Here is a 72089-nt window from a genome sequence, read left to right as displayed (position 1 = left end):
TTTGAACTGTATTTACTTACTTCTGTAAATTAGCATCTCTATTTTTTCCAGCAATAATGAAAAAAATACCAAAAAATGACATCATAAACACACTATAATGGCTGCCTCCATGATCAGCTATTTTCTGAAATTTCAAACTGCCATATCTTTTTCAAAAGTGATCCGTTTTTAAAAATTCTTTCAGCGTTATGAAAGGCTTGAGGATGGCGCTCATATAAAATTAACTTCCTGTCAGGCATTCCTTGCACTTTTACGAAGCATTTTGGCCGAAAGAAGAATCAACTTACCATGGTGAGCATGTGCGTCTTGGAATTGTACAGGTCTTACTATTTGTTGGATTTTATCTAGGTCATCATGTGTCAATGCAGATCCGTGGGAGGCGTCATGTTTGCTTTTGTCATCAACTGGAACACGCCGGATAGTTTGCAGGGAAATGCCCGAAGGTCCTATAAGATAATAAATAGCGACATTTGATAATGATGCAAAAATGTGAATTATTTTCCGAATATATCCCAATATTCAATTATTTTTTTCGTGTCAGATAAATTGGAGCCCGCATCGCCTGGTGGTATAGTGGTAACACCATGGCTTGTCAATCCAGACGTCCGGAATTCGAATCCCAGTCTAAAAACTGGATTTTTTTTTAGTGTCCGAAACGCGTTGATAAACTGTAATATTTATTTTACGTGTTGTTGTTGTTCATTCCAGGATCACCTCACCCAACTATGAAACAGGTACTGCTTCTTACAGGAAAGGTGACATAGCTTGTATCACTGTTATACACCGAGCACGTACAAGATCTAAGCTGTATTTCACAGAGCAAGGCAAAGTTAGCCGGACATGTCTGTATCTAAAACTAAAAACTTCTCCATCTCTTTTCAAGGGAATTTCTCTCGCTCTGTCCCTCTGGTCAGACAGCTCTTAGTCTGAACTGGTGGAGAATGTATATGACAATCGCAGTGACTGACTTTGTATGTTAAGCGCTTTTGAATGTGTTCCTCGTGAAAATGGTTCTTTATAAATCTTTGTAAATAAACTTGACATACTGACAAAACAGTATTTAGTATCAAAACAAAGCTATTGCTTTCATTAGACTCCTAAAATGATATTATTAAATTCAAATCTTGTCTGACCTTCCAAAGGGGGTCTCACCCAGGGTGTCAAACTACATCTGATCTCTTAAACATACGAAAAATAGGGAGTCGAGAGCAAAACTGTAAAACGTTTATCTTGCAAGAAAAGTATAACAGTGCTGCAGGCGTTTGAGTAACATCCGGAATATAGGACAAAGCAAAGAATGCAAGAGTAGAACAACTTACCTGACATATAGGAAACGGCAAAGAAAGCAAACATGAGAGCAACAGACACAAACAACATTCCTGACATATAGAACATGGCAAGGAAAGCGAACATGACAGCAACAGACACAAACAACATTCCTGACATACAGGACATGGCAAGGAAAGCGAACATGACAGCAACAGACACAAACAACATTCCTGACATAAAGGACATGGCAAGGAAAGCAAACATGACAGCATCAGACACAAACAACATTCCTGACATACAGGACATGGCAAGGAAAGCAAACATGAGAGCAACAGACACAAAATAACTTTCCTGACATATAGGACACGGCAAGGGAAGCAAACAAGAGAGTAACAGACGCAAAACAACTTTCCTGACATATAGGACATGACAAGGAAAGCAAACATGAGAGCAACAGACATAAAACAACTTTCCTGACATAAAGGACATGGCAAGGAAAGCAAACACGAGACCAACAGACACAAAACAACTTTCCTGACAAATAGGATATGGCAAGGAAAGCAAACATGAGAGCAACAGACGCAAAACAACTTTCCTCACATATAGGACACGGCAAGGAAAGAAAACATGACAGCAAATAACACAAACAACTTTCCTGACATATAGGACATGACAATGAAAGCGAACATGAGACTAAGAGACAAAAACAAAATTCCTGACATATAGGACAAGGCAAGGAAAGCAAACATGAGACCAACAGACAAAAAGAACTTTCAAGGCATATATGACACGGCAAAAAAGCAAACCTGAGACCAACAGACATAAACAACATTCCTAAAATATATAGGACATGGCAAGGAAAGCAAACACGAGACTAAGAGACAAAAACAACTTTCCTGACATTTAGGTCATGGCAGGGGAAGCAAACACGAGACCAACAGACAAAAACAACTTTCCTGACATATAGGTCATGGCAAAGAAAGCAAACATGAGACCAACAGACAAACAGTTTACCTTACATAAAGGACACGGCAAGGAAAACAAACACGAGACCAACAGACAGAACAATTGACCTGACATATAGAACACGGCAACGAAAGCAAATATGAGAACAACAGATAAAAACACCTTACCTGACATATAGGAAATGACAAGGAAAGCGAACACGAGACCAACAAGCGAAAACAACTTACCTGACATACAGGACAAGGCAAGGAAAGCAAACATGAGACCAACAAACAAAAACAACATTCCTGACATACAGGACATGGCAAGGAAAGCAAACATGAGACCAACAAAAATAAAATCAACTTTCCTGACATATAGGACACGGCAAGAAAAGCGAACATGAGACCAACAGACACAAAACAACTTTCCTGACATATAGGACACGGCAAGGAAAGCAAACATTAGACCAACAAACACAAAATAACTTCCCTGACATATAGGACACGGCAAGGAAAACAAACATGAGACCAACAGACGCAAAACAACTTTCCTGACATATAGGACACGGCAAGGAAAGCAAACATTAGACCAACAGACACAAAATAACTTACCTGAAATATAGGACACGGCAAGGAAAGAAAACATGAGACCAACAGACACAAAACAATTTTCCTGACATACAGGACACGGCAAGGAAAGCAAATATGAGACCAACAGACAAGAACAACTTACCTGACATATAGGACATGGCAAGAAAAGCGAACACGAGACCAACAGATAAAAACAACTTACCTGTGACATATAGGACATGGCAAGGAAAGCAAACACGAGACCAACAAACAAGAACAACTTACCTGCCATAAGGGACACGGCAAGGAAAGCAAACACGATACCAACAGACAAAAACAATTTACCTGACATATAGGACACGGCAAGGAAAGCAAACACGAGGCCAACAGACAATCCCAGCACGAAGTTGATTGTTGCATTCTGCATTGGAACTGGAAATATAACAGCAGTGTGATAATTGCATTAAACAAGAGGACCATGATGGTCCTGAATCGCTCACCTCTTCCCACATGATCCAGTTTTGAGTATGACGTCGTTTTTTCTATTATTTGACATAGTGACCTACTGTAGTTTTTGAGCTCATGTGACCCAGTTTTGAACTTGACCTAGATATTATCAAGATAAAAATTCTGACCAATTTTCATGAAGATCCATTGAAAAATATGGTCTCTAGAGAGGTCACAAGGTTTTTCTATCATTTGACCTATTGACCTAGTTTTTTTAGGCATGTAACCCTGTTTCAAACTTATCCTAGGTATCATCAAGGTGAACATTCTGACCAATTTTCATGAAGATCCATTCAAGGGTATGGCCTCTAGAGAGGTCACAAGGTTTTTCTATTTCAAGACCTACTGACCTAGTTTTTGATCGCAGTTGACCCAGTTTCAAACTTGACCTAGATATCATTAAGATAAACATTCAAACCAACTTTCATACAGATCCCATGAAAAATATGGCCTCTAGAGAGGTCACAAGGTTTTTCGATTATTTGGCCTACTGACCTACTTTTTGAGGGCACGTGACCCACTTTCGAATCTGACCTAGATATCATCAAGATGAACATTCTGACCAATTTTTATGGAGATCCATTCACAAGTATGGCCTCTAGAGAGGTCACAAGGTTTTTCTATTTTTAGACCTACTGACCTAGTTTTTGACCGCACATGACCCTGTTTCGAACTTGACCTAGATATCATCAAGATGAACATTCAGACCAACTTTCATGAAGATCCATTGAAAAATATGGCCTTTAGAGGTCACAAGGTTTTTCTATTATTTGATCTACTGACCTAGCTTTTGATGGCACGTGACCCACTTTCAAACTTGACCTAGATATCATCAAGGTGAACATTCTGACCAATTTTCATGAAGTTCCATTGGAAAATATGGCCTTTAGAGAGGTCACAAGGTTTTTCTATTATTTGACCTACTGACCTAGTTTTTGATGGCACGTGACCCACTTTCAAACCTGACCTAGATATCGTCAAGATGAACATTCAGACCAATCTTCATACAGATCCCATGGAAAATATGGCCTCTAGAGAGGTCACAAGGTTTTTCTATTATTTGACCTACTGACCTAGTTTTTGATGGCACGTGACCCACTTTCGAACTTGACTTAGATATCATCAAGGTGAACATTCTGACATATTTTCATGAAGATTTCATGAAATATTTGGCCTCTAGAGAGGTCACAAGGTTTTTCTATTTTTAGACCTACTGACCTAGTTTTTGACCGCACGTGACTCAGTTTCGAACTTGACCTAGATATCATCAAGATAAACATTCAGACCAACTTTCATACAGATCCCATGAAAAATATGGCCTTTAGAGAGGTCACAAGGTTTTTCTATTATTTGACCTACTGACCTAGTTTTTGATGGCACGTGACCCAGTTGCGAACTTGACCTAGATATCATCAAGGTAAACGTTCTGACCAACTTTCATGAAGATCTTTTGAAATATATGGCCTCTAGAGAGGTCACAAGGTTTTTCTATTTTTAGACCTACTGACCTAGTTTTTGAAGGCACGTGACCCAGTTTGGAACTTGTTCTAGATATCATCAAGATGAACATTCTGACCAATTTTCATGAAGGTCCATTGAAAATTATGGCCTCTAGAGAGGTCACAAGGTTTTTCTATTTTTAGACCTACTGACCTAGTTTTTGAAGGCACGTGACCCAGTTTCGAACTTGACCTAGAATTTACCAAGATGAACATTCTGACCCATTTTCATAAAGATCCCATGAAAAATGTGACCTCTAGAGATGTCACAAGGAAAAGTTTACGGACGGACGGACGCACGGACGACGGACACTGCGCGATCACGAAAGCTCACCTTGTCGCTTCGTGACAGGTGAGCTAAAAATATCAAGACACATTTAGGCACATCAGTTTTATTTAGAAAATATGCCTGACCCCCGCCCCCTTTCTTCATACAAACACAGCCTCGTGTAAATGGCGGTCTACAAGTAAACCCGCAGTATTGTTTGTACAAATTTTGTATTTGCGTTTATGTAAAATATCAAAGATGTACAGTAAATCTTTGAAAGACATTTTTAAATCTTCTTCCAGGCAAACACGTAGGCTTTCTGACGAGCGATACAAGGGAAACAATGAAAGAGGAATATTTCTTCTAAAAGAAATTTTCTGCGAAAAGATGCAAATTTTGTAAAAGTAAAAATTCAGTTACCATAGTGTTTTCAACATTATTTCTGTTACACTATTGGACCTAATCAATACTGCTCTAAGACCACACCTAAAGATCGTATGACTGAAGACAAATATTTGGAGAGACGGACAGAAGGACAAAGCGGCAAGTATATGTCCCGCGCAACTTTTCGGGTGGCATTAAAGGGGAGATCATTCAAAGTTGAATAATGGTAGACTTATGGTTCTTGTATACTGCACTTCTTCTCAAAGCTCTCTGTCGTTGTGTGAAGACTTGACAACATCCCTTAAAAAGATTCGGAGGTATTCACCGGACAAAGGAATTATAAGTAAATCATAGAAAAGCAGATAATTCCAAAATTCAAAAAGAAAGCAAGGTAGAGTTATGGTTCTTGCATTTCCTCTTAACAGTCTATGTAATTGTAGGCTGTTCTTACGATACTTTTGGTGTTGTGATCCGGACTAAGTATGCATGGACGGACACGCTAACAGACAGATGTAAGGATACAGTTATAATATCCCCATATGTCTTTCAACGTTGGAAATCAAATCACTTGTCCCTCATCAATGTAGGTTCGAGCCTCACTCGGGGCGTTGAATTCTTCATGTGAGGAAGCAATGCAGCTGGCTTACGGAAGGTCGGTGGTTCTACCCAGTGCCCGCTCGTGATGAAACAATGCACGGAGGGGCACTTGGGGGTCTTACTCCACCACAAAAACTGGAAAAATCGCCATATGACTTATAATTGTGTCGGTGCGACGTTAAACCCAACAAAGTAAAGTAAAGTTCAACGTGGGAAATGCAGACAAACAATATAAAACCGCAGCGGTCTCCCAACAGTCGTCACCTTTCCTGCATGGCATCTCATTGTGCTACAAATACTTATTCACCATGTCATTGTAATCAAAATGATACAGGAAACCAGAATCAATAAAGTATATTGTGTTACAAGGAAATATTAATATATAAACACACGCTGAGTTTCTCATTTGATACAGGAATTTGCCTAGTTACTATAGTAAGATTATCCAATTTTCCATTCTCTCTTCTTCATTTTCAAGCCGATGCAAACAGCTAATGATTAGTCTTTTTTTATTTGTCTGCCAGTACGTTGTTATCCTTATCGCAAAATAATCCAAAATATACAATGTAATTAAACACAGAGTCGTAATATTACCTGCCCAATCTGTGACGCGAAAACAAATATTTACACTTCTTATCTTGACCATTTTAACAATAAAGTTTAATACGAGACTGTCACGGAAACGTCATGTTTCACTGAAATATATTATCATCAATATTACACGACCACCAGCCAGCCGTTACCCCTATCTACACAATGCTTAAATTTGAACTGTTAAACAATTTGAGGCATACACCATGAAGATATAATCATTGAAATGTATTAGACTAAACATATGAAATATCATTCAAAAGTTGGTTCAACAATGGATCAATGACGTTTGTAAACGTTTGAAGACAATACGCGCAGTCTGGTCAGGATCCATGCTGTTCGCTAACGGTTTCTCTAATTGCAATAAGCTTTGGAAGCGAACAGCATGGATCCTGACCAGACTGTGGGGATGCGCAGGCTGGTCTGGATCCATGCTGGTCGCAAACGCACTATGTCGATTTTCTCATGGCGCGGCTCAATTATAAAGATGTACAAAAGGCACAGCTGTCGCAAAGTTGTAATAGTTTTATTACATTCTCCCCTGTACTAAAGCTTCTACAACTTTCATCTAATGGGGACAATTAATATGTCAAAGACGTACAAGAGGACTAGAGCACATGTAATGATATATATATTATACATATTACAGAGAAGGTGTATGCCAAGATTGGAGTTAAAGGTATATGGCAGTGGTGACGTCGAACGCACAGCTAAAAACCTTAACTTATGTAAAGATATAAGTCCACGCTTCGCTAAACTGAGATAGAAAATATTACATGTCCAACGAAAACATGCCCATTGGAAGGATGCGTGCTTATGTGTTGCCAAACTGTTGCATGCTAATTTTGAAGTTGTTATGGGCAGTAGGAATATTTGGGTTAACTGTCTGTAAACTTTTTGTTGACAAAACGATATTTTTTGGCGATGTGGGATATAAAGGTATATATTTAACTTCACTATATATTTCTTGTTCATTTTCGTATAAACAATATTGCTGTAATAATATCATGGCTGGCCCTTTCTGCGATATTGCACACGATATCTGATGTCATTCATGGACAGAAAAAAAAACATGAACAAAAAGGCGTCGTTAGATTTTTTTAAACCAAAATAAAAAAAGAACAATAAATTAGACGGTTAAGATCAAAACTGAACCGACACGACTACATGATTTTTCACTGAATATAATGATATTCTAATTAAAAACCAGGACGGAATGCGAATTACTTAGGTCTTTTCGACTGCTTTACTAGATCAATACTCTGACATTAATTTTTATTTTCCGATACTCACGGATAGTAAACCACATACTGGGACTCATGGATTTGCAAAAAGTCCGTGCATTTAATTCTTAATGCATGATAAGAAAAAAAATATTCAAAGAAAATATTAATTTGTTTTCTCAATACTTTAATTGGCATGAAAACATTTCATACCTTTTAAAACTGTGTGTTATTTTTGTGTGCGAAAAAAAATATATTGTGGATTACGGTATACATATTTAAGGAATTTCATTGGCTCAGGGAAATCAGCATTTCTCAAACTGTTCACTCCTGGAAAACCGAAAATCATATCCCTTTTTTTGTAATGACGCAGTAATTATGTAAAGTATATCCCTAAATATGACAGTTTTTAATTTGTAGATAACAGCATCAGGTCTCTACGATTTATTAGGCTAACTGATGCCAGATTTTATAGGAAATAAGTAAAAACTGCAAACTTACGTCAGTCAGTAAGAAACCAATTATAAAATTGCAAAACAATCTTATTTCGAGTTCTATTGTATTTTGTAGATGTTCGACGACACTTACCATTTCTGCGTCGCATTTTAAGTATTCCTGAAAAATTCCTCCCTAAAGGTTTTCAAAAATTAAATTTAAAGAAAATCCATCCGAACTCATAATTCTGTAACTTCTTTTAGCAGAGCAAACTGCACACTATTTTTCTGTACCTTTACAATGGCTGTAGTTATTGCTTTCACCAGCTATTATACGTATAGATATTGGCTAGAAAGTCATACTCGAGCTATTTTAGTATTCAATCTAATATTACAATCATTTAAGCTTTTAACTGCATTTTAAAATATTCCACAAAAACAACAGTTACATACGTCTTGCGTTACATTAAATTGCACTTTGCTTTGAATTTAAGTAGTCCTATACATTAGCGTTCATAAATCTATTTACTAAAATTCATTAAACTACATGTATCTCAGTCAGGCTCATTTTTGTATAACGTATTTAAAGTCAAGAGAAAGTCACACGTGCGCTAGCGTTTAAAAGTAAGCATACATCTCCGCATATTAATGCGTTTTCGAAAACTTCTGGCTATCTTGTTTTGATTGTATAATAAATCTCATACTAAAATTATCTTAAGAAGTTTGTGCCGCGATTTCAATGAAAATCATGTAAATCCGCTCGAAATACGATGCCATGAAATGAAACGTTCACGAGTAATTAATTAGCCTATCAGATTGGTAAAAGCTTTCACTATACTGACTGCCTTATTTTTGTAATATTCCGTGACTTCTTCATTCAATTGAATAATTCATTAGCAAACAATTTATCTGCTCGATCTGTGAATTCTTTATTCGCATGTTTTAGACCCGAATCAATTGTTAATAATTCATGTTGATGTTGATTTTTTTTATCTTTCTAATCTCAGATTTTCTACAGTCACGTGAAAAAATCTTCAATAAGAAGATGTTTTCTTTTCCAGAATATCGGTAGCGCTTTGCTAGTTTGATTCTTTCTATGGCTGTAATAAGTTACCATCCAAAATATATTGGGTAAAATTAATCTCAAAAATGTTTATATCCACCGTTTGTCCGTCCGACAGATAACCCTTCCTGATGTTCAAACTTCAAACATGTGATAGGTGCATGCAGATTTTGACAGAATGCTACATATACTGAAAGACAGCAGAGTAAAATAATCACGATGCTCTTCGTAAAGGGCACGAGGAAGGGGGAAATGTAAGGACTATTTATATTTGAACTTCTTGTGAAAGACTTACGTAAGCTTACATTTGCTTTGGTAGCGATTACCTTGTAAGACTTCTGCCATGTGAAAAGATTAGATAACTGCTGCGTCATGTCGTGCAGACTAAAAAAACTTGAACAAGTTCTGATATCCAGTATCTAATGTCGCAGACTAATTATGATGAAATGGTTTTTTACGGTTATCTAATCATTATCGTTTACAATGAAGTGAATCAATATCTCGGCAATGTAATAAACATAAATGTAACTGCAACAAATGAAGGTCGGTGGTATGTATCGGGTCTCAAAAGACAATTAGTGTCCACGTGTTTAGTAGTAACACTTATAATGACCATGCCCCCTAAACCCTCCCCTGTTTCCCGTCGATGTGGGTTCGAGCCTCACTCGGGACGTTGAATTCTTCATGCGAGGAAGCCATCCAGCTGGCTTACGGAAGGTCGATGGTTCTATCCAGGTGCCCACTCGTGATGAAATAATGCACGGAGGGGCACTTGGAATCATGAATAAAAAATATTATATCGATACGTAATAGTACGGAACGATCCGGGAATCGATAACTGCTTTTTTCATATCAAAGAAGATAATTGAAGTAAGTATGAATTTCCTAACGCGGGTTTATACTCTTGACATTAAAGAAATAAAGGAAGACAATGATATATATTGATTATCAGGTAAAACAGATACCCTTAACATTTGTGTTTGCTTTTCCTTACAACACATGTTAATCATGAATACATGTTGACCGCTGAGATAGCGACAGTGAAATTGGACAAATTTGCGTTAATACCAGACTGCGTAGAAAAAAAAACACATGAAAGTTTCAATTTTGAGAATTTTAAGGAAGAGTAGAGCTGATATATTGCACATACTTAGCACGTCTATTGTTTTTATGATAAAAACGGATAAAAGCTTCGGTTTCAGGACACTAAATTTTAAGACAAAATTGGCCCAAAATGCACACCTTGCGCGACCTGTACCATATTATCTGCAAATGACTGACCTAAAACATATGTACATATGTTGTAAAGCATGTGACCAGAAGAAATATAACAGAGATAAGAAAAGTGTCTCATAAACGTTTCCCCGTTACTTTTTCATTCTAGATGGATGGATGACTGTTTCAATTTTGTCTGACTTACGTTAACTCGGGTAAGGTTTTAGACCCGATCGTCAAGGAAAATCGAATCAAGCATCGATTCATTTTACAAAACTTATAATTTTACTTTCATATTCCCCCTACCTTTCAACAGTTGGTCAGACTAGTACAATTAATTGTCAATGTCATACAGACATTGGGAAAATTATTGGTTACCATGTCCATTTACGAAATTCGATTAAACAAAATTTGCATTCAATAACTTAAATTAATCTTTATTGCAGATATTTCATAATATTCTCTCTTGTTTATTTGCATTAACTAGAGGACAGTTTCCTTCAAAGTAAATGTGTACAAAATAATACCAGAATTATTGTTTTCCCCTTATTAGAAAAGAAACTGCAATGTCTTTCACTCGGTGTAATGTTTAATTGTTATACGTCACATTACCAAAATATTTGTTGTGATTGCTTTTATTCATTCATAGCAGATTCTCACCAGAGTTTGTGATAATCGGTATAGTATGACTAGAGTTGTAACCCCTGGTATGGTTAAATTGATCATTTTGCCAATATCTTTGCCAAAGCGCCTAAGCTCTATAACGTGATAACCCGACACCACAAGACAACATGACACCAGATCGGACAACATTACACTTTAAAGAGATTGTTTTCGTTTTGAAGTTAGTATTTTCAATTTTGTCTATATACAATGTGAATCAATGAAAACAAGATTCCTACCAGATTTCGAGGATAGAAAGAGGCATCTAATGGAATGCTTTCTGAATTAAAGAGACCACAAAATAACCACACAGATGGCTAATTCACGGCCAGAATTTCATTGTTTTGGATATAGAACCGAGGATTTTTCTTAATTTCTGAAGCAACAAGCTAGGCATTGCCCCGACACCAGGTTTTGATGATAAGATGTTCTGACACTAACATCTGATCCTTTATTTTGCTCGGTTTGCAGTAGTTTATCGAATTTATCCGTGTTTTCGGATATAAAGGGTCGTTAACATCATTTTTCTAATAAGGGTTTAGGTTATAATGAAGCAAATCACCATAATTCGATGTAATGACGTAAATCAGTATTACTCAAACTGTTCACTCCTGGAAAACCGAAAATCATATCCCTTTTTTTATGACATCATGTAAAGTATATCCCTAAATATGACAGCGTTTTATTTGTAGATAACAGCATCAGGTCTAACTGATGGCAGATTTTACAGTTAATAAGAAAAAATTGCAAACTTATGTCAGTCAGTAAGAAACCAGTCATAGAATTGCAAAACAATCTTATTTTGAGTTCTATTGTATTTTGCAGATGTTCTGCGACACTTACCATTTCTGCGTCGCATTTTAAGTATTCCTGAAAAATCCCTCCCTAAAAGTTTTCAAAAATTAAAAGAAAATCCATCCAAACTCCGTATCTCTATTACTTCTTTTAGCAGAGCAAACAGCACACTATTTTTCTGTACCTTTACAATGACTGTAGTTACTGTTTTCACCAGCTATTATACGTATAGATATTGGCTGGAAAGTCAAACTAGAGCTATTGTAGTATTCAATCTAATATTACAATCATTTAAGCTTCTAATTGCATTTTTAAATATTCCACAAAAACAACGGTTACGTATTGTACCTGTTATGTCCTTGTAGTGCACGTCTTGCATTAAATTAAATTGCACTTTTGATTTAAGTAGTCCTATACATTAGCGTTCATAAATCTAGTTTGCACATTCCGTTTACTAAAATTTATTAAACTACATGTATCTCAGTCAGGCTCATTTTTGTAAAACGTATATAAGGGTCAAAAGAAAGTCACAAGTGCGCTAGCGTTTAAAAGTAAGCATTATATCTCCGCATATTAATGCGTTTTCAAAATCTTCTTGCTGTCTTGTTTTGATTGTATAATAAAGCTCAGCCTAAAATTATCTTATGAAGTTTGTGCCGCGGTTTCAATGAAAATCATGTAAATCTGCTCTAAATATACGATGCCATGAAATGAAACTTGCACGAGTAATTAATTAGCCTATCAGATTGGTAAAAGCTTTCACTACAGACTGCCTTATTTTTGTAATATTCCGTGACTTTCTTCATTCAATTGAATAATTCATTAGCAAACAATTTAGCTGCATACTTCGTTATTCATTTGTTTTAGACCCGAATCAGTTGTTAATCTGTTGGGTTTTTTTCCCTTTAAATTGAAAATCACAGAACAATTGGGGAAAACTAATCTCAATAAATGTTTATATCCGTTTGTCCGTCCGATAGATAGACCTTCTGGATATTCAAACTTCACAAAAATCGTCTATATATATCAACACCGGAACAATGTTTACTTATGCGCCATTTAAACATTCAAAAGACTCGTGTATGTAGCAATTTGAATAACTATAAATCAAATAATATGACACTCTTATCAGTTGATATTTACAAAGTTAAAGTTGCAAATGGATAAAAGCTTTCTTTAACAGGGAAAAATTCAAAAAGGAGACTATAACACCTTAACATATTTCAGAAATCAATACCATTTAAGTTTGTTTTTATTAATTTGAGGCATGACTGCAGCTAAATAACTGCTATCTTAAAAGTTACAACATATTTCTACTTCGTGTACCTAACGAGTTAGATATTTTTCTTCATATTTTACGACCACTAACATGTTTCTATAAATGAATATTTTTGCGTGCATCAAATGAACGGTTCGTCTTCACCAGTCTTTTTTTTGTTTTGTGATTACCAGATTCGCATTTTATCATATCAGGAAGCTTCGATGGTTCCATATCTCTTATTATCTTCTATGAACGGCGCCATGAGAAAACCAACATAGTGCGTTTGCGACCAGCATGGATCCAGACCAGCCTGCGCATCCGCGCAGGCTGTTCGCTAACAGTTTCTCTAATTCCAATAGGCTTTGAAAGCGAACCGCATGGATCCTGACCAGACTGCGCGGATGCAGCCTGCGTTTGATGGATCCATGCTGGTCGCAAACGCAATATGTTGGTTTTCTCATGGCGCGGCTCATATATATATATATATATATATATATATATATATATATATATATATATATATATATATATATATATATCTTAATGTTATTTCGACATTTTCTGAAATATCAGATTTTCCGAGACTTTTATTCCCATAGCTACTATAGAAAATGAAAAGAGGCGTTAACTTTTACATAAGAAAAATGCACTCTCTTTTTCTAGACATAAAAATTCATACGCGGCAATTTTTAAATAACATGCGCTAGGGGAATGCAGATTTTGACAGAATGCTACATATACATACTGAAATACTGCAGAGTAATATAATCACGATGCTCTTTAGAAAGGGCACAAGGAAGGGGGAAATGTAAGGACTATTTATATTTGAACTTCTTGTGACAGACTTACGTAGGCTTACATTTGGTTTGGTAGCGATTACCTTGTAAGACTTCTGCCATGTGAAAAGATTAGATAACTGCTGCGTCATGTCGTGCAGACTAAAAAACTTAAACAAGTGTTGATATCCGGTATCTAATGTCGCAGACTAATTATGATGAAATGGCTTTTAACGTTATATAATCAGTATTGTTTACAATGAAGTGAATCAATATCTCGTGCGCGTGCTGCATAATCGGCAATGTAATAAACATGAATGTTGCTGCAACAAAAGAAGGTTGAAGGTCAGTGGTAGGTATCTGGTCTCAAAAGACAATTAGTTTTCACGTGTTTAGTAGTAAAACTTATAACGACCATGCCCCCTAAACCCTCCCCTGTCCCTAATCGATGTAGGTTCGAGCCTCACTCGGGGCGTTGAATTCTTCATGTGAGGAAGCCATCCAGCTAGCTTACGGAAGGTTGGTGGTTCTACCCAGGTACCCGCTCGTGATGAAACAATGCACGTAGGGGCACCTGGGGTATTCCTCCACCATCAAAGCTTGGAAGTCGCCATATAACCTATAATTGTGTCGGTGCGACGTTAAGCCCAACAAATTAAAAAAAAATAACCCCCCTCCTCCATATGTAATACATCACACTGGAATGTAACCGTTTCATGTTGATGATAAAATTCTAGATCTAGCTAAAACTGTGTGACCTAATGCATGGTAACCTTCTTCGTATCCGCATTGTGTTATGGAGTTACACGCATGTCATGGATAAAAAAATATTATATCGATACGTAATAGTACGGAACAATCCGGGAATCGATAACTGCTTTCTTTATATCAAAGTAAGATCATCGAAGAAGTATGAATTTCCAAACGCGGTTTTATACTCTGACATTAAAGAAATAACGGAAGACAATGATATGTATTGATTATCAGGTACATGTAAACAGATACCTTTAACAAAAATATTTGCTTTTCCTTACAACACATGTTAATCGTGAATACAAGTGGACTGCTGAGATACTAAATGAAAACCATTATCTGGATACTTGTAGATTTGAATGAAAGGTCAGCATCAGTGCTGTTCCTTCTGGATCATTGATTTCAACTCATTTAAATTTGAAGATTGAATACTGATGCAAGGGGGCGTGGACGGTGTTGCATTTTTCATTACTACTCATCAATATTATTTATTTATTTGTTTGGGTTTTACGGCGCACCAACACAGTATAGGTTATATGGCGCCAAACAGGACTGCAAATTTTGGTTCCACATCTCATTTACATCGAAATAAAAACATGAGGTTTGGAATCAAAATTTGCATACCTGCTGGAATTACAGAGTTACTGCAAAACCAAGTGTTAAGTCCCTATTAGTCGCCTCTTACGATCATGCAAGGGTAAGGCAGTGGTTCCAATTCTTTTCATACACAGATCGTCCCATAACCGCATGGGGCATGAACAGACTCAATCAAACCGAGTCATTGCCTTGTTCTCGGGTGCTTCCGAGGGATATACTTTTCAGATTTTATTTACTTCTCTCTTTACTAACACTGGTCCTTCCTTGAAGAAAACGGTGGACAGAAACAGGAATTCCATCATTTTTTTCTCTCGGATGAAGACCTATACCAGTACAGTTAATTGGTCGTGTCATTAAGACATCGAGAAAATAACTGGTTTCCACGTCAAATTACGAAACTCAATGGAACGGAAGTTTCATTTTAAACCTATTTTAAAAATAGAAGAAAGATTGAGACATTGTACATAATGTTTAAGACGCGTTTCAAGTTATGGTTTTAACAAAATTAAAAGAACGGATGGTGTAACCAGAGAATTTCCGTACATAAAATAACACTCGAAATTAGGCGCAAAGGTTTGATAATCAAAAATTATCTTTCTATAAAATGGGTCAAACCTGAACGCCATGAGAACTGGGCTCTTGTCAGAGCACTATATAGGTAACCATAAAGTCATTAATATTTTTGGGGAACTACTTTTCGTAGATTGCTAGGTTTCGCTCAACTACAAAATCAAATTCCAACACCGTCATATCGACTTTCCATTATTTTATATTTAAAAAGTTCATTATCATGATTATTCTGGAAGAAGACAAAGAAGTTTAGATATATTTAGCACATCTAATTTATAAGCAGTAACTTAAGCAGTACATAAGTAAAACTAGATATTAGTAGTGTTTTGGTTGCCAGCACAAGTTCTTTTGATTCTTTTTCACATGAATGTATTTCATTAGAAAATTCTTCAACACTTCATTGTTCCTGTTACTATTATGTAGTGGCCTGTCAAGATACGGACCCAAAGGGAGAGAAATCTCTATGTTAGACATTACTGAGTACTATTTCAATTATTACTGAAATAAGAAGTTGGAATGCCGAGCCAAAGTATGAATACAATATTTTTTTTTAAAAATCCGAGCATAAAAATACACAACGTTAAACAAACTCAAAACTGGAAAAGTAAACTGATAAGGTCTGATAAATATGCAATTTATCATCCTCCTTTGGTTAAAATTAATCATACACGCAGATATCTCTGTCTTAGTGTACACACTTAATCCTTCTTTACACAATAATACCAGAGTTATATCCCTTTAATAAAAAGATATTGCAATTTCTGCACTTAGTGCATTATTCGTATGTTATATATAAGTCACATTACCTAAATAGTTGAATTGTTTGTATTCATTCGTAACAGTTTCTCATCAGACTTTGTCAAAATCCACGAAGTATGATTATAGTTGTGGCCCCTGCAATGATTAAATTGATTTTTTTTTTTTTGCTGATATCTTTGTGAAAGTGCATAAGTTTTGGTGAGCAGTGTATGTTATATCGTTTGATTTACCTGAAAGATGTTTTACAGTTATTTAATTAAAGTCAGAATCTACACAATAACACCAGAAGTATTGCCCTTTAACTAGTTAGAATATTCGGATTATTTTGCCTTTTTATGTTAGTGTTGTTGTTTTTTACTAGCATTCACCTTCTCACATGCCCTTTCAACATCGTTAATTTTTCTCTTAAAAATATTTTAGTACAATAATATCTGTTGCGTCAAACATGCATTAAATTGTTTGAGGTAATGGCAATCGAGACAATTTGCGAGACATTACATAAAATCCCGATACTACTTCGGCATTTTCCGGCAGCTAATGTAGCTTGTATGAGCAACCAGACGGAGAACGCCGAAGTCCTATACGGAAAATACGTAGTCGCACGGAAATAACCGAAATTCATTAGCGGTCCATTACCTTAAGTCTCATGTATAACAACAACGTCATTTTCTTTCATAAACCTCATTTGATCATTGAAATATTTATTTATTTATTTGAGTTTTACGGCGCACCAACACAGTATGGGTTATATGGCACCAAACAGGACTACAAGTTTTGGTTCCACATCCCATTTACATCAAAATAAAAACATGAGGTATGGAATCAAAATCTGCATACCTGCTGGAATCACAGAGTTACTGCAAAACCAAGTGTTAAGACTCAGTCGCCTCTTACGATCATGCAAGGATAAGGCAGTGGTTCCAATTCTTTTCATACACAGATCGTCCTAGAATCACATGGGGCTGATCATTGAAAAGGGTTTATGGTTTATGATAATTTACTTTATCTTAAGCATCGTGACTGGTTTGCATAAATACCGCAAGTCATTCAATCAGTGTTTCATTATGTAACATGTTTACTTAACCCCCAAGTAAAGCATTTTATTACATTATAAAACTGTTGTAACAAGATACTGACAGGTATTGGAAGTGTGACATAGCTCTACGTTTATTGTCATTATCAATGAATCTTTCCTATGAATTTAGGTCATATGGCAACTAATTACAGAGAGGTGCTCCACCGAACACGATTTCAGTTATCAACCGTGGTGGGCATCTAGAGGCTAGACTGAACCAACAACCTCCCGTTTTAAAAAGACCAGTTGAATGGCTTTCCCCACATGAAAGAATTCTACGTGCCATACCAGGTTTCGAGCCCATAGCGGTCGGTAATTAAGGGGCATTCGATCGAAGTCAGCCTCATCGGAGAACACAATACAGTATCATATTAATTTTCAGCAAAATGTACACGAACTTTGTTGTGAAAACTCGGCACACATGTACATAACATGTGTTCCATTTAATGAAAACGGATACATAATAGCATTGTTAAATGTTAATAGTTGACCACTTACCTTTTAAAATATTTTTACGATTTAATCCATTCAAATGTGTATTTGATATAAAGATGGACTATCCATTTCTTTCCATTGAAACTACTTCAAGCGGAGAAGTGTTCTTAAGTGGTCTGTATGTTTATTTTCCTACGTATACATGCTGTAAACCCAGGCATTTATTTGCAATCAAGATTTGGTTAAGGTTTAAGTTTACCTACATTAAGCCTTAACCTTTATACATATAATTTCTACTTTATAAACTTCAAAGAAGAAAAATATCATTTACTGAAATGTGATGGCGGTAACACGATACTGTACAGAGAAAAACCAGTTACCTCCACAAAAACTGTCTATACATTATTTATCTTTCTACTATTCATAGTTCACCGTTATCAAGTTGCAAACAGAATTGTGGAGAATTTCATATTATTACTCAAGGCCGCCGGTTGCTAAGTGCGTTTGGTATGATATAAAGAAACGCAGGGGCGGATCATTCAATTTAATTTATTTTGTTAATGGGGGCTGCAGATAAAAAAACGTTCCGCTAATTTTCAATTATATTAAAATGTAACTCGTATTTGCGTACCATTTGTTAGCAATTGTAAAAAGAAAATATAAAATTAAAGGTGTTTATCAGATCTTGGTCAAGTAACGTGTTTGTTTGAAACTTAAACTTTTGATATTTAAACATATTTGTGTACAGATTGATACATGTAAGAATTTCTCAGAAGGTATTTCTAATCCCAGGCAACCCAAATAAGATAGTATACATTTGATTAACATACTTTGTCTAAGGCAAAATATAAATATAAGTCCTATTGTACTGCATTTGTAACAATTTTCTGTCTAGCTGAAATTCATTAGAAATACAAGTTTGAAAAATTATTATTACCTCCCTTCGCCTATCTTCGTTGTACAACTAAGACAGATTGGAAATAAATGCATTCAGAAGCGGTGTGCAGTTTTAAAACCTTAATTTTGGAAATATCCCGGTATCTGTCAAATGCAAATGTAAAATGTAATTATGCAATAAAAACAAATAAATAATCAGCTTTTAAATACTTTTGTATTTACGTGGTTTGGGGTGGAGGGGGGTGGGGTGGGGTATTACAAAATTTTATTTTAAACAATCAATGAAACATAGACTTCTAATACGGATGTAACTTCAAAAATTGGGTCATTTTCTCCTTAAATAAAACTCTTACAAAAGAGTAATTAAACGGAAAGTGAAAAAGTGTTGCGTTGCGTTTCTGTAGGGTTATCTTCTTGGGGATTCAGTGAGTTATCGGCAACTACAAATTAATGCTAGTCACGCATAAAAATGAAATTTGATCAGCAGGTTTTTATTTGTCCTCTACACTGAATTAATTACTTAAAAATATCAATTGACGATTGCACAACATTTATGTATACATGTATTGAAAATAAGGACACTTTATCCTGAATGCAATTAACATCTTTTGATACCGCTTAACAAGATCCCGTTACATGTTATTCAGGAAGTAACACAAGGATAAAGTGGCTTGTTTAAATATTTAAGGCGTAAATATTTTTCTCTAAAAATCCGTAAAATGTTCGTCCTGTGATCTTTTTGATCAGTGGTTCAAACTTAATGAAATATGTTTTTTGCAAGCTATTCCAATAAATTATCAACAAAAAAAATGTTGTGCAGAATATGGTAACTCTGTTACAATATTGAAGGAAATCAACATTCTCCCTGCTTTTTTACCTATTCCTAACACTTAATACACTTACTTTACCATTTTTGAACGTGATATATATATTATATCCCATATTTTTTGACAATGAACATTTTTTTAAAAAAATCACCGAAAATATGGGCAACTATCTTTAAAAGGAACTGACGGAGGGAATACGATTTACACGCAATCATGTACCGCGGGAAGTTGTCTTTTACGGGAAGAAAAAATTAAGGTAGTGGACCCGTAATGACAGTCGGTAATTTCCGTACAGTTACGAATCCTCCGTACGTGATATGTCGGCATTTTCCGTCTTGTTGTTCGTATGAACTGCATTGGTAGCTTGTGTATGCCGATATAGCTTTAGGTGGAATACGCGGAATCGAACGTAAATTGCCGAATGTCAATATGGGTTCATTTACATTACTGACTCGGAAACTATATGAGCAGTGTCTAAGTACATAAATGTATATACAGTGCATATCGCATATAGAAAATTCTATGATAAATAGTCTATGTTAAAAGAGTTTCATACTGACCTGTCTTGTACGTTGCCTGTATTGCACGAGACTTGTGTCCTCTGCAGCGTACTTATTCCGTCATATTCCACTTACCACGGCATTGTAAGACACACAGACAATATTATTATATGTAGAAAAGTTGACACACCATAGATGCACCTGTCCATAAACCATGTACAGGTTATTGGAATAATCATCAACAACAAATTGGCTTGATTTCAGATAGTGTTATCAGATATGTGGCAATCGATTGTAAAGAATATACTATGAAATTAGACTGATTTTACTATCATATAACCAATTACGCTATTATTACGCTAGAATAATAAATAATATCGTCAGATTTTATTGATTGTATTCTTAACATTAAAGGCTTTAAACGTCTTTGTGTAAAATGTGCTGCACAAAAACTGCTTTCACGTCTTCTACGTCTAATATTTCTGATTATCTCCCTTAGTTTAGCGCCATCTTTTTCTGCCAGTGTAATTTTATGAGGAATAGCGCCGTTAAATTTCATGACTTACCGTTTTAAAGGCAAATTCAGGACATTTTATGACATTAGAAGTTATATTACATAGTGGCAGAAAAATCTGCTCCTTAGTTCGCTGAAATCTTGATGATAAGTCTGCACTAGAGAATGCATTATGAAAACTTACATCATACACTAAAAAATAAATTTCAAGCTGACTTTAAGGTGCTAGACTTGATTTATGACATTTTTCTTGCATCAAACATGACGCTCACTTTACTTTTGATTTTTATTTACCAACTTTAGGTTACGAACATTTAAAAGCGTTCTGTTGTTAACTGCAATCCTTTAAAGTTCGTAAATTTATATAGTAAAAAAGATTAACAACTTAAGTGTGTTTACCGCTGCAGAAACAGTACACATGTTGAAATTTAATTGTGGTGTATGTATAAAATAACAAATATGAACCAAGCAAAGACTATGAGCTCTTATTTATTACAAATATTACCATTCATTATGTTCATGAATGCCGTCATTACAATTATCGTTGTCGTCCCCAGTATTGTCGATATCATCTCCATCATCATCAACCGCCCCTAATAATACATTAACTTAATCGCCCCAATCTAAATCGGCAGCAGCTTCGTCGGGATCGTTATCTGATTCACTTTCATGGATTCCTTACTCTCCAAAGTCGTCGTCTCCATCATGATGATGATCATCATTATCATTATCATCTATCACTACATCAACTTAATCCCCCTAATCTTAATCGGCAGCGGCTTCATCGGGATCGTTATCACTTTCGTGGATTTTGTAATATTGGCGTCTCCACTGTCTCCACCACCACTATCATCATCATCAGCAGCAGCAGCAGCAGCAGCCACATCAGCATCAACATCATGCCGTAGCCTTCATCATGGTAAACAGCACCATCATCATGATTATTGTCCTTTGCCTCTTGCCTTCATGCATTCTCCATATTTCATTTTATTACATGTAACTAATAAACTTATAATCGCCTTTCTTCTAGATATATTTAAATCTAAAGGATTATCTTTCATGACGGATACTATGAGCAATATATTGAGTACTAGGGGCACATCAAACACAGCAGCGAGTGAGCTTACAAATATTTTTTTTAAATACAACAAAAGTAAAGCGAACATAGCATTCAAAGGAAGTAAAGAGAGTGTGTATATTAAGCAAACACATTCTCATTCGTGACATACTTTAAGCTACATAAGTATAACATCACAATACTTTTAGATATTTGATAAGTAGACATTTTATTCTCTAACTGGCTATATACGGTTTCCTTATCTTTGAAATGCTTTAAAGTAGAAATAATGTATGTAGGTTTAATCATTTATACAAAATAAATATTAAAAAAATGAATTAGTATATCATGTAGCCCCGCCTTCTCTTTCTTAAACCTTTACTTTCCAGCCGCCAAAACTTCGTGAATATTCTGGTCATACTTTGCATTTAGGAGGAAGTAGAAACGTCTTCAAGTTTGAATATCTCTTGAAATGTATTGGGAGTTCTATTGTTTGATGTATAATGTGAATGACTGTGTCTAGTTTTAAAGAGAAACCAAGCAAGGAAGTTGTTAACATTATAGTATTTCAGACTTATTTAGCGCCCTTTTCATAAAACGTCCAAAGGCACTTTGCATACAGAGGCAACCATCCAAGGCGCCAAAGTCATCCTCTACCAGTACTGACGCAGAGCGACCTGACCAGAGAGACAGAGCGAGAGTAAGCCTCCACCTACCTTCATACCAAAGAATTGAAAGAGATCAATCCATTCAATAAAGACAAGCCCGGCTAACTTAGCACAGTTCTTTGTGAATAGACAGTCTGGTTCTCTAACGAGCCTGGTGTGTAGCAGAACCAGTACTGTCCTCAAGACACTGAAGATTATCTCAGAAATTTCCAGTGCCTGGACCGGGCTTCGAACCCGGACCTCTGAACTGACAGTCAATGTGTTACCACTAGACCACCGAACATACAAGGATCGATAAGTTGTGTAGCGACCAAGTTATTGTAAATTTTATGCCATATATCATTTCTACGGTGTTCAAGGGACCTCCAACTTAAATTTAATTGCATTTTGGAAACATAAATAAGTGGAGTAGTCAGATTTTACCAATCGTATTGCCGGGCACTGCACCATTCAGCTTATACATGTTCTTTTAGTGTGAGGTGACCAGACAGTTGATGGGTACTCAAGTTGGGGACGAACAAGGGTCTTATAAGCAAGAGTTTGGACATTTTCTTTTTTGTTTCTGCGGATGAACCTCAATGTTTTCTTTTGTTGTTGTTTTTGTATTTTTTGCCTGTTGTGCTGACTTTATTTGTGTGAGTCTTTAGAAATGTCCATCCCTAGATAGTTTGCATTTGTTGCTGGTTTTAAGGTTTCTCCATGAAGTGTATATTTATAAGTTATGTGTGTACGGTTTCTAGAAATATGCAAGACCTGATGGGGGTTAAACTCAATGTCCAACAGCTGTTCTTTTTTGCAGCCTGAAATAAAGTTGATGATGATATAAATCGCCGTGTTATCAGCGTAGAGATGCACCTGAGAGGTAACAGAACATTGAAGGTCATTGATGTAAATCAGAAAAAAAAGAAAAAGACTAAGCACTGAGCCTTGTGGTATTCCGGGTGTAACCGGGACTCCATCAGAGGAATCAACATCGAGAACAACAGTTTGAGAGCGACAGAGAAGGAAAGATTTAACCTAGTTATTTACCTGGGCAGAAAGACCATGCTCTTTAAGCTGATATAAATCTTTAAGAGGGTCAGCCTTGTCAAATGCTTTAGAGAAGTCCATTCAATAGGTTGGCCTTCTGTACATTGCCTGAATAAAGAGTATCTGAAAGTGGATATTTTAGATGGATCATACCGTGAGAATCTTGCCTGAGTTTTTCATAAGATTATATAGCCATTTACGAAGAATTTATTTGACAAAGTGCTGCTATTTTTTTCTTGCTGCGTTTTCTACATATGACTCATGACATTTTTGTTTTACTTTTAATTTGTGAAAGTCACTGATTATTGGTTAATTGAAAAGTTCCATAAGAGGGATCTTTCTTTTTGTAGTGTTTTCGGTACAACTTTTCACTCGACAAAAAACAATATTTTTTTGTTATAAAAATGATATAAATAGTGCGAAATACACGAAACTTGGTGTGTGTGCGTGTGTGTCTGTGTGTGTGTGTGTGTTCGGGTTTAGCGTCTTTTTCAACAATTTTTCTGTCAAATAAACGACGGTGTCTACTTGTAGCAGTGAGCACAATGCCCAACTTTATAGTGCTGCTTCACTGGAATATCACGCCGTAGACACGTGACATGATACCCCACCCAGTCACATTATACTGACACCGGGCTGACCAGTCCTAGCACTACCCTCTTAATGCTGGGCTTGGTAATACGACTGTTTAAATAACTAGTATACAATCTATAGCTGCTTATTTTGGGAAATATTAAATTCACCGAAATTTTACAAAATGCGTTTTTCCAACATTTTTTACTAAATGGAGATAGGTACCTTTTTGCACGGACCAATTCATTATTAATATAATTTATTATAATGTATTATTTGCTAAAATATCTTCTTTGGATGTGTTGATGTGTGCTTCGAAACGAATCCCGTTTCTTTTCCTGAAAATGTATATATTGTAACAAGTGTAAGATTTAACGTCAGAAATAAGTCTATGGTATTTCCGTGACATATGTTCTCGCTTACCATTTGAGTAAGACTGTGCTCATTAAGAAATTCAACAAAAATATGACAAGAACCAAAGCCTGGTTTCATTGAAAGTACACGGTTGAGTCCCAAGAGAAGTGGGAAAGTTAAAATCATAATTTAAAGAATCCTTTTGTGTCTTTCTTTGGACGGACTTGTTTCAGATCTCTCAAATTCCTTCAGGATATGTTCCATCGTGCCTATAGTAGGATGCAATAAACATTTATTTATATCTTGACCAAAGTATTTCACAATTAGTACTAAATTGTCTCTGTTTTGATGAGATATTTCTTTTAGGCCTACAAGTATGAAAACACCAACTTTATCTTTACATCTATTTTTAACGAAATGCCTTTAATATTGAAATGATTTAGTCAACCAAAGATCCAGTACCAATAACTACAATAGGATAATGATTGGAATTCTTGTGTGCTGACAACAGACGCATAAGACCAAATGTTGTATTAGCACGCACATATGATTAAACGATTTACAGTCAACTCGTCCCCTAGTCAACTCGTTCCCAAGTCAACTCGTCCCCGTTTTGGTCATTTCGTCCCCCTCGGCGATTTTAAATTGGTCATTTCGTCCCCCTTTTTAAAACGTAATTTTGAAAAAAAAGTCAAAGTATGATAAATTAAGTCGTTTTTTTTTTCAAATAAATATATTTTATGCTAAAAATATACATAAGTTTTCGTTTGTTATAATAATTTTTTGCTTTAAAAATGATCGATTTAACAAGGAGGATTTTCTGGGGTTTTTTTTCTGTTTTCTTTTGTACTGTTGTTATTTTCTTTTTGTTTTTATAAGTCTGCTATGTTGGACAACAAGACTGCTGTTTAAATGTCCGTATTTGATGCTGCTTATTTTCAACTGATTTGATTAAACTTTTTATTTAACTTTTTTTATAACAAATGACCAAATTGGGGACGAGTTGACTGGGGGACGAGTTGACTAGGGGACGAGTTGACTTGATACCGATTAAAGTATAGCATGACCATGCTTTAATAGATCTATCTTAACACTCTGAATCGGTTATACTTCGTGTGTAATTATTCCGCAGGCATATGACCTGTTTGTATTGTTTCGATATATCTATTTAATGCTATAGTCGTCCTCTGTATTCTCGCGTCATTGGTAATTTCGCGTTATTTCCGTTTTGCACTGTAGCGCCATCTGGACCTTGCTTACAAACAGCCTACTTTCATTTTCGGTTCAAATTTTTATAAATTTATCCAGAATGCATAGAATTTTGGTGAGTATACTTTCAAAATAGTTGAAATACTTAAATTTCTATCCAATTAAGCCAAAATCCTGTATTTTTTACTTGCTAACATCGTTTTCGCCAATGTTTTGTTTATGTCGTCTGTTATAGATCGGCCCGATTCGGATGAACGACGATCCCACAATGCCCCGCTTCCCTTTAATTCCCGCCTTGGTACCATAATTTCCGAAACGGACTAGATTTAGTGGTTACATACCGTCAAATTACGCATTGAGATTCCATTTCGCGGAACGGACACGATCTAAATATTAGATCTTATTAATGTTTTGGTTTTGTATGCTACACGCCACTATATATTTAATATTTTTGAACATGTTTTGTATAGACTGCAATAAATATTTAATTACAGGGATCAAAATCAAAAAGGGATAGAAAAACATATGACAAAGAAAATCTTAAAAAAGACTATGCTGCCACTTTGAAAGGAATGTCCGTCTACAGGGCCTGCAGACTATACCAGGTGCCTGAATCAACACTCAGGGATAGAACGAGGAATAAGGTCTCATTGGACTGTAAATCAGGCCCAACTACGATTTTCACATACTCAGAGGAGAAGCAACTGGTAGAACTGGTAGACCACATCGTTTATTTGGGCAACATTGGATATGGTTATTCAGTCCAGGAGATGAAATATTTAGCAGCAGATTATGCCGGTAATAACAACTTGAAAATAATTTCTGATCATTTTATTTAGACTATGAGTTTATAAAACCATAAACAGAATCTGTTAAGCAATGGCTATATGTCTACTATTTATTGACGATGCCTTCTTTTTAGGTCACTTGGGAGGACTGTCAAAGCCAAGGAAGGACTCAGTGACTGTTGGTTCTATTCATTTATGGGCCGATGGGAAAAGTTAAAAGTTGTCTCTCCCCAGAAGCTCGAAATAGCTCGTGCCAAGTCTGCCTCAAAGGAAACAGTGAATGCATATTTTACAGAGCTAGGTACAGTTATTGTCATTCTATATTTTGAATGATTATTTCTTTCAAGATAATGACGATACAGAATTCCTAATTACACACTCGTAAGGTAGTTTATACAAATTTCCTTATTTTTATTCTTTATTGTGAAACAAGTTTTTACAGTACATGATAAACCACAATTTGGTAACCAGATGTAAAAAATACGTAGTTCGTAGAAATAAGCTAACAGAAAATCATTTAAATGACGAACCAGTTCTCCATAATAATTTCTGTTTTTTTCCTATACAGGTAACCTGATGAGAGAGCATGACCTCCTGACTGCACCAGAGAGGATATATAACATAGACGAGTCAGGTTCTTCTACAGAACACACCCCACCAAAGATCATTTGTGACAAGACCACAAAGCCACAGTCTGTGACATCACCTCGGTCAAAGAACGTCACCATCATTGGAGGGGCCAATGCCATTGGGAATCATGTCCCGCCGTTTTATATATTCCCAGGAAAACGGTGGAATGACAGCCTGCTTGATGGCGCTGTAGCTGGTGCAGCTGGGGGCATGTCTGAAAGTGGCTGGTTCAACCGTGGACTATTCGAGGAGTACATCATTAACCACTTTGCCAGACACGTTGGTCTGGACAGGGGAGACAGACCAACTACATTGATTCTTTATGATGGACACAAATCGCATCTGTCATTAACACTGACACAGTGGGCCAAGGATCATAGAGTTATACTTTTTGTCCTACCACCACACTCCAGTCACTTAACCCAGCCCTTAGACGTTGGGGTCTTTGGACCTATGAAGAAATTCTTCTATCAGGAGTGTAAGCTGTACATGCATGCAAACCCAGGAGTTTCCATTACCAGATACGAAGTTGCCAAGCTCACAAACAAGCCGTTTTCAAAAGCCTTCTCTCCCATCAACATCATATCTGCATTCAAAAAGTCAGGAATGTATCCTTTTGATTCAGAGAAAAATATCAGAGAAACAAACAGCTCCTGCTACTATCTACAATACTGAGCCAGTTAATGATGTAGAAGAAGACCAAGATGTCATCACATATCCTCTTGCAGATACTTCTGCAGTCACAAGTACAACTGAACAACAGTCGTTTCTACAAAGCAAAACCATAACCAAGGTCGTTCAGAGGCCAAAAAAGAAATTCACCCCACCTGTAAAAGTAACTGGAAATCTCCTATCAGAAACAAATATTGAGGTATTACAGGGTCAGAGTGACAAAAAAACAACAAAAGTGTGAGCAAATATTAATTCAATCTGAAAAGAAGCAAGATAACAAAACAAACAAACCCCAGCCTTCAACATCTGGTCTTTCAAAGCGAGGTGCTCCACTGTCTGTAGAGGACACTAGTTCTGAGGATGACAGCGATGATGACGAGGACCTTTGCTGTGTGTGTGAAAGCCGTTTCGCTCCTCAGCTACGTGGATAATCCATCATTGGTTATCATTAAATGGGGCAAGTGTGACTTACGTGATCACTGGGTTCACCTTACTTACTGTTCAAAGGTCAGGGTTCTGAGAAGGGACAGCTCATTCAGGTGTACACACTGTCAAAATGAGTAAATTTTCAAGTACTGGGTGTGGAAAATTTCACATAATTGTACAAATATTGTTATAGTTAAACTGTTATTTTTACAAACAGACACAGTATTCCGTAGTGTACCAGAAATAAACAAGTATAGTGGTGTGTAACCTAACAATAATTCCACAACTACAACAACATCTTTAACGCGAAAATACCAAGGACATACAAAATCAAAATGGTAGATAGTGTACATGTTGACACGTGATTGTCGGGAGCATTTTAATTATTTTTTGTGTCAAAAATTATACGTTTTGACAGATAATGAATTATTTGACATTATTTATTAAAAGAAATAACTGTTATATTTTTATTTCCTTGCGTACATTAATTATTGTCACTAGTACCGCGAGAATATAGGGGAACAGGCTATTTCGCGTCATTCCGCTTACCGGATATTGGTTTATAGCCGGTCCTCAAATTATTTTCAGATTTATCACAATTTGTAATTTTTTCTCACGCACCGCCCAAGAACGAAAGTGAAAATGGACTTTGACCAAATGTTTATCTTTGTTTACCTCATGTTTGCTAGTGTTTGGTTGACACTCGGTGAGGAATGTAAAAAGGTGGAATCAGACAATTGTAGTTGTAGAACATCGAAGGGGACGGTAGACCTGCACAAAATACCGAATTCGTAAGTTGCCCAAGATTTATCATGATCTGGTCTTGTGACTTGTCATGTGAGGCATAAACACATAAGTAGCTGGTCTCTTTTGCTTATATTTCATGAAAAAATATATTGCCAGTACTAATTAAAAATAGAAAAAAGAAAGGATTAAAAAGAAATGCTTTTGATTCAGTTTTGCGCGGTTAAAGATTCATGTTGTGCAGTCAAATGTTGGCAAGATATAGGTGATTCAGAACATTTGTTTGGTCAATAATGATGCTACATATGATAAAAAACATCAATAGACAGTCAAGGACCCAAAATGAATCCAGCACCCATTTACTACAGTCTACTCGGGTATTCCAAATCTGTATAACTTTAAAATGTGGACCACTCTAAACCACAGGGGTACATCACATAAAGGTTTTAGGGTGGTTGTGGGTATAGTAACCCCTGTTTATAGACAAGGGATCCAGCTGTCAAAATGGCAATCTTGGTGTATGGTCATTATCAACTGCCGTAAAAGCCTCATTTGTTATGTTAAAATACCAGCTGATACGTCCTCACACTGCTTAAATATAAATATCCATAAAAAACATTCTCATTTCTTGCTGTCATAAACCGTTTTTGCACTGTGAGATGCGAAACTCGTACTTTTTAATCAAACACGTGTAATCTTAGTCTAACACGATCACGTTCACCATTCGATCATGGAAAATCACCTGTAAAAGTCGTGTACGACAGGCGAACAAAAGGAAATGAATGATGCTCCTTAAAAAATGATCAAAATGTAACTCACAAACCTCGGTATTGAACCACAAGCGAGTCTATAAGTCCTGCAATGCTTTGTTATTTTCGTAACCGAAAAACAATTCTCGCCGGCTCCACCATTGCGTCACATGTGAGTCACGTGGGCTAGGTGCTGTATCATCTTACCTGTTGGCGAGAACCAGTTGTTAAAGCCAATCAAATAAGCATGTACAGTATCAAACCCATGTGACACTATGGTGAAGTCGGCGAGAATTGTTTTTTAGCTACGAAAATAACAAAGCATTGCAGGACTTATAGACCCGCTTGTGGTTCAAAACAAAGGTTTGTGAGATACATTTTGATCGTTTTGTAAGGAGCATCATTCATTTCCCTTTGTTCACCTGCCGTACATAAGTTTTACAGGTGATTTTCCATGATGGCACGGTGAACGCGATCGTGTTAGACTACACGTTTTTGATGAAAAAGTACGATTTTAGCATCTCACAGTGCAAAAACGGTTTATGACAGCAAGAAATGAGAATGTTTTTTATGGATATTTATATTTAAGCAGTGTGAGGACGTATCAGCTGGTAATTTAACGTAACAAATGAGACTTTTACAGCTGTTGATAATGACCAGGGTTCCCGCCAGGCTATTATCGCCTGTCGCGTGCGACATGCCTTCAGACTTTGAGTTGTATATTCGACATCCCTTATTTCCCCCGTCATCCCTTAATTGCCGAAGCGACATGTCATAAAATCATCCCAATAAACACCCCGATTAATTCGATAGTGTATTCGAAAAGCTTCCAAGTGCTACCTGATAGTTTAGGTAAAGCGATGCCAGTTAAGATAACCGATAAACCAATGACAGCTTCCTATATGTGGAACGTGTGACATAAATTTCATCGAAGCTCCGCCTTTAAATCATTTGACAGGCGGCATCTTGTGATGTGTACATGAAAGTGACTGTTTTCGCAAGTTTTAAGATTATACCTGTCATTAGATATAATGACAGATGATTCAACAATTATCGTCCGAATGTTTTTCGCAATCAAGGAAAGACAATGTAAGGAATTAAGTCAAAATTGTGCAACACGGTAAAATGCTTTTGAACAATTATCGCCGTAATATTAATGTTTTTCACATGTATGAAATGTGTTTTCTCGGGCGGAATATTGAAAAGACAATGCAAGAATTAATGTTTTCTGTTGTCACATTCAAAATAGAACTTGTAGAGAAAAGTTTGAAATACCCTCCGTGCATTATTTCAACACGAACGGACACTTTGGTAGAACCACCGACCTTCCGTAAGCCAGCTGAATGGCTACCTCACATGAAGAACCTCACATGAAGAATTCAACGCCCCGAGTGAGGCTCGAACCCACATCGATGAGGGGCAAGTGATTTGAAGCCAGCGACCTTAACCACTCGGCCACGGAGGCCCCGGTCACAATTTCAGAATCCCTCCCAGCCATGCCAAATGGCCATTGATCCAAAATGGAAACCAGCATTTCCCTGGATGACAGTCTCAGATTGTGTTGTTTTCCATGTATGTACAACAAACAGTTGACATTTTCAAAAACTTAAAATGGATAAGTTTTCAGCAAATAAACTCCGCAGAAATAGAAGACATAAACTTTAAAATACAAATAGATCTGTGTGCAGTGCTAAAATTGTGTTGTTTTGTGTACAATAAATAGTAAATGAACATTTTTAGTAACTTAAAATTGATGAACATTTAATTGTCATTCAGCAAATAACTCCATAGGATTTTTATGACCTAATATCTTTTCTTGTTGTACATGTAAATGATGCTTATTAATCACTGAAAATAGCACTATGTTTTTCACTCTGAAATGCACCAGAATGCACCAAAATGAGTTGTAGTAACACAAAATTTTCTGGGGAGACCCCCATACCCCCCATGCAGGAGGGGGCACCCCTCCCGCACACACCCCTTTGCTTGTCAAAAAATATCCTTCTGCAACATGCCTTCAGAAAATCCTGGCTAGAACCCTGATGACCATATATCAAAATTTCCATTTTAACAGCGGATCCCTTGTTTATAAATAGGGGCTACTATACCCCAGACCACCCCAAAAACTTAATGTGATGTACCCCTGTGCTCTAAACCAGTAACAAGGAAGTGTCTATCTTTCTCACAAGGGTGTGACACCTCATGTACCAGTACCAGGTCTTTTATGTACCACTTTGACACATAAAGTACCACCTGTATTAATTAGCCTTTATATTATATAGTAACTATCTCATAGTGTAGCACTATGAATAGGTGATAATTATGTCTCCCACTACACAGTGGCAGTGATTTTTTTTTTCCCTTTTGGGAAAAGGTCCGGTACCGGATAAGTTGGGAAAAATAGCGGGGTTTTTACTCAGATTCGGAATTTTTATAGTTAATTTATAACATCATTTAGAATGCTTCTTCCTTTAATTCCATGTAAATAGCATCAAACAAACTGTTTAAATGGTTAAATCATGGTGAATGTCAATGTAACTAAATTTTCCTTCTGCAGTCATCAAAATGCAAACTTAATTTGGTCATTTTGGGAATTTTTGGATGATAATTGGGGAAAAAAGACTGCATTTTTCTATTGGGAAAAGGTCCTTTTAGGGGTACTTTATAAAGAAGGAAAAAAATCGCTGAGTGGTGTGGGAGACATATTGATTTACTCCAGTCTGTGTGTCTGTCTGTCACAAAGCTTGTCAGTGCTCTAAATCGAACATTTCTCATCTGATTTTCACCAAACTTCAACAAAATGTGTCTGCCAATAATTGCTCGGCCAAGTTCAATAACTAGCCAAATCGGCCTAGGCACTTCGGAATTATGGCCCATGATTTACCAAAAACGCTCAGATTTCTTGCGTAGTTTACCCCTAAACCGGCACTTGTACTACTTGTAGTATAGGCGTCCTTTTGGTGTCAAGAAAGCGCATGCACATGTGGATTAAGTTAACGGTTTATAAAGACTGACTATTTAGCTGTTTAGGCAGTTATGGGAGACATGCGCTTTTCTCAAAAGCATCTCTAGTTACCTGTGAAAACATTTCTATGGGAAAGATTGAGTTTAATTTATGTTGTATTCACAGGATTTGATTGCCTGCACAATAATATTATTGCTCTTAGTATGAGAAATGATTTTATTATACACTTCAAAATATTTTGCTATTGGTTTTCAAATTAGAATATTATGTTAAAATATTTGAATTTATCACTGCTTGTAGTCATTTTATAAAAAAAAGTACTATTATTTTTTTTAAAACAAAATATTTGAATTTATCACAATAACTGTAACTGGATTGAATTCTTTGTTTGATAGTTCATCAAAAAAAGTTATAAAATACTGGTCAGACTTATTACTCCAATAAATCAAACACTAATTTTTGTGTAGAAACTTGAAATGAGTTGAATATAACTTTTAAGTAAAATCCCACAAGTGGAAGACATGTTTCTACCTTGTTCTCAATAACTACTTGGTCAAATTCTTTCAAAATTAAAAGTTTAAAAATATCATCAGCATCATGACCTGACCTCATGTAGCAAGTTGTGTAACTCTAGCTTTTATTTTCTAAAAACTATATGCCCTTTTTTAATGTGGAATTTTTGTGACAGTTTTTATTGTAAGCTTATTACTTAACCCAATGTTTCCAGATTCTCTACACATCTTTGGCATTATGGGAATACCTCATGTTGCAAAGATCTTAACCTTTATTTACATTGTAGTAAAGTTATGCCCCATGTTTAACTTAGAAATGTTTGCTAAAGTTTACGTATGTAAACTGATAAAGTCCCCGGTATTAAAAGTGGTTGATCACATTTAAGAATTATTTTATGACATTTTTTATGTTTAGTGTATTCATGTAGGGATTTATTTAATGAAAACAAAAGATCCATTACATTGAGTTAGATCCCTGTCAAAATGTTTGTTTTAGCTCGGCTATTCAAAGAATAGTCTAGCTATTCTGCTCACCCTGGCGTTTGCATCGGCACCACACCTTGGTTAAAGTTTTGCATGCAAGTACATACAGCTATCATTTAAAGGCATATAGCTTTGAAACTTATTTTTCCTTTTTACTTGGTCAATTACCAACCTCACTGGGTCAAGTTCCATAACTCTGACATGTATTTTGAGCAAATTATGCCCCCTGCACTTAGAAAATCCTGGTTGAAGTTTTACATGCAAGTTACCAAAACTAATGCAGATATTGAATTGAAATTTCACGTGTCTCCGGGGTTATAAAAGTAGTTGATAGCATCAAGTCCCATAACTCTGACCTGCGTTTTAGTCAAATTATGCCCCCTTTTGGACTTAGAAAATCCTGGTTAAAGTTTTGTGTGCAAGTTCATACAGCTATTACTAAAAGGCATATAGATTTGAAACTTATTTTTTCGTTTTCTGCATCAATTACCAACCTCACTAGATCAAGTTCCATAACTCTGACATGTATTTGGGGCAAATTATGCCCCCTTTTGGACTTAGAAAATTCTTGTTAAAGTTTTGAGCGCAAGTTACTATCTGCAGAACAAATACAGATATTAAGTTGAAACTTCACTTGTGCCTTCGGGGTTATAAAACTCGTTGATAGCATCAAGTCTCATAACTCTGACATGCATTTTGGTCAAATTATGTCCCCTTTTGAACCTAAAACTCTTTTGATATTTTAACATTTTGGGTAATATTTTCCAGCTTCTGGGACGATATTTCGAATAGTCCAGCATTGGCTGTCTCATGGACAGCTCTTGTATTATTTTTTTATGAAATTTTGATGTTGCTCCCCTTTGATATGAAAGTATTCCACACTTTTTAAATCGCCTCAACAGCCTGGATCCAGGTAGTGTGTTCACTCCTTTGCAGTATCATACCAAAAGCATGAAAAATGGTACTTTACTTGTAGCTTTCTTGTTTGGTGCTCAGCATTAGGATAGCTCAAGGACTGGTCAGTCAGGTGGCAGTATTATGTGACTGAGTGAGGTATCAGTTGCCATGTGTCTACTGACCTCTTGAGTGTGAAAATGTTAATTACTAATAAACAAACATCAAAATATTTAGATACAAGTTGAAAGAATGGATTAATTGCCATATTTATGGATGAAGTGCTAAGTGGCATTGAGTGTAGTATTGTACATACATATTCTGTTCTTGCTTTTTGTTCACAGCATTTTATCAATCGCTAATGGTACCTATACATATCAGTATAAGCCCTGTGAATCTTTACAAGAGGAATGTGGAGGTGTGACTGGAGGGGTAGCAGTAAGTAACAATCTTCAGCAGTCTCATTCATAGTTTGAAGGTCACTCCAAATTGATTAATAGATCTTTAGAAAATTTCTTGAATAATATAGAGGGAGTGAGGCATCTTTTCTTATTTTAACTTTTTTCTCGATTTTTCATTTTTTTTGAGATGGGTATCTTTCTCATAAGTGAGCAGGATATTTTTCATATTTTTGAAGACAAAATTTGAATTATTTCAATGACATTTTTCAAACAGTACCACTGTCTAGCGTAAGCAGATTTGGGAAAGTGGTATAGTTACTGAAAGTCAGTAAAAATCTATTAATTTACCAGTCAGGGGTGTAACTGTTTCAAGTTATCGCAGTTTATAACCCATCTGAGTTATTGCTTATACTTTCATAACTTGTTTCAGTTGTCATAAAATATTACAAAGCCCTCCTGTGCCAATTCCTCATTTTGAATGAGACTAATGCAATTATTTCCTGAATCCTTGAACTTTTATTTTTCCAGCTATGCAGTACAATTTTTAGCTCACCTGTCACATAGTGACAAGGTGAGCTTTTGTCATCACCCTTCGTCCGTCGTGCGTCCGTTCGTGCGTCCGTCCGTCAACAATTTCTTGTCTGTACGATAATGGTTTCATTTAAGATTTTATTTTAACCAAACTTGCGCACAACTTGTATCACCATAAGATCTTGGTTCCTTTCTTGAACTGGCCAGATCCCATTATGGGTTCCAGAGTTATGGCCCCTGAAAGGGCCAAAATTAGCTATTTTGACCTTGTCTGCACAATAGCAGCTTTATTTAGGATTTGATTTTTACCAAACTGGCACACAACTTGTATCACCATAAGGTCTTGGTTCCTTTCTTGAACTGGCCAGATTCCCTAATGGGTTCCAGAGTTATGGCCCCTGAAAGGGCCAGAATTAGCTATTTTGACCTTGTCTGCACAATAGCAGCTTCATTAATGATTTGATTTTAACCAAACTTGCACACAACTTGTATCACCATAAGATCTTGTTTCCTTTATTGAACTGGCCAGATTCCTTTATGGGTTCCAGAGTTATGGCCCCTGAAAGGGCCAGAATAAGCTATTTTGACCTTGTCTGCACAATAGCAGCTTCATTTATGATTTGAATTTAATCAGACTTGCACAAAACTTGTGTCACCATAAGATCTTGATTCCTTAGTTGAACCGGCCAGATCCCATAATGGGTTCCAGAGTTATGGCCCCTGAAAGGGCCAAAATTAGCTATTTTGACCTTGTCTACACAGTAGCAGCTTCATTTATTATTCGATTTTAACCAAACGTGCACACAACTTGTATCACCACAAGATCTTGGTTCTTTTCTTGAACTGGCCAGATTTCATCATGGTTTCCAGAGTTATGGCCCCTTAAAGGTCCAAAATTGGCTATTTTGGCTTTTGCAGCCATATAGAGACTTCATTTATGGTTTTATTTGATACAAACTTCCAAAATAACTTCAGCAACAATAATTCTTGGATTCCATGACAAATCAGATCCAAGCGTAGGTTCAGAGTTATTTTATATCTGATTACCTCCCCTGATTGTAATCAAAATGGATTTATATCAGTAAGTACTTAATGGACTTATTTGAAATTTCATTATTGTCATTAGTTGGACTGAGCCAATCAGGGTAGATAACTATGGACTGATTTTATGTCAAATTACCTCCCTTTATTTCAAATTAAAATGGGTATATCTCCATAACTAATGAAGATACTGATCTGAAATTTCATTTATGTCAACAGATTTATTTGGCAGATCCTTCTTTTGTTCACTTACAATAATTTTTTTTAAATTACTTCCCTTTTACGTTACTATAAATAGCTTATTTTTAGTAACTTTTTTATTATTGGCCGTAGGGAAAAACTGAGACCACTTTTCTGTGGTACAACATGGATGGTACCTCCAATTTATAGGTGTATTTTGACATATCTGTACCTTGTAAGAATTTTTTTTTTCTTTTTGGTTAAATTTCTTCCCTTTGTTGTTACTGTCCTTTGGACTTAGATATTTTTTCTGAGGACCTTCTTGTCCTCAAGTGCAATGATAACAGGTGAGCGATATATGGCCATCATGGCCCTCTTGTTTACACAAAGCTGACGAAGTGTTACGCAAAAGTTTTAACCCTTTCCCACATCGATACGGTTATCACCGTATCTATCGATTACCAAACAGAAACGTATTGACCAGTGTCTATCGATTACCCGATAAAAACATATATTATCGAGTACCGGCCATTTGAACAAAAACGTCTATCCCCGTATCTCATAATCAATCGCTTTATTTTCATTCTTTTCCTAAACAGAACAGAAGCCAAAGTAACCTCCTTTACATAACACTGATAAGTGATAATCAATAATCAATAATCGGTATATTGGCTGATAAGCGTGACTGTCTTATCCGAACAGTAATTTTCCATGACGCAGCGTCGTGCACATGTAGGAAAAAACCCCGGTGTCTTTTTTTGCAAAGTACTCAATAAATTTAAATAGTAACCACATGATCTTTTACGCAAATATTGATGACGAAAACCCATATTTTCACTTTGTGAGAACAGCAAAAAGACATTTTTTGAATAACTTACCTGTCAGTGAGTTAACTATATTTTATAACTAATACAGGTTACAAAATGCTTGAAAAGGTAACTGAAATAGGTTACATAACTTAAAACAGTTACACCCTTGACTGTTCACATAGTTTCAGTATTTGAATTGACAGATGGAGAGTATTTAAACTGCTAAAATTACAATTGTCCTCGAAATAGCAGACCCTTTTAACATGTTTAAGAGGCTGCAAGAGCTAAAAATAGAAATACCTTTAACAATTCTTCTCTGGTTAATAGATTAATGGATCTTCATCAAACTTGGTCTGTAGCATCATTATAAGATCTATTTATGGAATAGTTTCAAACGGGGACTCTTGGCCTCATTTAGATGTTGTCACAGCAAGAAATAGAAAACCTGACAATAGGTAGAGCTATTGCACTCACCTGCAAATCAGCAGTGGCCGCGTTGTTGTACCAGTTTGGTTAAGTTTTTGTATGTATGCTGGTACATGTATCTCAGTAACCACTTGTGGGAATAGATTAACACTTAACACACTTATTCACTGTGATCAACTAACTTACACTGTACAAGTTTCATAACTTTGCATTTTCCCAAAATTTGCTCCTATTTCGACTTGGCATTTTGTTGGTTAACTGTTAAGTTTTTATATGCAAGGTGGTATTCCAGAACCCACTAATGGAAATGGATTGAAACTTCACACACTTGATCTGACATGTAGTGAACAGGTTCCATAACAGTTACTGTACTTTTCATTTGCATAAAAATTATGCCCCTATTTGACTTCTGTTTTTATTCAGTTGACAAGGGTATTGAATATTCGAACTTTACTGTCCTCTGATAGCTAGTTTCTTTTTGAGTTATGGCCCTTTTTTAACATTGAACTGTTACAGTTGTATTTGCATAGTTTGTGCACTCAAGTCCGACCATTTCCATCTGATTCAAATTAAACTTACACACACTTGTTCACTGTGATGTTCTGACATGCAGTACACAGGTTTCAAATGCATATTTTTGCATTTTCACAAAATTATGCCCCTTTTTTTGCATATCAAGTTTTTTATATGTAAACTAATATCTTAGATAGTACCCACTTTTATATTCATTCAGTTGACAAGTTTATTGAATAGTCAGGCATTGCGTTCCTTTGACAGCTAGTGTCTTTTAAGTTATGGTCCTTATTTTTACTTTGACCTATTACAGTTGTATTTTCTATAGTTTTTGTACTCAAGTTCTCCTGCCATTTTCATCCAAGTCAATGAAACTTGGTATACATCATTACATCAAGGAGACATGTGCATATTATCTAAATTTTCATGTCCGATTATTGCTTTATACATGTAGTTATACACCTTCTTCGCACTTTGTATGGTTATTCTTTAAAGAAATTTCAAAAGTGTTGACGTCACTTTTGTTTTCTATCAGTAGATCAGCGGTCAAGGACATAATAATAACAGGATGAATAGATACTGAAAATTATATATACATTGTAAGTTATTGCCCCAAATATAGAACGGAATTCGATAACGGAGAAAAAAACTCATCTTTGATATGACATTGGCAGTGAAAATGGTATGTGTTTTGCAAAAAAAATGTCTTGTTTAATGTTATGCTTTCAGGCATGTCAAAGGTCAGGGTCAGAAAGTTACGACATTGGCAATACTGTCCCAGTTACATTCGCAGGAGATCCTGATAAGAATTTACGAGCAGTTTACACAGCCACAGACCCAGCCACTCATACAGTCAGGTGGGAACAATCAATACATTTTAATCAGTAGTTAATGGGTGCTTTTTAAGTGCAAGTCTTTTATTTTCTTTTTTGAGATTTTAAAAGATTTGAGAGTTGGTAGCAGGGGCTGTTGTCAGATAGTTTTAATCATCCCCCTCCAAAGGGGGAGGGATATTTTTTTGGTGTTGTCTGTCCGGCAGGTCAATTTCGACTTTGATGTTAGTAGGTCAAAGGTCAAGAACAGTAAAATGGTTTCCAGATGATAACTTGAGAAATCTTGGGCCTAGGGTCATAAACTGTGGTACACAGGTGTAACATCATAAAATACAGGTCAAATTTGACTTTGAGGTCAAGGTTATAATGACCCAGAACAGTTAAACGGTTTCAGGTAGGTAACTTGAGAATGCTTGGGCCTAGGATCATAAATTTTGGTACACAGGTGTAACATCATAAAATATAGGTCAAGTTCGACTTTTAGGTCATTGGGTCAAGGTCACAATGACCCAGAACAGTTAAACAGTTTCTGGAGGATAACTTTCGAGAGAACGCTTGAGCCTAGGATCATGAAAGTTGATAAGGAGGTTGGTCATGACATGCAGATTTATAGTTGAGTAGGTCAAAGGTCAAGGTCACAGTGACCTGGAACAGTTAAACCATCTCCAGATGATAACTGGATCATAAATTTTGGTACACAGGTGTAACATCATAAAATACTGGTTAAGTTCGACTTTGAGGTAAGTGGGTCAAGGTCAGTTAAACTGTTTCCGATGATTTCCGGATGATAACTTGAGAATGCTTTGGCATAGGATTATGAAAGTTGATAGTGAGTTTGGTCATGACATGCAGATGACCCCTATTGATTTTGAGGTCAGTAGGTTTAAGGTAAAGGTCACAGTGACCTGGAACAGTCAAACCAGTTCCGGACGATACAATGTAACTTGAGAATGCTTTCGCCTAGGATCATGAAAGTTGATAGGTCAGTAGACCCCTATTGATTTTGAGGTTCAAGTTTGACATTGGCTTACTTCTGTGACAAGGCTGTATTGTGGGGTATAACTCATCACTCTTGTGACAGCTTTAGTTTAAATTGTTTAAATTTCTGCTGTTTTGCACAAACAAAACATCAGTGCTATCAACATCCAGGTCTACATAATGTCATCCCCAAAACCATTGAGTGCCATATGTGCTGCTAGTAATAGTGTTAAAGAAACATCTAGTGTTTTCTTCATATCTTCCTCACAGCCATGATTTAACACAATTTTTTTATATGCTCATTTTGAAAAAAAAGCAGAAGTATTATGTGAAGGTGTGTGTTTCTGTTGTTCGTCTGTTATATTCTGTGTCCAGAGTATAATTTAATAACCACACAAGGTATTGACTCTAAACTTGGTATATTGGTAGATACTAAAAATAGTACCATCCCTAAATGTGAAAAAAATCCCAGCAAAATGAAGAATTTTCATTTTTATCTACCATTTGTAAGAAAATATTGATATAAAATCAAATTTTGAATTTCAGAATATCAATATTCAGCATCAAATGTGATAGAAGTACAACAGGAAAACTGACATCAGTAAATGAAAATCCTACAAACACATATGTATGTTTATCTTTTATATATTTTTGACAACGAAAAAAAAGTATAGTACGATGACTGTATTTCTCCCCCTTTTTCATTTATATGTACAAATAGCTCTCTATCTTTGGATATTTTAGTTAGGACAAAAACATATTTGTTCATGTGTTGTCAACTTTTCTAAATGGAGCTTTCCTAAAGAAAGTTATGTGAAGTTCATAAGCACCATAATTTTACATTAATTTAGTTGAATTTCCTAGTTAAATGCAAAGACCTAATTTTAGCTCCACTATTCTGAGAATAGAGGTGTTATTCTACTCGCCCAGGGGTTGGTGTCAGTGTCTGGGTGAGCTTTCTTGGTTAAAGTTTTTCGACAACCTTTGTTTTTCTGTCATATCTTTTTTACTGTTGCTTATATCTTACTGTAAGTTCACATAAACATTGTCTAGCATAGAAACAAAGTATGTGCAGGGGCTGGGCCCATTATACCCAAGGTCAAGGTCACCAAGGTGTTACATTTAGGTTATTTTTAGGGTTAAAGTTTTTCGGCAACCTTTGTTTTTCTGTCATATCTTTGTTACTATTGCTTATATCTAACTGTAAGTTTACATAAACATTGTCCAGCATACAGACAAAGTATTTGCAGGGGCTGGGCCCATTATACCCAAGGTCATGGTCACAGTTGTTATACTTGGAATTATTTTCATTTTGAATGTTTTCAAAAGCTTCGTTTATAGACATGTCTTTGGTACTTTAAAAAATAATAACTTAAAATTAAAAATATTTCTATATAATCATCATCTGCATGTGTGGTTACAAACCCCATAACTCTAATTGTATTTTTGACAGAATTATGCCCCTTTTGTACTTATAGTTTTTTGCAATCTTTGCTTTCTGGATATAATTTTAATGCAGTATAAGATAAGGACTTGAAACCTAAGATGTATCTGTATCATCATCATCTGCATGTGTGGTAACAATCCTCAAAACTCTGGATTTGTATTTTTGACCAAATTATGCCCCTTTCATACTTAAATTTTTTAACAAACTTCATTTTATTGACATAACTTTGGTACTATATAAGATAATGACTTGAAACTCAAAACATATCTTTACCACCATCAACTGCACGTGTGGTAACAATCCAAATAACTCTAATTTGTGTTCTTGCCAGAATTATGCATATTGGTATATCTTCCTTTTAAAGTAGAGGTCTCTTATTGAGACATATATTCATTTTACTGTCAAATCACCAAATAGTGGAGCGTGTTGTCTTACGGAAGCTATTGTTTTAAAATGCAGTTTAAATTCTATGAATTTTCCCCCGCCTCCACCCTACACACATAAGCAAACAAAGAACTTCAAGAAGAAATCTGGAGCGCACTGTCTTACGGGCAGCTCTTGTTATATTTTAGTGTATCTTCCTTTTAAAGTACAGGTCTCTTAATGAGACATAAATTCATTTTATTATCAAATCACCAAATAGTGGAGCGTGTTGTCTTACGGAAGCTATTGTTTTAAAATGCAGTTTAAATTCTATGAATTATCCCCCGCCTCCACCCTACACACATAAGCAAACAAAGAACTTCAAGAAGAAATCTGGAGCAGTTAAATTCTATGAATTATCCCGCGCCTCCACCCCACACACATAAGCAAACAAAGAAGAAGAAATCTGGAGCAGTCGCCCCATGTGGTTCTGGGATGATCTGTGTATGAAAAGAATTGCAACCACTGCCTTACCCTTGCATGATCGTAAGAGGCGACTAATAGGGTCTTCACAATTGGTTTTGCTGTAACTCTGTGATTCCAGCAGGTGTGCAAATTTTGATTCCATACCTCATTTTTATTTTGATGTAAATGAGATGTGGAACCAAAATTTGTAGTCCTATTTGGCGCCATATAACCTATACTGTGTTGGTGCGCCGTAAAACCCAAATAGATAAATAAATCTGGAGCAGTCATAATTATTTCTCATTGAAGGTTAGAGTTAGCTGCACATGTGCAGAAATTATCGGATAATTATTCCACTTTCTAATATTGATTTACTCCAGTGTGTGTGTGTGTCTGTCACAAAGCTTGTCCGCACTCTAAGTCAAACATTTCTCATCCGATCTTCACCAAACTTGAACAAAATTTGTTTGCCAATAAGTGCTCTGCTAAGTTCGATAACTAGTCAAATCGGCCCAGGCACTTTGGAATTATGGCCAAAAAAATGCTAAGATTTCATGCGCATTTTTTACCTCAAACCGGCGCCTATACTACTTTTAAAAGCATGCACTTGTGCTCTAAGTAAACAGTATATAAAGACTGACTTACTATTTACATGATAAGGCAGTTGTGGGAGACATGCGCTTATCTCAAAAGCATCTCTAGTCATCATAATGATATTATGTTGATGTGATATTTAGCGACATGTACGCATTGAGAAATAGTGCTTTCAAACTTATTAAACTTGTTTAAAGCAAATGTCACATAGCAGAACTGTCCTAATTAATTTACACACATATATGCAGTGCAGAATAATTTGCCATCCTTTGCAATCTAATGGAACTATTCCGCAAGATGTATTACCATTTCCAGTCCTGGCATGTATAAACAAAGGAGTGTGACAACCTACCATATGGCGCCATACATGCACCAATTTACATTATCTAAATTTTACAATAAAAGGTATATTAGAATCGAAATAATTTATAGCAAGACAGTGTTCGAACCCCATTGATACACTCTGGCATTTATACGTCATCTGGAATAATTTCACCAGGGTCTGACATGTAACTGACTAACTGCCCATTGTGTATAAATATTGTTAAAATATGGTTTTTGCTATAATTATTTTTACTTGCAGAATTTTGAGTTACGAACACAGTATGCATGTTTAGGCAGCTCAGGAGGAAATACTCCCAGCAATAAGAAGATCAGCACCGGTTCTGTACTGCTCATAATGTGAGTTTTTACTCAATTGGGAATGGGTCCAACAGCTGAGGAAAGGAGTTGCAAATATTTGGAATTTATTCTATGCTAACTAATGAAATACTGTATTCTATCAGTTAAATATTTTCATATCTCATCACTCACACTGTGAAAATATGAAATTTATATTTTCACACTGTGAGAGATATAGCTCCGCCCCCCTCATTACATTGTGTATGAATTTTAAATTATTTGCTTACAACAGGATGAAAATTGTAGTCGCACTTTGTTCTTTATAGTAAATTTCTCGATTCAAATTATTTTACTTAAAGAGAATTTTATAACGTTATGCAGCAAAAAATAAAATTAAATGGAACTTTATATTGTATTCGTCTTTATAACGTCATAGCACGTCTGACGTCATGTCTGTTTATGCGCATCCATTTCCCGTGCTGAGATTAAAAATAGTTGCAAAATGCACATCTCAACGTAATTGAGCATAAAATAAAAAGAAAATTTGTTTGTTTTGAGTGAATATGGAATATATCTCACCTCGAAGTGAGAAAATGTTCACATTTTCACTCGCGCTACGCTCTCGTGAAAATATTTGAAAATTTCTCACTTCTCAGTGAGATATATTCCATATTCACTCAAAACAAACAAATATCCTCTATATATACCACTATCTTAATACCATATAAATGAATATAATAAAAAAGAGTTGTGCACGTTAGTCCCCTAGAGTATTCTAAACTAAGGCACTAAGTGGTCTTTGCTTTACATGGGAGAATTTTCACTTTACACTTGGTATCTTTTTAGTAGAATTAAGAATTTTAGAGCTAAAGTTGGAAAAAAAACAACAACATACTACTGGTATAATTATGCAATTCAGAATGGGATTATTTTACTAGACCAGACCCACTTTATCAATAAAATGCATGAACATGCTGGATGGAAGACCTAGGCTTTCTCCTCTGACTGGTCAGAGTCAGTTGAGGTGAGATATTTATAGCCAGGCTCTAACTTACCACATACATCCAGCAGTGTTAAAATCATTTTGCTCATTTGTTTGCCTTAGCGGCATGATTTGAAGTAACCCATTGTTTGTGCTCAAAGGAACAGTTTATCAGCGAATTTTATGGTATGTAAGAAAATGTCTGATCTGAAGTTTACATTTTCTGTCATGTGATGTTTTCTTTTCTTCAGATTCTTTGTCTTTTTGGCTATTTACTTTATCGCTGGCATATTATTTCTGAAGTCTGCTCGTGGAGCCACTGGGACAGAGCTGATACCAAACTATGACTTCTGGACCTCACTTCCAGGCTATATCAAGGTAAAATAAATAAAAAAAAACAACAGTATTTTAGATTAATCAACAAATTTATTAGAATTACAAAAGAAAACAATATTGCAATATTGAAGGGTGTTTACTTTTCACTCAAGCGTAGATTGCTCTTGGGTAAGCTGTTGTGATCATTCACCATCTGTTGCCTGTCATCTATCCACCCGAGGCGTTGAAAATCATCTTGTATGAAACTACCGGCAGGATTTTAAAATAATTCCATACACAAATTGTCCTTGAGTGACCCTCTACCAAATTATTTCTATTCATCAAAAAAGCGTGGCCATCATGGGGTGTGTTCATTTTTATAGATCCATCTGAAAGACAGGATGTGTTATGGGAATGCCCTTGGCGGGCGGGCAGCATCCACAAACTTGTCCAGAGCATTTCTTCTTCATGCATGGAGGGATTTCGATGTAACTTGGCACAAGTATTCACCATCATAAGACGGAGTGTCATGAGCAAAAACTATGTCCCTAGGTCTAAGGTCACTTTAGAGGTTAAATGTCAAATTCAAGAATGACTTTGTCCGGAGCTTTTCTTCTTCATGCATGTTGGGATTTTTAGCTCCACTATTCGGAGAATAGGGGGGCTATTCTACTCGCCCCGGCGTCGGTGTGACCTTTCTTGGTTAAAGTTTTTCGGCAACCTTTGTTTTTGTGTCATATCTTTGTTACTATTGCTTATATCTTACTGTAACTTCACATAAACACTGTCCAGCATATAAACAATGTATATGCAGGGGCTGGGCCCATTATACCCAAGGTCAGGGTCTCCAAGGTGTTATTCTTAGGTTATTTTTAAGGTTAAAGTTTTTTGGCAACCTTTGTTTTTCTGTCATATCTTTGTTACTATTGCTTATATTTTAATTTAACTTCACATAAACATTGTCCAGCATAAAAACAAAGTATGTGCAGGGGCTGGGCACATTATACCCAAGGTCAAGGTCACCAAGGTGTTATACTTAGGTTATTTTTAAGGTTAAAGTTTTTTGGCAACCTTTGTTTTTAACCAGGTTTTCAACTTAACCAGGTTTTCGTTGAAAACCTGAGTTATTAGATTGGGGTATGTCGTTGGTCGGGCGGGCGGATGGGCGCGGCGTCAAACTGGTGTTTCCGGTCAATAACTTTTGTTTCGGTAAAGATATTTGAATAAAACTTGGTATGTATGTAGCTTATATCAAGACAAAGGCTGGGATTGATTTTGGGGTTTCTGGGGTCAAGGTCAAGGTCACTGTTACTTAAAATAGAAAAAGGGTTTCCGGTCAATAACTTAATTTAGAAATGAGCTATCATGATGAAACTTGGTGTATAGAAAACTTATATAAAGTTGTAGCTTGGGATTGATTTTGGGGTTTCTGGGATCAAGGTCAAGGTCATTGTTACTATAAATAGGGTTAGGGTTAGGTTAGGTTAGGGTTAGGGTTTAGGGTTAGGGTTAGGGTTGTGCTTTAAAGTGGTGCACTGTGATTCAGTATACTTCTTTATTCTTATGAAAAGTGTTGAAAACCTGGTTTCGTGGCATTGCCACGTTTCTTGTTCTGTAATATCGTTGTTACTATTGCTTATATCTTACTGTATGCTCACATAGACATTGTCCAGCATACAAACAAAGTATATGCAGGGGCTGGGCCCATTATACCCAAGGTCAAGGTCACCAAGGTGTTATACTGAGGTTATTTTTAAGGTTCAAGTTTTTTGGCAACCTTTGTTATTCAGTTATATCTTTTTGTTACTATTGCTTATAATCTTACTTTAAGTTCACATAAACATTGTCCAGCATACAAACAAAATATGTGCAGGGGCTGGGCCCATTTTACTTAAAGTCAAGGTCACAAAGTTGTTATACTTGGAATTATTTTCATGTTAATTTTTTCCGAAAGCTTCATTTATAGACATATCCTTGGTACTTTAAAAGATAATGACTTGAAATTAAAACTATTTCTTTATAATCATCATCTGCATGTGTGGTTACAATTCCCAAAACTCTAATTGTATTTTTGATAGAATTATGCCCCTTTCATACTTAAAGTTTTTTGGCTATCTTCGCTTTCTGGATGTAACTTTAATACAATATAAGATAAAGACTTTAAACTGAAAATGTATTTTTATCATCATCATCTGCATGTGTCGTAACAATCCCCATAACTCTGATTTGTATTTTTGACCAAATAATGCCTCTTTCATACTTAAATATAAGACAATGAATTGAAACTCAAAACATATTTTTACCATCATCATCTGCATGTGTGGTAACAATCCCAGTAACTCTAGTTTGTGTTACAGAATTATGCCCCTTGGTGTATGGTGTATCTTCCTTTTAAAGTATAGGTCTCTCATTGAGACATATATTCATTTTACTGTCAAACGCCAAATAGTGGGGCGCGCTGTCTTACGGACAGCTCTTGTTATGTAACTTGGCACAATTGTTCACCATCATGAGATGGTAATACAGCTAGTGTCATGATATTTTAATCATATGTGCAGTTCTATAACAAAAACCCTTGTTCCATATACATGTATATATTTGAAACTTTAAAATCTTCTTGTCAGAAACAGCTGGGCCCAGTTTTAAACTAGTTTTACACAAATGGTCTTTTGGTTAGGTTACTCTTTATGTAGATTGTTAAAATTATTCTGATTCATAAAAAAAAATGGTCATGAAGGGGTGTAGTCACTTTTACATATAATTTTTTTTATGTTTATAGTAAAAACTTTGTGGTGGGAGACATATTGATTTACTCCTCTTTGTCTGTCTTGTCGCCACACTATGTCAAACATTTCTTATCTGATCTTCACCAAACTTGAACAAAATGTTTTTGCCAATAAGTCCTCGGACAAATTCGATAATTAGCCAAATCGGCCCAGGCACTTCGGAATTATAGCCCTTGAATTGCTGAAAACGCTCAGGTCTTGGGGACATAAAGGACCTATATAACACTAATGTGAATAGTAGTATTTGGGTCATTTATGCCCCAAGATTTAGTCATGTCAGATGATTTGGCAGTTGAGTTCTTGGTGCATGGTTGACTCATATACTACTTTTCAGATGATTTTGCAGTTGTGGGAGACATGCACTTTTCTCAAAAGCAGCTCTAGTTTCAAAATGTTTTATGCAAATGTTTTTTGTGACCTCTTATAAGGAGTGTAGATGATTGTACAAATTAGTCTGTTTTGTCAAAAAAACATGGCTGCCAGGGGGTGTAGTCTTATTTCCCCATATGCATGTAGTCGAAACTTTGAAAGTCTTGTTTGGTATTGTCTGTTGTGGTCTCTAAAAATTCTGTGTCGTCATTTCCCTCCAACACATACACACACATATAAAGTATCTGTATTTATTTAGTTGAAACTTCTAACATATTATTGTTAGAAAGAATTGATGATATTTCAAAATAATTTCATAGACATTTTCTATGTATAACCATCTATCAAAAGTGTCCAAGCAAGCAGTCTAACTCAGGTGAGCGATCTATGGCTGTCATTGCCCTCTTGTCATTGTCTAAAATCTGCAATGATATATTGAAGAAGACATTGACATCAGTTTGTATTTGTCATATTAGTTCACTTACTCATCTGTATCAAAATTAAATATATGCCCAGACATATACTGGAGTCACTTGTATCTGTTTGTCTGTCAGTAATCCCTTTTCAGAAGGCATTTCCCTGAACTGTTAAATGGATTTTCAAGTTACTACACATATATGTCAAAGGTCAAGGTCATTTAGGCAATTGGTCAAATTGCTCTATTTTGTACACACTCCTTATCTTATGAACTGCTGGAAGGAATTTTAAAAAATAAAAATTGTTTACTTCATTGTTTACAGTATGGGGACCAAATGACAAAGCTCACATAGTTTGAGTTCAAGATCACACTTGGAGGTCAAAGGTTATGATCACATCTTTCCTAGTTAAGTCTCCCACCACACAGTGGTGTGGGAGACATATTGATTTACTCCAGTCTGTGTGTCTGTCTGTCACAAATCTTGTCTGCACTCTAAGTCGAACATTTCTCATCCAATCTTCACCAAACTTAAACAAAATGTGTTTGACCATAAGACCTCAGCCAAGTTTGATAACTAGCCAAGTAGGTTAAGGTACTTCGGAGTTATGACCCTTGAATTACCAAAAATCGGCCTTTTTACTCATGTCCGCACTCTTAAAGTTGAACATTTCTCATCCGATCTTCACCAAACTTAAACAAAATGTGTTTGACCATAAGACCTCAGCCAGGTTTGATAACTAGCCAAATCAGTCCAGGCACTTCAGAATTATGGCCCTCGAATTACCCAAAATAAGCCTTTTTACTCTTCAGACGTATATGTAGTGAGTAAACAGTATATAAAGATTGACTTGCTATGTAGATGATTAGGCAGTTGTGGGAGACATGCCCTTTTCTCAAAAGCAGTTCTAGTATTAAAACAACATCTGGGGGTATTAGTAACTTTCAGTGATATCTCTAATTTTTATTCCAGGTTTCCGTTAAATGTTTCACCGTAAAATTTTTATTTTTCAGGACGGAGTTATGTTTACATGCCGAGGTTGTAAAACAGAATCCTCATATTCTCAGATCTGAATACCGAAGTGCTTTTCTCTTACAGTGGTATGACAAAGTGAGGGTCCATTGTAGAACTTTTTCATCTTATACATCAGTTCCATTCCCAGTATTTTATTTTCATATTTTGCACATTTTGTTGGCTCATTGAGGATTGAATGCTGTACTGCAATAACTTGTAAGGAAAGAAAAAGAAGAAATGACAGCATTGTGTTTACACCAAATTTATGCAAGGGATCAGCCAGCAATTACCATTATATCATACCAAACTAAATTTAGCAAATGGTTTGTATCTTCAGGCCATATTGCTTCTCTTAATTTGTTAGTTTAAAACAGTTATGAGGGTAAGCATGACAAACTTGGGTGTCTGAGCACAGCCTTGAAAAAAGCAAGTGGTAATGTTCTTTCTTTGACATTTTTTGAGGCCAAAACTTTAAATTATTGGAATTATTTTAGATGGCAGACTATTTTCGAACTATGTCAAACTTGTTAAAGAAATAGGACTATTTTTAACATAACTATCTAGTGTGATAATTTAAACAGTATAGGAGTATTTATATTTATTATAACAGTAATAGCATTCTTCATGGTGATTAGTTTTAAAAATTGGGATAATTTATATCAAAATAATAGCAGTTTCCATCATGATAATTTCTGATTTTGGAGGATTTTATGACACAGTTTATTAAGTGCCTTGTTGTTAGTGTGATTACTTGGTGTTTTATTTTGATTTTTTTTTTTAAGTTAAAGGTCCATTACTAAGGGAAAGTGAGTTGGCAATTTTTTTCATAGCCAGTGCATAGACTTCTGCAAGACACTAAATAATGAAGATTGGCAGGTCAAAATTTACAGGTCTTTGGAACTCAAAGAAATGTATGTGTATTATGTTGAAATTTCAATGAATCGACAGAATGACCCCCCAGGTCTTTTTAACTTTCTTCATACTTCATAGAAAAATAATTGTACATATACTGCGATTTATTTCAAATTTCTACATTACCAACTTTCATTTTCCAATAAAATGAAATAGTTTCTGTGCTTTTTAAAAGAAATTAAAATGTTCACTTTCCTTAGTATTGGACCTTTAAGCACTACTGTACAAAGGAAGTAAATCTAATCCAACTGTTGTATTAAAGGTACTCTGACAACTTCGAAAAAAATGTTAAAATTCAGTGAAACTTAGATATTATTGAATCTCGCACATCTGTTTTTCCTTTCAGTATGTTCAGGAATATTTCTTTAAGTACATGTATATGATATATTTGGTTATTTAGATTATGTTATTGTTTTATTTAATTGGGACTTGAGTGTGAGGGCCATTATGAAATGACTGTTTGATCCACCCGATCCATAAAACGGTTTTTATGCCCCCGAAGGGAGGCATATAGTTTTTGAACCGTCTGTCGGTCTGTCAGTCTGTCCGCAATTTTCGTGTCCGGTCCATATCTTTGTCATCGATGGATGGATTTTCAAATAGCTTGGCATGAATGTGTACCACAGTAAGACGACGTGTCGCGCGCAAGACCCAGGCCCGTAGCTCAAAGGTCAAGGTCACACTTAGACATTAAAGGATAATGCATTGATGGGCGTGTCCGGTCCATATCTTTGTCATCGATGGATGGATTTTCAAATAACTTGGCATGAATGTGTACCACAGTAAGACGACGTGTCGCGCGCAAGACCCAGGTCCGTAGCTCAAAGGTCAAGGTCACACTTAGACGTTAAAGGATAGTGCATTGATGGGCGTGTCCGATCCATATCTTTGTCATCGATGGATGGATTTTCAAATAACTTGGCATGAATGTGTACCACAGTTAGACGACGTGTCGCGCGCAAGACCCATGTCCGTAGCTCAAAGGTCAAGGTCACACTTAGACATTAAAGGTCATTTTTCATGATAGTGCATTGATGGGCGTGTCCGGTCCATATCATTGTCATTCATGCATGGATTTTAAAATAACTATGCATGAATGTGTGAAACAGTAAGACGACGTGTCGCGCGCAAGACCCAGCTCCGTAGGTCAAAGGTCCTAAACTCTAACATCGGCCATAACTATTCATTCAAAGTGCCATCGGGGGCATGTGTCATCCTATGGAGACAGCTCTTGTTAATCCTTACCCTACTAAATTTCTATAATGAACTTTACCACCCTTCAATTTGGACAGTACCATTAACTGTTAAAAGGGGTGCTTACCAAAAAGATACTGACCGAATGGCGAACAGTGCAGACCATGGTCAGACTGCAAGATCCAAATATTAGGTAAACATCATTCTGCAGGTCGTAAGGGTTGTTAGTACCAACTGTTCCAATTTGAAGATATTTTTAAACATTTTAGTTTCCTGAGCAAAACTCTTTAATTTACATAGGTGATTTTAGGCCAGACTTTTTTTTAATAAAAATTTCATGATGATGTATGTACCGTTTCATTCCAATCCAGCAACAAAAATGGTGTAAAAAAATATTAAGACTAAAAGACTTGAATACAATAGAAATACCCTATCAAAGTTGTTTTTGTCAATAAAGTCAAAACTTATTAAAATATTTTGAAATTTGAAGAGTTCCTGTTGCTATCCTCTGAGTTATTTGGAAATATCTAAAATGTCTATGGTATTGCCGGATTTTTAATATATAAAAGAGAAATTAAAGGAAAATTTTTGGTACAGAAAAGGTGAATCAAACATAATGGCCAGAAAGTGTTATTATGTTGAATGTTTAACTTTTATTGTATACCTGTGCATTATGTTTATCATAGCAAATCATTTTTTTTAGATCATATCTTCATTTTTCTTGTTTTCTACAAATTTTTATGTATCAATTTCATTGATTCATTCATCTGTAGTTCAAGCCATTTGAAAATAAATGTACCATCTTCTTACCAGTCACATTTACCTTATTTATATGACATTTTTAGAACTAGCCGGCTTTTTTGTTAACCGGCAACATTATAGTTATAGTGTGTGAGGTATACTGCACAATTATCAGTCCCTCAGTGGCTGCTGCAATGGCTGAAAAGACAATTTTGTTACTATTTATTGTAAGGTCTTACATAATGACTGTAAAAAAACCTCTGTTACTCTCTTGATTTGCATTCAGAAATACTGTGAATGTTGAAAGATTGTTTTTTGATTAATGTCTAATTGTTATACATTTCATGACTGACTGGTTCAAACCAGGTCTGCCAATCTTTAAATGGTTGTTTTCTGTGCTACCAAAGGGTCTTGTAGATTCAGTTAAGTAAAATTGTGTCTTATTATCTGATGCTACCAGACTGTATCAATAGTATCTTACTATTTTCGACTGTTTCTGTTAAATTTATCAGTCTTGAATGAGCAGTTAACACAGTTTAATAGTTATAGGTTATTAGCTTTGTATCGGGAAATATGCAAGTTCTTCAGCGGAAATATTGCGCGACTTTAGGAGCTGAAGAATGATTACATATTTCATGATGCAAAGATAACCTTTTTATTACATACGCATCTACATGTATAAAATATTATGTAAGTATCATATATATGTTGAATAGGATTGACAATACTGAACTAAATAGAAAAAATAGTGCAACAACACACACTGAATTACGTCACGCACCCGATATGAAATTCAGGCGTCAGTGTATGGAAAAATATTGACTTTTCTGGTACCAGTGTAACTTAACGGGAAATAGAAACGAGTATGTAATAATATGCTGTATTGATTTATGTGCTATATGTTACACAGAAAAACTCAATAAGGCACTTCTTATCAAGCATTGTAGGAGGCCTTTAGAAGTTGTCCTCTGTGAACCTGTTAGATCTGTAGGCTAATAAGCTTATTACAGTGAAGTCTCATTTTAGGTGTACAATTAAGACTGTTTTTCAAAACTGATGGATTTATTTCCATAACAACATCTCTGTTTTTGCTCTGGATCTGATTGTATAAATCGTTCTGTTTTGTTTTTTGCGTAAAAAGCAATCTCTTTTGACATAATTAACATTATACATGTGTACATTTGATTTATGCTTTGGGCTGTTTTAAAATGCATGTATTTCTGTTCGTCTTGCTTTGAAATACACTGCTCAGGGTATTTGAAAGAATTTCAGCACATAAAAGTATGAGATTATGGTTGAGTTATAAGAAAAAAGGAAATTTAAGACCAGTTTTTAAATTCAGTTTTGATGAAAGTGACTTACTCAGTAGACATTGGAAGGATACGTAGCATAGGGTGATTTTGAAAATTTAATTGTGTCTTTAATTTCTTACATTAGTTATCGGATATCTGGAATATGTGTTGTGCACCCATCCTAGATGTATGTTAGAGTTTATTATTGTTTGTCTCTCCTTCATGCGGTCATTGTTCACAGGTTTGACTGTAGTTAAATACAGGAGAATACAGTGAATATACCTTGTGTCTCAGGAGCAAAATACACAAGATTATATTTGACATTAGCAACAAATATTCCATCAGGAAGCAGCTCAAGACAATAATTCCTGGTGTTATCTGATCCTTATTTTCACATTACTTGTCAAGATATAACTTAAGGAACAGTGACAGCTGGCAAATTGAGAGCCTCGGTAATTTATCTGAAAACGAATTCATAGTATTCTAAATGTATTTCGTCTACTGGGGCAACATTTTTAATGGTAGAAAAGAGTGTTGCCGGTTTTATTTTTTTCAATCACATTATTTTCTTAAGTGCTAAATTTATTTAAATTTGTTATTAATTCATATATACAGAGTTATGTATAATATATGAAAGACTGGTTACATGTTTTGTAAACATGTGTTTGATGATTTATGGTAATGTTATTATAATAATAATAATAATTATAGTCATCTAGACAAAGTCTGTGCACTCACAGTAAAAGAAATAAGATATTTTACTGTAAGGCTGAAAACTTGCTGTATTTGAATTAGAGTCAATTCTGTGACACATAGCATATTTTTTGCAATGTGTGGCTGGCTATTTATAAAAAAAAAGCTAATACTTCTGAATATTTGAGTTTGGATATATGAAAAACTTATAAAAATAGTGTATATGAATCATTCACAAAAAATTCTGATTCTTTGGAATTCTATTCTATTCTGTCAAAGGAATAACGTTTGACATTCCTTTTTTTAAAAAATGAAACATGGAAGTTCAAGATAGATTTTGAAGAGGAAATTGCATAGTTTCTTTGAATGTGTGAACAGTATTGTGTCGATTGTCATGGATATTTTATTGCATGTGGTAAGATTGCTCTTTCAGGGGAAAATTTCTTTTCAGTAAAATTTGTTTTGCAATCTAATATTACATGGCATTATCTGTACAAATAAGGATACTTTGTTTTGATATAATAAAAGTGTTTTATTTGTCAAAGATGGGGGGAGAGAGTGTAGGGAGAATTTTTCAGACATTCCATAAGAATAAATATGAGTTAATGTGTTGTTTTTACACGAAAGTGTTAGTAGAAAATGTGATCTTTAGAACAATGTAAATATTACAGAGATGTTTAAGAAAGGTATTTTTACTGAAGGTTTAAATATGACTACAGTGGAGACTGTTTCAAGAGACCGACTTTGGGAAGCAGCAAAAAAGGTCACAAATGACAGGGAGTCTCTTAGAACAGTTTCACTTAACTGGATGAAGCTGGTTTCATATATATTTCCAATTAAAGTACATGAATATCTGATACTTATATATATGTAAACAAATAAGTTCTCGCCTCAAACAACTTCACGCGAGATAACGAATGGTATATCTGTCGTGTAGAATCTAGTGAGGGAGCATCTCAGATTCAAAGAAAACGGTCTAACAATCGATTCGGGAGCCTGATTTTTACAGTCGCTTGTCGCTTAAGGCAGGGGGTTGCTTAATTCAGACTCTTTTAATAGTAAATTACAATGAGTTGCTAAATTCAGGGGTCGTTAAGGCAGTCTCGACTGTATTTGTACTTCTGTTCTTCAAAATACTGTGCATGGCTCCTCTAAAGCATTGAGTTGTACTATTTTCTCAAAAATGAAAGCCAATATTGCGTAGCCTGTTATAAGTTAACATAATTTACTGTAGATTATTTACTGTTTGCTTCACTTTTACTTTGCTTTTCCTAGGCAACAGCTATGATAGCGTTTTTAAAATAATTTGCACTTGTGTGAGTTATTTTTAATTACATGTCTATCTTTGGATATTTGCAAAAAAAATTGCAAATTATATAGTTACCTAGTATACAGTAGCTTGCATTTGTCAGGTACCATTTCTCTTATATATCTGTAGATTTAAGTTTTGTTATTTGCAGACATGATTTTTGTTTTTCTTCTGTCACTTCTGAATGTAATCTTGCTTCCTTATTTTTATTGTTTTTTGATAACGCTCCGTTTTTGATCTGAATATGATCTGTTTGATGTTTGTTTGTTTTTTCCTAGATCTGGTATTTATTTCTTTCTTAGAGTTGATACATACAATTTACATAAGTTCACAAAACAATTTTTCCGATAGACTTGCATGCATTTCTCATATTTTGGAAAACAGCACTATATCTTAACATATTTTACCAGATTTCATTAAAATCACATATTAATGGAGGTAATACATTCTCATTTTATATTGCATTCATCAAATGCAACTTCCCTAATTTTTTCCGATCAATATGTCAGAAATACACCCATAATGAAATGTGAACAAAATCTAGCCTTTATTTATACATCTGTGGCAACAGCAAGTGAAAAATTAGTTTTCAGTAACCTGTCCACCATTACACATCCAGATGGCTCACATGCTGGTTCTGTGAGATATCACTGTAACAGTTTTATAAATGTAAGTCTTGAGGAAAATTTATACTGTGAACTTTAGTTTGACCTGTAACTGCATATAGGATCTGAAGCATATATATTTGTGTAAATGTTTAAAAAAAATCTGGAAATAATTCAATACAAAAATGTTAGGTTTGTCCTCGGAATTATAGCTAGTTCATGACATTTCTGTATTTTATTATTGAAAGCTGTTAAAATAGGCAAATTGACTTTACTGGCAAATGTTAATGTGCACTGTTGAATCAGTAATGGCAGGAGAGGCTCAGGCATTACCATTTGACTGCTGTCATATAGTATTGTTATATTGTCTGTTTTTGTATGCATGCATGCTTTCGTCCATGCTGGATCATAGTATAACATGACCTAAAGCCATGTTCAAATGCTATTAATTATAAGTAAAGGTAAAAAGTTAAACAGTTAAACAACTTTTAGATGGCATTTCTGTTAAAATGGCTTCTGTAGACTATAAATGTAAAAGATCTTCATACCATTAATCTCGAATGAAGATCATTCATAAATTGGTAAATTTTACTAAATATAAAATGTATTAATGTTTCAAGCTTTTCAGAGTTTGGCATTTGTACATTAACCTGGAGGGTTTTGCCTTTACACTATAGTAAAACTGTTTTGATTTTGATAAGCATCTATGTCTTGTCTTGTCTGCTTATGTCATTAGTTACGTATATCTCGCCTGACTTTCTTAGATAAATGTATGAACCTTACATGATAATTTTGTTGGATAATGATATAATAAATATAGTTTCATTTTGGTAATTGACCTTCACAAAACGGAACCATTTATGACACGTTGTGACAGTTTTCTTTCATTTTAAACCTTACAGACTCAACTTCAACCCCTTGGAGAGTGACCATTCTTTTATAAATTGTTAGGCTTTTAAGATGTAAAATTTTCTGTAACCATTGTGTGTGTTAAAAGAGATTTGTCCTGCAAGTGTTTTATTAATAAGTTATAAGATTTCCAATATTTAAATTGGTGATAATATATGTTTTCTTTGTGCTTGTATTTTTGTTTTAATTTATTCATATTTATAGGAAAACTATTTTTAATAATAAAACTTAATCTGCACCTTTGTAACTTGTTGTTTTTGGGCCTCCATCACTGAGTGGATAAGGTCGCTGACTTCAAATCACTTGAGCATTGAAATATTAATGTGAGGAAGCCATCCAGATGACTTACGGAAGGTCGGTGGATCTTCACGGGTGCCTGCCCGTGATGAAATAATGCACGGAGGGACAGCTTGGGTCTTCCTCCACCATCAAAGCTGGAAAGTCGCCATATGACCTATAATTGTGTAGGTGCGGCATTAAGGTATAGATCCATGTTTCGGAGAAAAATGTTCGAACGTCATCAAATCATAGAAAGAAAGCATTGTTTTACATGAAAATATAACAGCATATAAAACATTTATATTATTGTACAAAAACATTGTCAATTCAATCATATATGTATTGAATTCCGAAAAGGGACTACATGAAGGGGCCACACTTCTGGACAGTCCAGCGCCTTTAAAAACTCACCATCTTTAAAAAGCTGTTACATGTCTCCGTTTTGATTCATTTGCAATATCGTGCGAGTGTTTAAACTTTACCTAACTAGGTAAAACATCGTTTTGACAATTGTTTACATTTATTTCTTTACAAATGCCATTCTTATTTAAAGGGGGACAACTCATTGAGAATATTTTAAGTATCCAACTCCGTGGGACAGAACAGTAAAACATATATTGGACAGATAAGATGTGTGTCAAGATGCTGTTCATTTGCTAAAAAAAATCTGTTGTTTTGTGATTTACTGCTAAACCTTAACCCCAACAAAAACAAAAACTTGTTATTTTTATGCTTTGTTACATTTTGATTGCGGCAGGAATTCCTGTACTTTTAGATCTTACAAGTTTTTCTGCTTGTACAGGCGTGTAAGACTTGAAGGAACTCACCTGCCTTTAAGTTAATAAAAAATGCTTCCTCAATATTGACATTTGTACCATGTTCTCTCCTTTTCTGTCCAAAACACTCCTCCCTTAACAATGAGTTCTTTTATACCATGTTCACTGCTTTTCAGTCCAAAACAATAATGCCTAAATTTGTACCATGTTCTCTGCTTTTCAGTTCAAAACCCTCCTCCATTAACAGTCACTACTTTTATACTGCTAAGCGATCACAGTTTCTAAAATACAGAAAAAAACACTGGTCTCATTAAGGAGTGGTTTCCAGTTTATGCTTTGGTTAGGACTGACATTCTGTTGCCATAGGAACTTGCTATGAATTGTATTTGTACTACTAAAAATAGAAAAATGGTTTCCGAAATATGTCTTTAGTTTGGATACACCTGTTGTCACAAAACTTGGTGTGTGGATAACTTTTACCTATACAATGATTGGATTGTATTTGGGATCACTCGGAAGGACCGAGGCCAAGGTCAATGTTACTAAAATAGAAAATGGTTTCCATTCTATATTTAGTCATGTAGACCTGTTGTAACTTAACTTGTAGCTGTTATTGAACTAAAGGCTGGGACTGTATTTTGGTCACTCCGGTCAATGTCACAGTTACGAAAATAGAGAAAAAAATGCTTCTAGTTGTCTTATTGATTGGAAATGCATCTGTATATGTTCAAGAATATGGACTGCTGGTAATGTCGGAATCACGTGTACTGTTTTCATGAATTATGTAAAGACTAGTTTTGCCTATTTCATGATAAAGCTATTTTTCATGTCCCCGAAGGGAAGTATATAGTACTAACAATGTCTGTCAGTTCGTTCTTTTGTTAGTCCGTCCGAAACACATTTTTTTGTCGAGGGTGTTACTTTTGAGCAGTCAGTTTAAAGAATTTCCATGAAACTACATGTATACGCAAATGTTTAACATGATGAAAAGTGTTGCCCGTCATCTGTTGTCTTGCACATTCATTTATAGTGTTTCCTTCCTCCGAAATAACAAATCATTCAAGGGATTTCAATGTAACATAATACAAATGTCAAGCATGTTGAGAAGGTTTGTCGTATCCATGAGACATGTAATTACCTCAAAGGTCAAGGTCAAACTCAAGTGTTCATTCATACATGCATTTTATCTCTGATATAACTTTTTAATGATTCCAGTTAAACATAACTCAATTTTTAAGCATAATTTGGTGTGTCCCATAAAGGAGTTGTGTCGATAAGTCACTGGCAAGGTTCTTTACGTTTGTCCCGCTTAGTCATGTTTGTTTTACGTTCCCCTCCAAAGGAAGGCATACATTGTATAGTAATTGCGCTGTCCGTTAGTTCGTCTGAAACACTGCGTCTGTTAAAAGATTTAGAGGATTCAGATGAAACTTCTCACAAATGTTTACAATGATGAGAAGTTTTGTCCCGCGCAAAGTCACGTCTGACTTCAAGGTCACAGGCAAGGGCACTTATTGTTTTCATGCACGTCCATATATACAATGTACTTAAGTTCGTCTCGGACAGAATCTTCTGCCTTTATCTTTAATAGATTCAAGACAATTGTAAGTATGATTAGGAAGTTTGTCGCGCATGATAGATCTAGTCAGATCTGTACCTCAAGGTCAAAGTCACATATATATGCACTAAGTTTTCATACACATTCATGTATAAGTATTTCTTATTTCAGACTTAATTCTTAACAGACCTTAGACTAAAAGAAAATTCAAATGCTGTGCGTTATTTGATGTTTTGCGCATTAGAATTACGTCTGCACCTCCAATTTCAAGGTCAAAGGCAAGGTCACTTTCTGTTTTCATGCGCATCAATTAAATGTATATCATGCGGCATTGCCTTGACCATAAAGTATTGAAGCGAATTTAATGAACTTTCATCTTAATGTTAAGCATGCTCAGAAGTTATATCACTGGCAAGAGTTAAGTCCATATCTTTAAGGTTGAGACACGGGCAAGGTCATTAGAGCAAATTAGAATTAGGGAAAGGTTTGTCTAAAGTGTGGCAAAGATTATTGTAATAGATTTATATGTACACAATTATTGAAACTCACCGGTTTGCTTAGTAAAGTCATTTTCTAGATGAAGGAATGTTCATCCGTCCTTTAGAAAAAGCGCTTCCGAATTTTATATGTATGTAAGATGCAAGTACAGAGCATCTGCACATTCGATCTCCTACAATCGTCACATTTTATTTTACTTATGCACCGGTTCATCAAGAAAGTGAAAATGGACTTTTACAAACTCTTTATCAATGTGTACTGTATATTTGTTACTTTATGCCTGACAAACTGCGAAGAATGTGTAAAGGTGGACAACTGTCGGTGCAGAACTTCTAAGGGAACTGTAGACTTAAATAGGATGCCGAAATCGTAAGTTGCTGGAGATTACAATTTCCGTAGTTAGTTTAGAAGGCCTGTAAAATGCAGTAAATATTCACGATTTGCTTCTTTTCAAAATGTAAGAAAAACTAACAGTTTTTCCGTAAATGAATTCTATTGATTCGCCTGTCTTTTGTAGTGGGCACTTTTTTTGAGTAATATCTTTTACTTTTTTATTTTTTGCTGGAATTGACAACAGAATTAATACGATTAATGAAGTATCAAAAGGGTTATTTTGAGGGAACACAATTTCGACGGTAAACAATTACATGTAACAGCCAATGATCAAATACACATGCAAGTATATTAGTCAATATCGTAAGAATATATAACCGTTTCAAACTTCCTGTTTAGCAACAATGTTCTTGAATATTTGTAAGATCATGGACCGTATCGTTACTTTTAAGTTTAAAACATTAAAAGGCATATCAAATGTTAACTCAGTCGTACAGTAAGGAAAGATAAAATCTATCAAATTTTGCATCATACAGGCATGTTAACATGAAAAAAATGTAATAGAGCTGATTAAAAAATTAGGTATTTATTATGTTTCACAGTTATTAGGAAGTCGTCTTAATTTAAAAGATTTAAGAACGAATTTTGATTAGATTGATTCAAGAAGTCATCTTGATTCGAATGATTTAGGAAGTCATCTTTATTAGAATGATTTATCTAATTAGTTATGTTTGACAATGAACTGTATTTTAGAGGATATCAGTGTAGGACCGATCTTCCATCGACGTAGTAGTTTCGATAGAACTTTCAAAGATTTTAATCGTACATGTTCATAAAACAAACAAACAGAAATAACGTCACGGAAAAGCACGCAGCAATGCCCCTTCAGGGATTTTATATTATTAAAATAATTGTGATACCTGTCAGGGGCAATTTATGGTTTTTTTTCTAAAATTATCTTTTACTCTAGTGGCGAATTGAAATATCTAAAATCGATATATGTTAATTTCTTATTAAAGAATGGAATATTCGGAAGCTCAATCACATATATACAGTTTCATTATCTCTCTGCAGGCTGCCATTTTGAATTTTGATAAGAACTATTGATATATCTAAATTGTCCATACGGTTGACAGCTCCTTATTTGATTGATAGGATGAGATTTCTAGAGTAAAAATTAAAATTTGTAAAGATGATAACCGTTCATGTATATACTGATAAAATCTACATGAATATCCTTTGGAAGCATACAATGAAAAAACAAAACAAAAAAAAAAACAAAACAAAAAAAGTATAGCAGACTCGGTTCATGAGAGGTAATGGAAAGTACGTACAACATCCCTCAACTTTTCATTATTTTTATCATAAATCAATGGAATATGAGTTTACTTGCGACAATTAATATCTCACTCTTAATTATTATAAGTAGGATTGTAACCATCATCATTTTCTAAGTGCGATAGCTTCGCAATAATTTACTTTATCTCGGTGTGAAGTTATCGCTCGTAGAGTACAGTCTTAGTGTGTAAGTTATTTCGAAATAACGGAGGTATATGAACCGTGCCATGAGAAAATCAACATAGTGGCTTTTCGATCAGTATGTATCCAGACCAGCCTGCGCATCCGCGCAGTCTGGTCAGGATCCATGCTGTTCGCTTTCAAAGACTATTGTAATTAGAGAAGCCATTAGCGAACAGCATGGATCCTGACCAGACTGCGCGGATGCGCAGGCTGGTCTGGATCCATGCTGGTCGCAAAGCCGCTATGTTGGTTTTCCCATGGCACGGCTCATATGAATATTCTTGTGATATTTGAACGTATATTAATTGTTTAACGAACCAGCAGTCTCAGTACATCTTTGATTATACTAATTGTTGAAGAACTTTTGGAGCCTCACTAAAATGGTACCTATTCCTGCTTGTTTGTACATAGGCCTCCTCTACCTGCAGCATTCCTGTAGATGCTCAAATCACTTCGCATATACGACCACCATAACAAGACAATATGCCAGGTGCAAAACCCAGACCCCTAACTTAACGGTCAAGGCCACTCTTACATGTTTTCTTGTCCACTATGTCACTTTTGTAAGAAAAAATGGACTAAAACAATTGTACACACATTTAATACCTATACAACTAACTATGTCGAACTCAAAGATCAATGTCACACTTAAGAGGTGAAATGTTTACTTCGTTTTTCTTGTCCGGTCAGTAACTTTTGTTCGCATGAATATTCAAATAACTTTGCGCAATCAGCAAGGTGAAAGTACAAATTCCAGACCTATAGATCAAAGGTCAAGGTCATACTTTGAGGCAAAAGATTTTACATGATATTACTTTGTTGGTTTGAATAGAAAAATATTCGATTCACTTATTGCAAACATTCAGCATGCTGTGCGACATACAAGATCTTGGCCTTTACTTTAAACGCAACGATACCATCCAAAGATCAAACCTGCAAGCCCTTTTACTATGATTGTAGAAGCTATTTTCAAGAAAATATTGCTTGAAATTATGTAAAAGTAGAGTAAAAGTTTGTATTTAGTTCAGTTGATGGAAAACTTCAAAAACATATTTCTCTATTAGGAGCACAGATGAGTTATATTTCAGAACCTTAGCAGTGAAGTGAATTAATAGACTATTTAATAGTGAATGACACAGCGAATGAAATATTGACTATAAAAACAATACGTTTAATATTTGAATTTCAGATCATCAATAATCAACATTAAATGTAATAGAAGTACACCGGGATTATTGACCTCAGTAACAGAAGGCCCTATACCAGCGTTTGTACGTATGTAAACATAATATTTTTGCTTACCATACCGGAACTGCTTTTAATGTAGCAACTTTGTTCTAAACATCTGTATATTCATTTTTAGCTAATCTGATTTTTTTTTTAGAGTTAAAATCATCGCTTCATTGGCGTTGGCGTTGCCTGGTAAAGTTTTATGTTTAGGTCAGCTTTTCACTATCAATAGATGACACTGTACAGCAAGAAACATAACACCATCCTGCTTTTTTGCAAGAATTATGGCCCCTTTTGGACTTAGAAAATCAGATTTCTTGGTTAAGTTATGTGTTTAGGTCAGCTTTTCTTCTTAGCTATCAAAGCTGTTGCTTTAAAATCTTTGTTCACCATCAATAGACGAATCTGTACAGCAAGAAACATAACTCCATCCTGCTTTTTGCAAGAATTATGACTCCTTTTGGACTTAGAAAATATCAGATTTCTTGGTTAAGCTTTGCGTTCAACACGATGAATTTATACACTGACACAGGCACGATCTACCCTTTAATATCGCAACTTGTACTTCCGGACCACGAGGGAAGAATTTGCAAACATGACCTATTCTGCACATGCGATCTTTTAGCTATCTCATGTATAAATACCATCCCCCATGCTGTAAATATTTTACCATCTCATTCAGTGGCACCAGTCTAGAACTGATAATGCGCACATGTCATCTACTAGCCCTGTGTTTGATATAGTGTAACAAATTTCGGTGGGTGCTATTATTTATCCGAGCGGTCTAGATAAAAATACACTAATATCATAAAAAGTCAAAAAAAAAAGTATCAGAATGCAATAAGACTAAAATGAAAGTACTTAAAATGCCGTATATATAATTTTCCTAATGACTGCTTGTCGAATTGATTTATGTAGCGAAATTCCTATAAATTCTCAATAACTATTATATAAATTTTCTTCAAGCTATCTGCTTAGTGATTTGAAAGAAATGATTTGAAAATGATTAGCGTATAAAAGAATCAGAAGAATAATTAAAGATACTTAAAATGCCAAGAACTACAATGTATAAATGTATAAAAAAAATACAACAGTAAATAGTAAACCCTTAGCTTACAGCAAAATGTCTAACTAAAATAATCACCAGAATGCCACGACCCAGGCTTCTATGACCAATAGAGACACAAAATGTCCTTATGTGTTCTTTGTAGGAATATCAGCCTAAAGTCCTGGTGCAACTAGTATTACAAGCCACAAAAGACTCTTAAAATGCCACTAGAGTACTACGACCCGGGCCTTCAATGCCTTTCAATATATCTAGCTAAAGAATGCCTTTCTTTGGCTTTAAAATTGTCTACTAGGCACTGTCGTCCCAAAGTCCCAGCTTGACTAGTGCAACAAATAATTGATTAAATAATTAATTATTTTCGATGTGTCTCCTCCGAATACCAACAGCGAACTGAGTGTCATCTAAAAAGTAGCCAAGTCTTTTGACTTGCTTCTTTATCTGCGCATGCGCTTACATACTTATCCAATGGAAGTTCTTCTAAGAAATGCGTAGTGCTACTGAACATGAGTATGTACAACGTCCACTGATTGGATAAAAATACTTACTTTCATTTCTAATGAACGCCGTCCTGACAATGACTGAATATACATGTACGTACACGCAGACAATAAGGATTTATTGATACCTATTAAAATGAAGCTTTCAACAACGAAAGTGCATCATAAACAGAAGAATTATAAATGATTTAACGAAAAATGAATGCAATCAGTGCTCTAATTTACTTCAAATAAGTACGGTAAGTGACTGAACAGCATAATAAAGGGGAAAGAACTACGTAGCACCTATCGAAAGTAGTTTTGTTAAAAAGGCAGCAATTTTAAGGAACGATCTTATTAGAGTATCAAGGATATTTTGTCACAATAGAAATATGGTCGTCAGACTTCAAATCGCTTACCCCTCTCCGAAGTGGATTCAATATCTCGGTTGGTATAATTTTTAATGCGAGGAAGCCATCTAGGTTGCTTACGGAAGGTCGGTGATTACCCGTGTCTGAAATAATGCTCGGAGAGGCCAAAAGGACATGTTCATACTAGCCTATTATAAAAGCCTTTTCCTTTACTTAAAACGGTGAGTTTGGCTATGGCTAAGTTCACGAAATAGTGACAGCTTCATGACTGACGATTAACTAGTTAAGTGAAATCTTTAATATGCATATTAAAGATTTCACTTAATTAGTTAATCGTCAGTCATAAAGCTGTCACTATTTCGTGAACTTAAAACAGAAACGAAATATTCCAAATTAGTAAGAAGATAAGCACTGTGAATAACGGAAGTATGGGTAAAAGGAAATACTTCCAATCCAGTATAAAGGTTAGCATTGCGCATGATGTAAGTATGAGTAAAACAGAAACGAAATATTCCAAACTAGTACGAAGATAAGCACTGTGATAAGCACTAGTATAGGTAAAAGGGAAAAGCAAATATTTTCAACCAGTAAGAAGATAAATGCTGCACATAATCTAAGTATGAGTAAAACAGAAAACAAATATTCCCAACAATAAAAGTATTAGCGCTGCGCATAAAGTTAGTATCGGTAGAACGAAAAAAGAAATATTCCCAGCCAGTAAGAAGCTACATGTTGCTTATTATGTAAGTATGGGTAAAACGGAAAATGAAGTTTTAAAAATCAGTAAAAAGATTGATAAGCTTTGCGCATAATAAAAATATGGGTAAAACAGACAAATAAATGTTCCAAATCAAAAAGAAGATTGTCGCTGCGAATGATGTTAGTAAATAAAGTTTTCATATCGTATTTGCAGGTATTTGAAGACATCAAGATATATATACCTCGCTGCGTTAAGTCAAGAAGTAAAATTTGATGAAAAACTAGAAAGAGTTCGATAATCTTGATGATTTATATCATAGTATCACAATATGAACTAAACAATGTTGCTTTATATTAATATTTGACCATCAGTCGTGAGCTACAACTCTGCAATTTGCTTTCCATCTTTACATGAATTTTAGATATGGATAGGCTATTAAGCTTACTGAGTGCGGAAAAAAATCATATAGATTATATCAGATTTAGACACAAATGAATCTATTATTTTTTTTAATATACTTATTCTTGCACACCGGACTGGCGTTTCCGGTGATTTTACCCATGCCGGCAAAACCCATCTGGCACATGTTTGATTTGTATTAATAGACCCAAGGCAAAAGAGAAACACAGTTTTAATTCCACTGTACTTGAATATATGGTATATCAATCAACAGATCGGCAATGTAACGGAGGTTAAAGTCTTTGAAAAAGAAAATATATTTAATTTGCCCTTGTTCCATTTACTTGGAAATATATTTTCTCCTTACTCTACCAGTTAAAGACATAAGTGGTACTGTGACTGTAGGTTAATATTTTACTGGAGAACAATTTTAGGTGCCATTTAGTGCCAATAGTAACGGAGGTTAAATATATTACAATATTTTGAAACTTAAGTTAAGGATTACCAATACACTATTTGAGCTGCTGTTGAAACATAACATTTATCTTAATTCCTTTAACTTAAAAAATGTTTTTATAGCAGGAAAAAAAACATAAACTGAACAGCAACAACCTGAATACGACATACAATGTAACGGAAGTTAAAATTTGAGGTTTGTTTCTTCCAATCGGACATTGAAAGAATGTTGTAATGTTTTAATACTACTGTGAACATGAAATATAATTTCACTGCATTATTTAGATAAAGCTCCAACTATAAAAAGTAAGTTGAATAGATGTGATTGCAATAACTCTTAGTGTCATCTGTTATCTGTTTTGCTTTTTTTTATTCGGGAATGCCACTCATGCACGCAGATATACAAAAAGCTCAGCTATATAGGCACTATTTACCATATTGTAGGAGTGTATTTCGTCAATGCGGAACTCAACAGGCCTATAGATACCTGATATTTCCCGCTTTTCCACTTAAATTACCCATCTATTCAACATTGCCAAATAATTTTGAAATTATTTTTTGTTTATATTTGTGTTTTATTTATGTTTTTATTGGTGTATGTATTTGCTCATTTTATGCAAACTTATTTTTTGGTGGAATAAATGATATATCTATCACTTTCTCAATTTCTCGTAGTTCTGTTGTTTCTTTTACCTGCTGAAGCAGAGAAAAGTAACATAGTACGCGAAATCAAGACCCGGCAGCATGAGATAACCAGCTGTGGAATTCATGTTTTTAAACATTACAGTGCAGTGGCTACTCTTGCTCCTAATACTGACAATATTGAGAATACTCCCTTTGAAACAGGATATGTAGAAACAATGAGACCACTCCCTGAAACAGGATATATAAAACATTAAGATCCATTCCTTAAACAGAATATATCGAAACATGAGAGCACTCCATGAAACAGGATTCATAGAAACATTGAAATCTCTCCCTGAAACAAGATATATAGAAACATTGAGACCACTCTCTGAAACAAAATATATTGAAACGTTGAGACCTCTCTCTCTGAAACAGGATGTTTCAAAACATTAAGAACATTCCTTGAAACGGAATATATGTTGGCCCTAAATATTGAGATCACCCAATGAAACAGGATATGTAGAAACATTGATATCATTTCCTGAAAAAGAATTTATCGAAACACTGAGATCACTGCCTTAAACAGGATATATAAAAGTTTCTTTAGATATATTTATGCGTCATTATACCTCGTTAAGAATGAATATTTTTTCTTTGAACCAAGATATTAGTTCCCGACTTTAAAATTATATTTATACTGCCATCGACATAAAGCACTGTCCTCTGTTTAACATCCGTTACAATCTCTGTTAATTCATTTAAGTATATTTTTTGGCTAATATCAGTTTGGGCACATACGTGATGTTAGCTCCCAATAATAAACAGTTTTTAATAAATAGATAATGCCGTAAAGTAGTGGTCTGTTATACGATCACACCAGTTTGTTTCGGTTTTATTCTCAATTTTCTATATTTCTTCAAGAAATAGTAAACATTGTACATGTATCAAATTTCTCTTCTAAAATGCCGCACTGTTCCGTTACAGATTCGGCAGTATCATTACTGTTGCATTATGATAACAAAAAGATTGTGTAATATATAATAAATAAATATTACAAAATAAAACTACTTGATTCAAAAGTTTAACATCCGTTACTTATCACCTGGTTTGAAAATCACAAACGGTTACGTTATAATTGAATAAATTGTCAGAAAAAAAAATGACACCTTCTTTTTGATCACATTCTGACATTTTATTTTTGCATAACTAAAGATAACTTATATGAAATAATTTCATCTAGCTAACAAAATATTAACTGAAGAAAATAAAAATCGTTTGTTGGGAAACAATGCAATATTAAAATAGAGATTTTCCAAGGGGGTTGTTCAATATGTTCTCATGTATACCTGTAATTTCATAATGTGTTTGATTCAAAACTAAGAACGACATGTATTTTTGAGTTAGTTTGTTATAGTATTGTTATTTTGCTTATGTAAAGTTATTTTTGAAATGCATCCACATACACCACGCATGTTTTGCCTCATGTTTCAGGAAACAAAATACATGGATATATTGACATTTACAAGACTTAGTGCTATTTCATCTGGAAGCAACTTTGGATATAATATAATTCTTGGCTTTATCTGATAACTGTTTTCACATTACTTATCAAGATATGACATACGGTGACAGCTGAGAGGGCGGCAATATGAGATGCTCAATATGTTATCTGGATTTCTGAATGACATTTCCTTCGGAGCAACAATATCCTTATCAGTAGGGAAATCAATATGAATACAGAGAACAGTTTTACATACTAAATACTGAATGTGTTTAGTTCATACTTATTTATTTTAGCTAGATTGTGATGAAAGCTTCAAGTTTATTTCAACCACTCTTGAGTCCTCAACCTGGAGAAACAAGTACTGGTGTCATATCTATTTGACTGATTTATAGATTATTGTTAAATTACGTCAAATCAGTATCATATACATGTAATGGTTAATTATTGATTCATTGTGTTGAGTATTATATTTAATATTCAGAGATAATGGTAGAACATTTGTAAATTGCTTTTGAATTTTCACTGTTTGTGGAAATCGTACAATTTCAATTTCAAGTGTTTGCCTTATGTTTGTTTCTTAATATTACAAGATATGTAATCAGTGTTTAAATACGCCTGATCGCTATAAGCTATTGAAATAATTTCTATTTAAATTTGCAAGCAAATATAATCATTACTTTGTCATCTTGTAAAACTTGAAAATCTGTTATATATTTTGTTTTCTTCCTTTTCAGAACATTTTTTCTATCTATTGGACTAATTGCTAGTTAATGGTGTTGACATAATTTAGTGAGTGAACAATATGGCTTCCAGACTACTTAAAGTTTTAAAGTACTTCGAAACATTCTTCTCCTGAAGATTTTAATACTTTTGTTTCTGGAAAAAATGCTTGCATGATTAGGTTAGAAAACAAGACTTCCAATCAGGATTTAGTATATATGTGTATAATGCATTTACCACATAATGTCATATTTCTTTTCACCTTTCACAATTTACGACCAATGCAATTATATTAAGCAGATATAACAAGGAAACATTGTATGGAATGGATTCTGAAGTCTAGGCAATTCATAGTCAAACACTGAGCAATATCAAATTCGAATGTCGTCGTTAATAGCAATGGAATTTGAACATTTTAATGTACCATATTACCGCATCTCTTTCCCGCACTAATATATATGCTTCCATATACATGTAGCTGGTAGTAATAAAGTTTGCATATTTCTTCCTCTCACGTTTTTTATGAAGATCCGCTACCGGAGCATATTATGCATATGGATGAGTCAGTATTGAACCTCTGTGCAGAAGTTTTCGTTTGTTTGAAAGAATAGTAACCAACGTGTAGGATTGAAACTAAATAAATCAGTATCTAACTATAATATCCAACAGAACAGAAACCCAGCATCCAATGAACTTTCTTACCAACGATTAAAGTAGTGAAAATTCCACGTGGTTCTCTTGACATCCAAGACTATTATAACAGGTAACATCTTATACTATACATATATGCGTAGGTTTTATGTCTTGATATTAATTAGCATATTTTCAATTTTGAAATAATGTTCTCTTATCCCAGATAAATACTGATTCGAATTTGTTTCATCAAGGTTGCATGTACACGTGCTTTCACTGCTCCAGTCTAAAGACATGCTCTTGATAATGCTGAACCTGTTCTTGACCTCCTGTAACTATCATATCGGAATTAACTTGTTTGATTCTTCTTTGGTCATATAAGAACAAGACTAAATTAAACTTATAAATGAAAAGAAAAAGCTAGCAGGATATTAATGGGATATATTTACAGAATGTATTTATAGTCACAATTAGATATCAAAGTCCCTGTTTCTAAGGTGACAGAAGCATTATAGCATGGTCATACATACCTCGCCTTCAGATATAATTCTAAGAGCTTGCTCTTCCAGTAACAGACGAACTACTGCTGTGTAACTGTAAACGTCGTCTGCTTGAACTTCTGCTTGAATAGTTTCCAAATTTTGTTTTGCGGTTTATGACGTATCTAACAGAGCCTGCAATATTTTCGTTTTTGTCGTGTTCAGCGTGTGTCGAGTTTTCACTTTTTCTATTTTCGTAATGTTTCATAAGTCCTCTTACAGTGGAAAAGGAAAGAATTGTTTGTATGAAAACATTTTCAGTGGACTACAGCTGAAGGGATTTCCCCTTCTCTGAAAGGTTTGATCTAGGAAAATTACCTTTGAATATTCTTTCCTGACATATTACCATTCTATGACAGGTGAGGAAGAACTGAAAACATCAGCGACAAAAAGTAAATCGTAATGCAAAAAAATGTGTCAAATAAATATCGCTTAATCACCGCGTTTCGTTATATCAAGATAGCTTATTAGTCAATGTGCCATCGAGACAAGGTCCTATATTTCATTTCGCTTTCTTCTCTGGGCATTGTTCGGAAATTGCGAACTCAGTATTAGACACACATCCCATTACAGACATATCAAATATACGTGTTAAAACGTAATTCTTGATATAACTTCCTGACTTAAAGTAAGCACATCTCTGTCACAGATTAACACAGTCACCATTCTACTAAGATTCACATACAGGCATGTGTTTTTATTTCATTTTCATTTGCGATCCCAGTTATGAATGTAGGGAGAACTTCTTGAAGAATTTAATTTAAGAATTTAATCAACTTTGACGCTCGGTCACCTACTTATAATACGAAATCCATTTCTATGTTAAGATTAACATGTAGGCAACTGCAAGTAGATTAACAAGTAGGCATCCGCAGAATGAAAGAACTTAAGTAGAATTGATGTGCATTTCCGTGGAAAC

The 72089-nt window shown here is 35.1% G+C and overlaps 4 protein-coding genes across 9 annotated transcripts in view; 3 read left to right on the top strand and 1 right to left on the bottom strand.

Moving 5' to 3' along the window:
* LOC123531263 (glycoprotein-N-acetylgalactosamine 3-beta-galactosyltransferase 1-like) overlaps positions 1-18472 on the bottom strand; it is a 21042-nt gene extending 2570 nt beyond the window's left edge. The window contains exons 1-4 of one of the 5 annotated variants that reach the window (XM_053517184.1): positions 18315-18434; positions 16789-16876; positions 3132-3218; positions 288-446 (exon numbers count right to left, since the gene is read on the bottom strand). In XM_053517184.1, the coding sequence (XP_053373159.1) occupies positions 288-446; positions 3132-3213 (241 nt within the window). In that variant the 5' untranslated portion in view covers positions 3214-3218; positions 16789-16876; positions 18315-18434. Of the gene's footprint in view, positions 1-287; positions 447-1319; positions 1609-3131; positions 3219-8443; positions 8595-12073; positions 12197-16788; positions 16877-18314 lie in introns of those variants that run through there. The other 4 variants (XM_045312074.2, XM_045312072.2, XM_045312071.2 and 1 more) reach the window with 4 other exon arrangements.
* Positions 18473-25979: 7507 nt separating this feature from the next.
* LOC128546748 (uncharacterized) lies at positions 25980-27972 on the top strand. Its single transcript, XM_053518038.1, has 3 exons — positions 25980-25994; positions 26374-26677; positions 27236-27972. Exons 1-3 carry the CDS (start codon positions 25980-25982, stop codon positions 27970-27972), a joined length of 1056 nt encoding a protein of 351 aa, XP_053374013.1.
* A 1028-nt stretch (positions 27973-29000) lies between these two features.
* On the top strand, positions 29001-57719 carry LOC123532632 (cation-dependent mannose-6-phosphate receptor-like). Its single transcript, XM_053517192.1, has 7 exons — positions 29001-29186; positions 35087-35180; positions 39373-39500; positions 41001-41082; positions 43907-44004; positions 45178-45304; positions 49826-57719. The coding sequence occupies exons 1-7, from the start codon at positions 29038-29040 to the stop codon at positions 49883-49885; spliced, it is 738 nt and encodes a 245-aa protein (XP_053373167.1). The 5' UTR covers positions 29001-29037; the 3' UTR covers positions 49886-57719.
* A 3081-nt stretch (positions 57720-60800) lies between these two features.
* On the top strand, positions 60801-70502 carry LOC123532634 (uncharacterized). Of its 2 annotated transcripts, none has more exons than XR_006682688.2 (3): positions 60801-60961; positions 63636-63721; positions 69266-70502. XR_006682688.2 is itself a non-coding variant. In XM_053517193.1 (3 exons), exons 1-3 carry the CDS (start codon positions 60819-60821, stop codon positions 69359-69361), a joined length of 321 nt encoding a protein of 106 aa, XP_053373168.1. In that variant the 5' UTR covers positions 60801-60818; the 3' UTR covers positions 69362-70502. The 2 variants fall into 2 exon arrangements, 1 of the variants encoding a protein (XP_053373168.1); XM_053517193.1 differs by having other exon boundaries at positions 63636-63717.
* Positions 70503-72089: the final 1587 nt, after the last annotated feature.

Source organism: Mercenaria mercenaria, chromosome 11 (genome assembly GCF_021730395.1).
Source record: "Mercenaria mercenaria strain notata chromosome 11, MADL_Memer_1, whole genome shotgun sequence".
Taxonomy (NCBI): Eukaryota; Metazoa; Mollusca; class Bivalvia; order Venerida; family Veneridae; genus Mercenaria; species Mercenaria mercenaria.
The sequence above is the reverse complement of the archived record's forward strand: the minus strand, read 5'-3'. Positions and strand labels throughout refer to the sequence as shown.

Bases quoted from the DNA above. Each gene is read 5' to 3' on its own strand.
- LOC128546748 (XM_053518038.1), top strand. The intron at 26,678-27,235 runs GTAATAACAACT...TTTCCTATACAG, and splicing joins TTTAGCAGCAGATTATGCCG to GTAACCTGATGAGAGAGCAT.
- LOC123532632 (XM_053517192.1), top strand. From the start codon at position 29,038: ATGGACTTTGACCAAATGTTTATCTTTGTTTACCTCATGTTTGCTAGT. The intron at 29,187-35,086 runs GTAAGTTGCCCA...TTTTGTTCACAG, and splicing joins CTGCACAAAATACCGAATTC to CATTTTATCAATCGCTAATG. The intron at 35,181-39,372 runs GTAAGTAACAAT...TTATGCTTTCAG, and splicing joins GTGTGACTGGAGGGGTAGCA to GCATGTCAAAGGTCAGGGTC.
- LOC123532634 (XM_053517193.1), top strand. From the start codon at position 60,819: ATGGACTTTTACAAACTCTTTATCAATGTGTACTGTATATTTGTTACT. The intron at 60,962-63,635 runs GTAAGTTGCTGG...TTTGAATTTCAG, and splicing joins TTAAATAGGATGCCGAAATC to ATCATCAATAATCAACATTA. The intron at 63,718-69,265 runs GTACGTATGTAA...CTCATGTTTCAG, and splicing joins AAGGCCCTATACCAGCGTTT to GAAACAAAATACATGGATAT.